General features: G+C 39.6%; 1 long non-coding RNA gene across 1 annotated transcript; it reads left to right on the top strand.

The window, feature by feature from the left end:
• Window positions 1–32,771: 32,771 nt before the first annotated feature.
• Window positions 32,772–63,679, top strand: LOC111749739 (uncharacterized). Its single transcript, XR_002784943.2, has 4 exons — window positions 32,772–46,913; window positions 51,473–51,557; window positions 52,792–58,734; window positions 58,899–63,679. It is a non-coding gene; the product is annotated as an uncharacterized LOC111749739 (long non-coding RNA).
• The last annotated feature ends 8,410 nt before the right edge of the window (window positions 63,680–72,089 follow it).

Here is a 72,089-nt window from a genome sequence, read left to right as displayed (position 1 = left end):
TGTCAGCACTCTCCACCCTTCTCTTTGCATCCTGGGTTCTCTGTGTTCATTCATCTAGTTTTCCTGTCCCTTCCTGACTTCTCATCTTTGCTTTTGGGCAGGTGTTCCCCATGTGGTTTCATATACTTGATTGAACTAAGAAGCATGTTCCTCACATGTTTTATTGTTTGTTTTATAGGCCTGTCTAATCTTTGACTGAAAGGTGGATTTTGGAATAGCTTCAGTTGTGAGCTAGCAGGATATCTGTCAGACCAGTAGATCTGGTCTTTTTTTGTGAATTTGAATTTTGTTCTACATTTTTCTCCTATTCTGTCTGGAACCCTCCATTGTGATCCCTGTCAGAGCAGTCAGTGGGGTTAGCTGGGCACCATCTAGTTCTTCTGGGCTCAGGCTGGTGGAGGCTGTGGTTCATGTGATCCATTAGTCCTTCGGACTGATATTTTCCTTGTGTCTTTGGTTTTCTCCATTTTCATTTGCTCCAAATGTGGTGAGACCAACAGATGTATTTTAGATGGCTGCTCTCAAGTTTTTAGGAGCCCAGACGCTACTCACCAAAGTAGGGTGTAGAATTTTTTCCTTATGAACAATGTTACGCCTGTTGACCTAGATGTCTCCCAAGACCATGGTCCACTCATTTTTCTTTAGAAAAGAGATATTGCAACTACCTATGGGCATCCCAAAGGCTTGGGATTCCTTGGAAGGCAGGGGAATCATGCACAGGAACAGACATATGGAGGGGACTCTGGAAATGAGCAGGAGGCTGTGCTTGGGAAATCTATTGTATGTGGAAAGATCCAATAACCCTTACTTCATTAACAATTATTTACACTGAGTACTAATCAATTGCTTATAAATGGTAAATACAATTCCTAAGCATTTGATGTTTGATTGCTGTCCTCGTTCCACATGTACAAGTCCATATGCATGTTTATAATGTTAAACTACGTATATATTCAAGACACAGTATTTTTATCTGCAGTATTTCATCTGATGGTTATATCATTAGGAAGTAGGCAGGAAAGATGTTATTACTCCTATTTTTAAAACATGTATAACAAAGGCACAGAGAGCTAAAATAACTTTGAAGATGCTACTTCTGCCCTACCATCCTCAGGGCAGGTGCACTGTAACTGGTTTTAGCAAACATTATGATACAATTGTGCTTTCTACCTCACACCAACAATCATGTCAGGAGTGAGTGGCATAGCCTGTGCCTCTGAATTGGGACTTTTCTTCAGATGGCATTTAACTGGCATTTTATTGTGATCAAAACCATGTTCTAGCCAAGAGAAGTGGGTAAATATTAGTTAGCCCCAGTGAGTGGTGGCACTTGGTAGACACAAGAATATTTGTCAAATTGACTTTCTAACATTACGTATAGGAATCCCTGGGTGGCACAATTGTTTAAACACTAGACTACTACCAAAAGGTTGGCAGTTTGAACCCACCCAGAGGTGCCTCAGGTGTAAGGCCTGGCAATCTACTTCTGAAAGGTTAGAGCCTTGAAAATGTTATGGAGCAGTTCTACTGTGCATGCAGGGAGTCGCCATGAGTTGGGATTGATTCTTTGGTAATCAACAACAATAGCGTTACATATATGAAACTTCTCTAGAGTGGGTTTACTGAGAAGAGTTTATTCACCAATTCAACAAGTGTTTATCTAGTACCCCTTCTATGCTTGGCACTGCTCTAGGCTCTGGGAATTAAGGGATGAGACATCAAGGCCCCTGTTTTCACGGATCTTATAATCTATTGTGGAGAGACAAACATTAAATAAAAAAATGTCAAGTATGATAAGTGATTCAAAGAAAATTAAAATGAGTAAGGTAATAGAGTGACTGAGGCAAGGGAGCAACGGTAGATGGAGGCATGGTGTGGGCATATGCCAGAGAATTCTTCTCTGAGGAGCTAACATGTAAGCTGAGCCCTGATGATACAAAGGTACCTGCTGTGCCAGGATCTGGGGGATAAGTTTCGCAGGAAAAGGCCTTAAGAAGATAAAAATCTGGGTGTGCTTGAAGAACCGAAACAAGGACACCAGTTGGAATGTTGGAACTGAGGGGGAAAGTAGAATGCAATGAGGATGAAGATATTGCCGGGGTCTTATAGATCATGACAGGAATTTGAACTTCATTCTAGTTACACTCAGAAGCTGCTAGAGGACTTAAAGCTGGGTAGTTGTAAAAGCTGATTTAGGTTTCAGAAGATGATTCAGATTCTTGCATAATAAATGGACTTCAGGGGTAAGGGTGGGAGATGGGGCCAAGTAGGAGGCTTCCGCAAGGGTCCAGGTGAGAGATATTGTTGGTGGGACCAGAGGGCATCAATGGCAGTGTTGAGAAACAGTTGCGTTTGCCATGCATAAGTTGGAGGTAGGACTTGGCTGATAGATTGGCTGTGGGGGAACAGAGAGGGAAAGAGAAGAATCCAGGATGATTCCTAGGGTTCAAGCTTAAGGAAAGGTAGAGGCCACTTTTGAGAACTGGATTTATTTGTGTGTGAGAGTGAGGGGGTAGGTGTGGGGAGTCCATGAGCATCTTTGCAACCAGGCAAACTGCTTGAAAAAGGAACAGATGAAACAGAGGAATGGGTAGAGCTAGGATTTGAGAAGATAAGGGCTTTTTTTCTTTTTTAATCTCCCCTGACCAGGTCTCTGGATGGCACAAACAGTTGCACTTGACTACTAACCTAAGGGAGCCCTGGTGGCACAGTGGTTAAGAGCTTGGCTGCTAAGGTCGGCAGTTTGAGTCCACCAGCCCCTCCTTGGAAACCCTAGGGGGCAGTTCTACACTGTCCTATAGGGTTGCTATGAGTCGGAATCGACTCGATGGCAATGGGTTTGGTTTGGCTTACTAACCTAAGGGCTGATGGTTTGAATCCATCCAGCAGTGCTGTGGAAGAAAGGCCTGGTGATCTGCTTCCATAAAAACTGCAGCCAAGAAAACTCTATGGGGCAGTTCTACTTTGTAACACATGGAGTTGCCGTGAGTTGGATTCTACTTGATGGAAATTGGTTCAGTTTTTTTTGCAGTGGTGTATAGGTCCAGGAAACTAGGCTTATAACTCTCTGTGTCAGTTTCCTGTCTTAAAGGGTAGCAAGATTAAATACTTGAAATTGCATATGTACGATATCCTCCCCAAGAGTCCTGAGCTCCTCCAGTTTCAGCGTTGTTCAAGTATAAACGGCTCCCCAAAAGGTCAGGCAGTTTATCTCATCAAGAGTGATTTATATTAGCCGCTCTGGTTGTTTATTTCCTCAGCGACTCTGCCGCCAGGAATAGAAAGAAAACCCTGAGACATCTTATTCTTCATTAGGCAGCAGGGAAGTGGTTTAAGGTTCCTGTCGAAGTTATTAATTAACCACTTAACCTGGTTCTATAGGAAAAATATAAGGAATTCTTTCTCCTCATCTTATAGGAATGATATTTCACTAAAACAAAATACCTAAAATCAACAATATGAGTGGTGTAAACCACCAAAACCAAACCCATTGCCGTCAAGTCGATTCTGATTTAGCGACCTGAGTGGTGTAGGTTACTGAAAAATAGCAAGTGTCTCCTCCCCTCAGTTCAGTCTCTGCAGAAATAATTCAAAGTTCTGAGCATCCATTATGGTTTGGTTATAATTTAATCAACCTTTTCATTCACTGGGGTCTGTCAGCAGGTGATAATATTTGGGGGCCAGATAAATGGCTTCCCTGATTTTGACGAGGACGCTAGGTGGTCTTTAGATGCACTAATAATAGGAGTCATGAGTAAAGTTAGCTGGAATGTTCATCTTCCGCACACCGACAGAAATTTAGTCTTTTCTCTTCACAGATTTAATGCTCAAAGACTGCCATGCATTTTTAAAACCTGAACCTTGTGAGATTTTGACAGCTGGGAATTTGAGGGATTGAAGGGGAGGGGGACTTCCTTAGACTTAGGCTAGAATTAGACTCTGAAGAATCTAAGGTCGTGTGTGGGGGAAGAAGTTGAAATTTATTTCCAATGACTAATGTCCCCACCCCTTTATCTGTATCATTCTTCTTCCCAAATCACCAGGGCCTTACCGTGTACTGCTTCCTCTCATTTCAGAAGAAAAGGTTGTGATTAATGAATTCAGGGGTAAATCAGACTGGTGACCACTTAAGGTGTTATTTCTCTGGGGTGGGAGGGATTCGCATTTTTAAGAGTAGACAGAGAAATGGTTAGTGTAAGGGGAACAAGATGAGCCTTGATGGTGGGATTTTAGTCATATAGCCACTGGATGATGTGCATGTGTTTGTGTAAGGCAAGGATCATTCTCCAGGTATCCCCAAGTCACAACAAATCAAAGATCTCTTACTCTATCATTATGAAGACTGGCCCTGGCCTAGTTTCCAATGACTTCCCAAATCCCAAGAAACAACAGAAATGGAAATAACTAATCCTACCACTTGCAGGGCTGTTTTACTTAAAATGAAAAGAGAATTTTCACTCACGCACGATTCATCCCATATTATTCATATATATGTATTTGAGAAAAATGACACAACGAACATTTTTCTTGTTTAAATTCCTCTTTCTGCCACATTGCCCTGTTCCTGTTATTGTTTGTTGTTAATTGCCATGCAGTCAGCTCCAACTCATGGGGACCCCATATACAACAGAATGAAGTGTTGCCCAGTCCTGCACCATCTTCACAATGACTGGTGTGCTTGAGTCCATTTTTGTAACCACTGTGTATTTTAAGTGCCTTCCAACCTAGGAGCCTCATCTTCTATCACTATATCAGACAATATTTTGTTGTGATTCATACTGTTTTCATTGACTAATTTTTGGAAGTACATCAATGGCACACAACAACATTTGTCTATTCAGTTTTGGATCTTCTCTGATATTATTTTGATAATCTATGTGTTCCTAACAATGCCTTTCTCTAAAAGTTTAAATTGATTGGTATAAGCAGATAGCATTCTTTTTATGATTTTGCAAGTATTATCTGTATCTTTGGCTACTTTTAATTATTGCCCTGGGGTTCTCTCTGTCATTAGAATTGCCAGAGGCATGTGTATTTTATCGGACTTTTCAAAGAACTAACTTTGTTTTAATTAATCTAGTTTATCTTTTTGGAGTTGTTTAATCTATGTTATAGTATGGATAGAATTGTGTGCTCCCAAAATATATGTTGAAGTCCTAACTACCAGTACCTGTAAATGTAATCTTGTTTGGAAATGGAATTTTTGAAGATGTTATTAATTAAGTTAAGGCTCTGGTGGTGCAATGGTTAAGCGTTTGGCTGCTAACTAAAAGGTTGGTGGTTTGACCCACCCAGTGGCTCCATGGGAGAAAGACATGGTGATCTGTTCCTTGAAATTACAGCCTAGAAAACCCTATGGGGCAGTTCTACTCTGTCACACGGGGTCGCTGAGTCGGAATTGATGTGACGGTACCCACCACCACCAACAACATCAGTTAAATTAACAAGGTCATGCTAGAGTAGGGTGGGTCCTAATCCAGTCTGAGTGTGTCTTTATAAAAGAGAAGAGACACAGACAGACAGAGGAAGGACAGCCTCGTGAAGATGCATCTACAAGCTAAGGAGCACCTGGGTCTACCAGAAGCTAAAGAGGCAGGCAGGCTCTTCCCCAGAAGATTTGGACTTCTTGTTAATTTGGACTTCTCACCTCCAGGACTGTGAGACAATAAACATCTGTTCTTATAAGCCACACAGTTTACAGTATTTTGTTACAGCAGCCATAGAAAACTAATATAATCTGCTTCTGCTTTTGTCCTTTTAAACTCCTTTCTTCCTAATTTTGGGGGGTTTTGTTTTGTCTTTTTCAATCATGGTGAGTTGAAAGCTTAACACACTTACTTTTTTATCTTTTTTGTTTTCTAACAAATACAGTTAAGACTGTACATTTCTGCTGGATATGGCTTTGACTTGTGACATGTACTGGAAGTGTAGTACTGTCATTGATGTTCATTTCCTCAGCAATTTCAGATGTGATTTCTCCTTTAACTCAAGAATTCCTTAGGAAAAATGGTTTAAATGTCTCATAATGACTTCATTTTACTCTCATATTTGTCTTTTAATAGATAAATTTAATTATTTTTTTGCTTATTCCCAAGAAAGGTGATCCAACCGAAATTGGAAATTATCAAACAATATCATTATTATCACATGCAAGTAAAATCTTGCTGAATTCATTCAAAAGCGGCAGTAGCAGTATATCAACAGGGAACTGCCAGAAATTCAAGCTGGATTCAGAAGAGGAAGTGGAACCAGAAATATCATAGCTGATATCAGGTGGATCCTGGCTGAAAGAAGAGAATATCAGAAAGATGTTTACCTGTGTTTTATTGACTACACAAAGGCATTCGACTGTGTGGGTCATAACAAATTATGGGTAACATTGCAAAGAATGGGAATTCCAGAACACTTAATTGTACTTATGAAGAACCTCTACATAGATCAAGAAGTAGTCATTTGAACAGAACAAAGGGATACTGTGCGGTTTAAAGTCAGGAAAGGTGTATGTCAAGGTTGTATCCTTTCACCATACCTATTCAATCTGTATGCTGAGCAAATAATCTGAGAAACTGCATTATATGAAGAACAGGGCATCAGGATTGGAGGAAGACTCATTAATAACCTGTGTTAGGCAGATGACACAGCCTTGCTTGCTGAAAGTGAAAAGGACTTGAAGCACTTACTCATGAAGATCAAAGACCACAGCTTTCAGTATGGATTATACCTCAACATAAAGAAAATAAAAAACCTCACAACTCGACCAGTGAGCAACATCATGATAAACGGAGAAAAGACTGAGGTTGTCAAAAATTTCATTTTACTTGGATCCACAATCAACAACCGCAAAGGCAGTAGTCGAGAAATCAAAAGACGCATTGCATTGGGCAAATCTGTTGCAAAAGACCTCTTTAAAGTATTGAAAAGCAAAGATGCTACCTTGAAGATGAAGGTGTGCCTGACTCAAGCCATGGTGCTTTCAATGACCTCACATGCATGTGAAAGCTGGACGATGAGTAAGGAAGACTGAGGAAAAATTGATGCCTTGCAATTGTGGTGTTGGAGAAGACTATTGAGTATACCATGGACTGCCAAAAGAATGAACAAATCTGTCTTGGAAAAAGTATGACCAGAATGCTCCTTAGAAGCAAGGATGGCGAGACTACATCTCACATAATTTGGACATTTTATCAGGAGGGATCAGTCTCTGGAGAAGGACATAATGCTTGGTAAAGAAGAGGGTCAGCAAACCTCAACAAGATGGGCTGACACAGTGGCTGCAACAATGGGCTTAAACATAACAACAATTGTGAGAATGGTGCAGGACTGGGCAGTATTTCGCTCTGTTGTACATAGGATTGCTATGAGTGGGAACCAACTCAACAGCACCTAACAAAAACAGCAACTGAGTTTTTTAAATCTCACAAGTGATGCTTAGCTATTATTGTTTACTGTACGTCATTGTTTCCACCGCCAAGCAGTTCCTAGATCTTATTCATCAGCATGCTGAATTGTTCCTTTCTCAGGAATAGATAACATCCCCAAACTTTCTAATATCCTTGTTTTTAACTATCATAGCTTGTTGAATTGGAGCAACAGAATTCAATACATGTTTAAGGTTGTTTCCTTCAAGAATTAGCACATCTTCCTGGGCTTGTCATACTGAACAGGCAACGGTTTGGCCTTATCCAAACCTTGGGGATCTAGTTTTCACCCAAGCAATTTTGATTTGAAGAGGAAATCCACTCTCCTGAATAATGACATCAATGGGGAAGTGAGCATACACAGACCTCATCTTTTAGAGAAGCCCAGTGTCAACACCGCCGATCATGTTTTGTACATGGTTATAGATCATGTAAACTACTTGTAGCCAGTTCCTTTCTATTTCTCTGCCATTTGTCAACCTGGGACTTGTTCTTTTCTTTCTAAGGAAATTGAGTTCTACACTGATGTAACTGAAAACCCACTTCAGGGTTCCTTAGTATCCCTTTGCAACAACTGTACATCCCTTCAGTTTAACTAAACCCTATGTTCCTGGAATTAAATATATACATACAACACAAACATGCATAGGATTGCATGTGCATATACTGTACATATATACACAACAGTTAAATGCTCAGCTGCTAACTGAAAGGTTGGTGGTTTGAACCCACCCAGTGGTTCCATGGGAGAAAGACCTAGCAATCTGCTTCCATTAAGGTTATAGCCTCGTAGAATAGCAGTTCTACTCTCTCACATAGGGTCCCTATGAGTTGAAAATTGACTTGATGGCACACAACAACAGCATTATACATTATTATATACATATTATGTAGGAGCCCTGGTGGCACAGTGGTTAAACACTCAGCTGCTAACCAAAAGTTCAGCAGTTCAAACCCACCAGCTGCTCTGTGGGAGAAAGATGTGGCAGTCTGCTCCTGTAAAGAGTTACAGCCTCGTAAACCATATGGAGGCAGTTCTACTCTGTCCTATAGGGTGGCTATGAGTCAGAATCGACTCGACAGAAACAGGTTATATGTTAATACATATTGTTATATACATATTAACATATATAACACACTTTTGTTGTACGTACAAAAAAAATTTTTTTTTTTTATACACACACACACTTTGTTGTTAGGTGCCATTGAGTCAATTTTTGACTCATAACCACCCTGTGTGACAGAGTAGAACTGCCCCATAAGGATTCTTGGCTGTTATCTTTATGGGAGCAGATCACCAGGACTTTTTCCAGCAAAGGCACTGGGTGAATTCAAACTGCCAACTTTTTTGTTAGCAGCCAACCACTTATTCGTTGTGCCACCAGGGCTCCTTTTATAATGTACATATACAATATATTGTATATATTTATTTATATATAAATATAAATTATATATAAATAAAATATAAAAATATATTTTTATGTTTATATAAATATATATAGATTAAAAATATATACATTGTATATAAATATATATATATACAATACCTAAACAAAACAAACCGCTAGCGAAGGGTGTCACTCTCTCACCTTAATAGGACAGGCATCTGCCTGGCTCCTCTGAAGCTCCTCAGGGACAGAAAGACCAGCAGCCCTCACTCCAGTGGTCCAGCGATCTCTCCACTCCTCTAGACTTCTCAGCTACTGATCTGCTCTTCCTCCTGGGCCTCTTCAATGCTGCCCCCTGGATTCTCTTTGGGTTCATTTCTCTCCTTCAGGACTGGACAGAACTTCAGCCTGCTCACACACTCTAAGCCCAGGAGCCATTTGGCTGGAAAATGGTGTGGCAGTTGGACAGGAAGTGAGGTACAGCAAACATGAAAGCAGCAGAGGCCAGGGCTAACCACCATCTTCCTCTTCAGACTTTGACATTTTTGCCAATCTTTTCAGTATAAAATTGTATCTCGTTGTGTTTATTTGCCTTTCTCTGCATTTGGGCATCCTTTTACTTTGCCATTCAGACTCTCTCTTCTGTAAATTGTTGGTTCATATCCTTCCCCATTTTTCTATTTGGCTGTTTACATTTTTCTTAATGGTTTATAGTTGTTCTTTATAATATTCTGGGCACTAACTCTTGGTTGTTAAATGCATCAGAGCTCTTAGTTGGTGGTTTGTCTTCATTTTGTAGTATCTTTGGTTTGTATGGAAGATTTTAATGTTAATCTAAGTAGGTTTTTAACATTATTTTTATGAAGATGATAAAATTGACTAAGAATGTCCTATCTTCTCCACTTCCTCCAATTCCCAGGAAAATTGATGATTAACTTCTCTACAATAATAGGTAATATGTGATATTAATAGGAAAAAACTCAGGGTATTTTAACATTTTTATACAAGAACTTTAAGAAGCCGCTTAAATGTCAATTTGTACTAAAGGACAGGTGTTAAAAGAGGCCCACAAAATGAACTGTTAAGGTTATAAATTCAAAGAAAACACTCAAACCTTAGGTCACATGAATGTCTGCCAGGACTGGGTAATTTTCACTTTAACCACTCTTTAGTTGATAGGAGTAATCTGTAAATGTGGAAACCTTATTATTTACAGGACAAGGTGGCTGAGCCATCTTGATATTCAGAGCAAAGGGTTTAAGTGCATTGTGGATCATCTTAATGCTGCGATATTAATGGGGAAGGCACATATAGAAGGAACAGAGTTGAAAATAGTGGGTCTAAGCCATTACTACTCATGTTTCATCTACTTGGAAGGGGTGGGCTCTGGCAGCGTGGTGACTGCTTTTACATGTAAACCCACTGGTCACGTAATATGCCAACTAGACAAAAAATAACGGATGCCAAGTTTTGTATCTCAAAACCTAAAGCGAACCCTCACACACTCCAAATATTTTTGTGATTATGCACCTTGATGGCTTTCCACCCTCATCCCAAACTGCATATTTAACTCTTGATGGGAGCATACATGTGTTTCTAATTGACTTATTAATTATGAGGACTTACTTATGACATTTTTAACAATTTGAAGTAATGGCTTTTAGTTATTGTAGGCATTCACTAGTTTTTATATAGGGATATGGGGGATAAAGCTGAACTAATAAGCAATTCATTTCTCTGGTCTTTTAAAAATGACCTCCTGCAAGCTCCTTCCCTCTTCCCAACCTTCTAGGACAAGTTAAGTCCTATAACATGACATTGATCCCTTGCACAAGGCAGTCTTTCATTGGCTCCATCTTTGGGGGATCCAGCAGGCCAGATACACCTTTGGTTGGTCAACAACCCCTTGTGTCATTCCTGGATGCTGACTTGGCACCTGGTTCTGTTTGACTTTGACCCCAGTTCCATCTTCTAACTTCTAGGCCTTCTTCAGCTCTTTGATATTCTTGACTTGTGACCCTGACTACACAACCTCAGTTGTCCCCAAGGTGGTTCTCGTTTCCTTGACCCTATCGTAACTCCCAAGTCAGTTCTAAAATCAGTTTTAGATGCTGATAGGCATCAACTTTAATTCATTATAAAGATGCTCTTCCCTGATAATAGTTTTGTTCTTTTTAACAAAACAGTCAATGTGTTGATGGGAGTGGGGAGCAGATGTCTGCCTTTCCAATGTCCTCTCTCTCTCTGTCTCTCTCTCTCGGGTAGTTTGTCCCACCTCCTTCAATGCTAGGAGCTCTCCTTCCTAAGACAATCCAGCTCTGTGGGCCTCTGCTTTCAGATAAAGGGCTTCACATTCTCTGCTGAGTGAGGGAAGCCCAGAATGCCCCAACACCAAGCTCGAGCTACTTTCTTTAAAGGCAAAAGAAAAATGCTTTCCTTTGAAGACAGATGCAACTCGGCATGGGGTGCCCTTAGCAGGGTCTCTATGTGATACAAATGTAGTGAGGCTGTTATTATAGTTGCTGTTACTATGATTATCATTGTTGTATTTTTCAGTTTATACACAAACAACTCCTGTTTTTCTTCAGAATGTGCCTGAACTTCCAAGGTAACAATACAGCCATTTCTCACTTATTGACATGGTTAGGTTCCAAAGACCAGGTTCTTATGTGAAAACCAGCATTATGCAAAAATGGAGGATGACCACATCAGATCACAAAATGGAAAATGACTACATCATTACATAATTGCCAAATTATGTCATTACATAACTGCCAAACCACTGAGACTCATGGCCCAGCCAAGCTGATATATAATCTTAATTGTCACAGCCAGCATTACTCTTGCCTCGCACCTCAGCCTTCGTTGCTGCCAGACATACGATGTTAATGAGCAAAATAGTTGGAAAGTAGATTTTTTATTATTGTCGTAAATGTGAAAAGTCGGATAATGAGATAGTTGATAAGTGAGGAGTAGGTGTAGTTAATATGCTTTAAGTTCTCTCCAGGTGCTTTACATGCAATACCTCATCTTCACAACAACTCTGTGATACAGGGCCTGTTATCACTACCATCCCTAGTTTACAGAAAAAGACACTGAAGTCTAGAGGTTAAGCAATTGTCGTGGTCTTATAGGAGGTAATGTCAGAGGCAATTCAGGAGCCCCTATCAGAAAAGTCCACAGACCTTGTTCTTATCCCGGTACTCTGCCTTGCAGCACCAGCTTCTGCCTGGCGGCTGCATCTGAAACCACTCTTCCCTGCCAGCTAGGCAGCCTCTGCTAAATCTGGTCCCATGCCAGACTTTTCCTTCTCTATGGGGAATTCTCCCTCAGGAGCCCACCTGGGTCCTCTTGGATCCCCTGCTTCTTGCCCTGGTCCATCAGATGTGTCTTTGAACTCTGTACCTCTGAATTCGACTCATGGCTATAGTTAAAATTTTTTTTTAACCAAGAGGCTTCTCATCTTCCATGTAAATCAGAAGATGCAAATAAATATTTACTAAAAAAAAAAAAATTTTTTTTTCTTTTATATAGTCTTGCCTATAGTTCAAGAGTTTTGCTACATATCAGAGCCATGATCCTGAAATGCAGTTTCTTTGCCCTTCCTTCCTTCCTTTCTCCTTTCTTCCTTCCATCCCTCCCTCTTTGCCTCCCTCCAACCCCTCCCTCTTTCCTCCCTTATTTCCTTCCTCCCTCCCTTCCTCTCCCCCTCCTTCCTTCTTGTTCTTCTTTTTTCTTAAGCTATTTGGTTGATTTTTTACCTTAAAATTTTGCTTAGCTATTCTTTACTATCTTCCTTCCGGCTGCCTTGTAAGGTTCACAAATGTATGAGAATGAACAAACCATTATCATGAGTGCTCCATGCCTTTGTGATTGACCCCCAATAATAACCTTGGATACCAAGGCTTGGGTAAGCTTCCTTGGAAGCTCTGTTGTGGGGAGAATTAAGCTCTGTCCATGAGACTCCAGTGGGAGAGGATGCCTGGAAGCTTACTCCTGGTTTCTCCTGAGATTTCCCCAGGCACCTTTTGCTTCACTGATTTTCATCTGTATCCTTTCTGTAGTAAACTGTAGCCATGAGTATAACAGTTTTTCTGAATTCTGTGAGTCCTTCTAGGGAATTAACAAGCCTGAGGGTAGTCTTGGGAACCCCTGACTTGCTCCTGTATATATATATATATATATATATATATATATACTCAGAATCACATATCTTTACCTAGAACTGTATCAATCAATCAATCAATTTCCATTAAACCAATAAATCCATAAATCATATAATTTTAGATTTGTACTCTCTGGATCATACAAAGAGAATCAAATCATCAGTGGAAACACTTGGAAACCAGAGAGCTTACATGGCTTACCCAAGGATACACAGCTAATAAGAGACAGAATTGTGCCTATAAAGCAAATCAGCCAAGTTTCTAGTTTAACTCTTTCAAGTGCACTCTGCTGTCTCTTGACAACTTTCCACTGGAAATCAAGGTTTAAAGAAAGGTAAACATCTATGTACGTTTAGGTAAGTTGCTCTCTAAATTTTAGTAAGACAATCATTTTTTGTAAATACTGCATTGAATATATATAGATGATAGATAGATGGATAGATGGTACGAGTCCTGGTGGTATAGAGGTTAACATGCTCAGCTGCTAACTGAAAGGTTGATGGTTTGAACCCACCAGTTGCTCCTTGGGAGAAAGATGTGGCAGCCTGGCAGTCTGCTTCTGTAAAGATTTACAGCCTTGGAAACCCTATGGGGCAGCTCTACTCTGTCCTATAGGGTTGCTATGAGTTGGAATCGGCTTGACAGCGTTGTTGCTATCTAGTCGATCCCAACTCATACTGACCCTATAGGACAGAGCAGAACTGCCCCATAGGGTTTCCAAGGAGCGCCTGATGGATTTGAACTGCCAACCTTTTTGGTTAGCAGCTGTAGCACTTAACCACTATGCCACCAGGGTTTCCACATATATATGTATGTATGTATGTGTACATATATATACACACACACACACATATATGAATATATATATGTTTATATATTTATATACATATATAAAACAAAAAATTTTCCATTTCAACATTTTTTTACATGTACAATTCACTGGGCTTAATTATTGGGCTCAATTATTTTTATTCTACGCTTTGCTTCTCCTAACTGACTTTATTATTTCAACTATAGCTAACAGCAGTGAGTGTAAACACTTCAGTGTAGGATTTTCACCTCTTAATGACAGTTTCCTCATCTTCCAGAACCTCTTCTCTGGCTTCCTTTTCTATAACATTCCTGGAATTCCCATTCTTTTGCTAGCTCAAGGTTCTCCTAAATCTGCCTGTGTCATTTTTCACTACTTGAAAGATGTCCCCAGCCCCGCAGCGCCTCATGAGCAGGACAGCCAGCAAGCATACAGACCTGCCCCTGTAGGTCAGCTTCAGATCGTTCCCAGCATGTTCAACCTACTTCGAGGTCCTGGCTGGGGGGCCTTAACATCCCACAAGCACATTGGCTCCTGGCTCTGCCACATGCATACCCCTCACCCAAGATCTGGTCTCCATCACAGACAACCTGCTGCCGCTTCCTCCCAGTGCAAAGCCTCAGACTTCTTCTAGGACCAGGGCTGGGCAGGGCCAATGGAAGCTTCCACACAGCAGAAGACTCCAGACTTTTGAAGACACTGGCCCAGGCCAATTGTGATTGACCTGCCCTAGGAGCCACAGAGAGGAAAGTGCCCTACTGCCTACAGGCACAACAAGGGGCATATACACTAAGTCAAGTTGGGGTACAGTGCTGAACGCCACATCCCAGGGACTCATTTATACTATTGTCTGTTTAACCACTATTCTCTACCATCATTAAAGTACAATTCACACAAAATTTTTTTTCTCCAAAGATAGTATTATTTTCTTCTTTTCACCTTCCCTTCCATCATTGGTCCTTTTGAGGTCCTTTCCACTGTATATTTGGAGCTGCAGTGGCACAGTGGTTTAAGAGCTTGGCTGCTAATCAAAAGGTTGGCAGTTCGAATCCACCAGCTGCTCCTTGGAAACTCTACAGGGCAGTCCAGAACCTAACTGATGGCAACGAGTTCTACTATATATTTACTTAAAATTGCATATAATGGTTAAAAACTTGTTTATTTACCATTTCCTTTGTCAACCTATCCTTCCTAAATTTTTGCAGTCTGTCTTTTGCCATAAATTGGTTTTGAAAGATCTTTGAGATATAAATTGCAGTTTGTTCTAGATATAACTTTTAAAAGTACATTTAAAGGAATACAACAAGATTTTGATATAGATAACATGTCTCTCATCACATGTATTTCCTAATCTGATCATTGGACTGATTTTTAACTTACAACAGATTTCTGGACCCCTAAATCCATTCTGAATTGAAGGTTTTCATCTTGATAAATCTTATGAGTTAATTCAATTTTGGCATGTTTCCATCCAGCCTTTTGTATTTTTTAACCACTATCCAAATGTTTACAAAGAAAAGTATTTTTCTCCTTTTCTACTTTAGGACAGAAAAAATGAACAATGCTAGGTACATAGCAACGTGGGGAAGGAGGCCATGGCTTATGGAAGAATCTGTTAGGTTCTAAATTCCATATGTTTGTCAGAGGGATTCTGCTATTTAAAAGATGAAGAAGCTTCACCTTAAAAAAGGCGAAGTTGTCATTTTTCTCCTAAACATAAATTAAACAAGTTTAATAACAGTTGGCAACATTGTGCATGTTTTTTAAACTACAGAGCTGTGGTTATGGGGTGTGTTTATTCACTCAGCTATGACATTTAAGCTCTTATCATAAGATAATGTTTTTAAACTCTAGACTGTACAAGAGAAGTAGAAGATAATACTTACCTCTCACTTAAAGATTGTTTCTAGTAGTTTGGCACACAGAGAGCCACCTTGAGCTAATTTAAACCCCTAAAGTGAAAATGTAAATACATACAACATCATCATATCAATAACCTTTCCTAAATGCCTGCAAGGTAATACAGTGTAAATATGGGTCATAATTATTGCCTTCTCTTGCCTTAATGATAGAAGCAAATGTCTACGGAGTTTTATTGAGTGCTGAGGGCTGTTCATATATCAACTCATTTAATTCACTCAATAAATTTATGAGTCAGGCCATATTATTACTCTCCACTTTAGAGACTAGGAAATGGTGGGGTAACTTGCTCAAAGTTAAAAAGCTGGTGAACAAGTGGAGAGCCAGGATTTGAAGCAAGACCATTTAATATATGTGATCCTTAACCACCACTCTCAACTGCCTCCCATGGATGCGAGAGTTGAGGTCTTTCCCAATGCCAGTTACCAAAAAGCCATCAACTAGTCCGTGCCTACGAAATAAATGGAGTTGTTTATTGTACAACCCTATCCAAGTATGGAGTCCCTGAATGGTACAACTGGTAAATGCACTCAGCTACTAACCAAAAGGTTGCAGGTTCAAGTCCACCCAGAGGCATCTTGGAAGAAAAGCCTGGTGATCTACTTCCAAAAAATCAGCCATTGAAAACCCTATGGAACACAGTGCTACCGTGACACACATGGGGTAACTGTGAGTTGGAAATGACTTGATAGCAATTGTTTTTCTTTTTTTCGGTAGTTTAGTAAAACTCACTTATAAAACCACCTGGCCATGGAGCCTATTTTTTGGATAGAGCTTTTACAACTCTTGCAATTATTTTTACAGCTACTTATATATTCATGCTTTTTTCCTCTATGTGGTTCAATTTAGTAATCTATATTTTCGAAAGAAAATAATGCACTTCATCTATATTTTCAAAGCAATTGGTATAAGAAAGTATAGTATTGCTTTATAATTTAAAAATGCATGTTATTTACATAAAAATACAGTATGTCTATTCCTCACACAACTTTGACAAATCCTAATAGTTTGCTAAATTTGCTTCAGGGCATTATTTTAAGAAATAAAATATTTCACATATTATTTAAGTGCCTTAAGCATTCCTCACCAGAGATAACAACTAACTTAAATTTGGTATTCTTCACGCTTTTTTTTTTTTTTTTAATAATTTTTATTGTGCTTTAAGTGGAAGTTTACAAATCAAGTCAGTCTGTCACATATAAGCTTATATACATCTGACTACATACTCCCATTTACTCTCCCCCTAATGAGTCAGCCCGCTCCCTCCCTCCAGTCTCTCCTTTCGTGACCGTTTTGCCAGTTTCTAACCCTCTCTACCCTCCCATCTCCCCTCCAGACAGGAGATGCCAACACAGTCTCAAGTGTTGATACAAGTAGGTCACTCTTCATCAGCATCTCTCTCCAACCCATTGTCCAGTCCCTTCCATGTCTGATAAGTTATCTTCGGGAATGGTTCCTGTCCTGGGCCAACAGAAGGTTTGAGGACCATGACCGCCGGGATTCTTCTAGTCTCAGTCAGACCATTAAGTATGGTCTTTTTATGAGAATTTGGGGTCTGCATCCCACTGATCTCCTGCTCCCTCAGGGGTTCTCTGTTGTGCTTCCTGTGAGGGCAGTCATCGATTGTGGCCGGGCACCAACTAGTTCTTCTGGTCTCAGGATGATGTAAGTCTCTGGTTCATGTGGCCCTTTCTGTCTCTTGGGCTCATAGTTATCGTGTGACCTTGGTGTTCTTCATTCTCCTTTGATCCAGGTTGGTTGAGACCAACTGATGCATCATCTTAGATGGCCGCTTGTTAGCATTTAAGACCCCAGACGCCACACTTCAAAGTGGGATGCAGAATGCTTTCATAATAGAATTTATTTTGCCAATTGACTTAGAAGTCCCCTTAAGCCATAGTTCCTAAAACCCCGCCCTTGCTCCGCTGACCTTTGAAACATTCAGTTTATCCTGGAAAGTTCTTTGCTTTTGGTCCAGTCCAGTTAAGCTGACCTTCCCTGTATTGAGTATTGTCCTTCCCTTTACCTAAAGTAGTTCTTATCTACTAACTAATCAGTAAGTAACCCTCATCCACCCTCCCTCCCTCCCCCCTCGCAACCACAAAAGTATATGTTCTTCTCAGTTTATACTATTTCTGAAGATCTTATAATAGTGGTCTTATACAATATTTGTCCTTTTGCATCTGACTAATTTCACTCAGCATAATGCCTTCCAGGTTCCTCCATGTTATGAAATGTTTCACAGATTCGTCACTGTTCTTTATCGATGCGTAGTATTCCATTGTGTGAATATACAATAATTTATTTAACCATTCACCTCTTGATGGACACCTTGGTTGCTTCCAGCTTTTTGCTATTGTAAACAGTGCTGCTCATCATGTTTTTATATTTGCTACATATATATGAATCCATAGACAACGTACAGTTTAAGATTTTTTAAAACTTCATGTAATTGGATCATACCATATGTATCCTTCTGCAAATTGCTTTTATTTTGTTTAACATTATATATTTGAGACTTATCCATGAAAATACATACAGCTCCAGTTTTTAACTTTTAGCTACTATATAGCTTCATTCCACCACTCTTCTCTCAGTTTATCATACTGTGGGGTCTTACATGTTGCTGTGATGCTGGAAGCTATGCCACTGGTACTTCAAATACCAGAAGGGTCACCCATGGTGGACAGGTTTCAGCAGAGCTTCTAGACTAAGACAAACTAGGAAGAAGGAACTGGTGATAAACTTCTTAAAAAAAAACTGGCCAGTGGGGAAAAAAAACCTTATGAATAGCAGGAGAGCATTGTCTGATATAGTGCTAGAAGATGAGCCCCTTAGTTGGCAGGGACTCAAAATAGGATTGGGGAAGAGCTGCCTCTTCAAAGCAGAGTCGACCTTGATGTGGATGGAGTAAAGCTTTCGGGACCTTCATTTGCTAATGTGGCACTACTCAAAATGAGAAGGAAAATGCTGCAAACATCAATTAATAATCGGAATGTGAAATGTATGAAGTATGAATCTACGAAAATTGGGAGTCGTCAAAAATGAAATGGAATGAATAAACACTGATATACCGGGCATTAGTGAGCTGAAATGACTGGTATTTGGCCATTTTGAATTGGACGATCGTATGTTCTACTATGCAGGGAATGACAAATTGAAAAGGAATGGCATCACATTCATCATCAAAAAGAACATTTCCAGATCTATCCTGAAGTCAACGCTGTCAGTGACAGCATAATACCCGCAAGTCTACAAGGAAGACCAGTTAATACGAAGCTATTTTTCAAATTTACACACCAATCACTAATGCCAAAGATGAATGAATTGAAGATTTTTGTCAGCTTCTGCTGTCTGAAATGGATCAGACATACAATCAAGATGCATTGAAAATTACTAGTGATTGGAACGTCGAAGTCTGAAACAAAGAAAAAGGATCAATAGTTGGAAAAGATGGCCTTGGTGATAGAAACGACACCGGAGATCACCTGATAGAATTTTGCAAGACCAATGACTTGTTCATTGTAAATACCATTTTTCAACAACATAAATGGCAACTATACAGGTGAACCTTACGAGATTGAATACACAGGAATTAAGTCAAATACATCTGTGGAAAGACATGATGGAGAAGCTCAATATTATCAGTCAGAACAAGGCTAGGGGCCAACTTCAGAAAAGGCCATCAATCACTTGTACGAAAGTTCAAGTTGAAACTGAAGAAAACCAAAACAAGTCCATGAGGGCCAAAGTACAACCCTGAGTGTATACCACCTAAATTTAGAGACTATTTCGAGAATAGATTTGACACATAAACACTAATGACTGAAGAACAGACAAGTTGTGGGATAATATCGAGGACATCATAAATGAAGAAAGCAAAAGGCCACTAAAAAGACAGGAAAGAAAGAAAAAACCAAAATAGATGTCAGGAGAGACTCTAAAATTTGCTCTTGAACATAGAGTAGCTAAAGCGAACAGAAGAAATGATGACGTAAAAGAACTGAAGATTTCAAAAGGCAGCTCAAGAAGACAAAGTTAAGTATTATAATGTAATGTGCAAAGACCTAGAGTTAGAAAACTGAAAGGGAAGAACATGCTTGACATTTCTCAAGATGAAAAAACTAAAGAAAAAATTCAAGCCTTGAGTTGAAGCATTGAAGGATTCTATGGGCAAAATATTGAACGACGCAGGAAGTATCGAAAGAAGATGGAAAGAATACGCAGATTCACTGTACCAAAAAGAATTGGTTGACATTCAACCATTTCAGAAGGCAGCGTACTATCAAGAACCGATGGTACCAAAGGAAGAAGTCCAAAGTGCACTGAAGGAACTGGTGAAAAACAAGGCTCCAGGAATTGACAGAATACCAATTGAAATGTTTCAACAAGCGGATGCAATGCTGGAAGCACTCATTCGTCTGTGCCAAGAAATTTGAAAGACAGCTACTTGGCCAACTGACAAGAAGAGATCCATACTTGTGTCCATTCCAAAGAAAAATGATCTAACAGAATGCAGAAATCATCAAACAATATCATTAACATCACATGCAAGTAAAATTTTGCTGAAGATAATTCAAAAACAGTTGCAGCAGTACATCGACAGGGAACTGCCAGAAATTCAAGTTGGTTTCAGAAGAGGACATGGAACAAGGGATATCATAGGTTTTGTCAGATGAATCCTGGCCAAAAGCAGAGAATATCAGAAAGATGTTTACCTGCATTTTATTGACTATGCAAATCATTTGACTGTATGGATCAGAACAAAATATGGATAGCATTGTGAAGAATGGGAATTCCAGAACATTTAGTTGTGCTCATGAGGAGCCTGTGCATAGACCAAGAGGTAGTTGTTCGAACAGAACAACAGGATACTGAGTGGTTTAAAATCAGAAAAAGTGTTTGTCATGGTCGTATCCTTTCACCCTACTTATTCAATCTGTATGCTGAGCAAATAATTTGAGAAGCCAGACTATATGAAGAAGAACACACAACAGGATTGAAGGAAGGCTTGTTAACAACCTGCAATATGCAGATGACACAACCTTGCTTGCTGAAAGTGAAGAGAACTGGAAGCACTTGCTGATGAAGATCAAAGACCTCAACCTTCAGTACGGATTACACCTCAACATAAAGAAAACAAAAATCTCACATTTGGACCAATGAGCAACATCATGATAAATGGAGAAAAGATTGAAATTGTCAAGGATTTCATTTTACTTGGATCCACAATCAATATCCATGGAAATTGCAGTCAAGAAGTCAAATGACGTACCAGATTGGACAAATCTGCTGCAAAAGGCCTCTTTAAAGTGTTACAAAGAAAAGATGTCACTTTGAGAAGTGAAGTGTGCCTGACTCAAGCCATGGCATTTACAATCACCTCGTATGCATGCAAATGCTGGACAGTGAATAAAGAAGACCACAGAAGAATTGATGCCTTTGAACTATGGTGTTGGAGAAGAATACTGAACATACCATGGACTGCCAGAAGAACAAACAAATCTGTCTTGAAAGAAGTATTGCCAGGGTACTCCTTGGAAGCAAGGATGGCAAGACTTCATCTCAAGTACTTTGGGCACGTTATCAGGAGGGACCAGTGCCTGAAGAAAGACATCACGCTTGGTAGAGAGTCGCAAAAAAGAAGACCTTCAACGAGACCGATGACACAGTGGCTGCAATAATGGGCTCAAACATAGCAAGGAGTGTGAGAATGGTGCAGGACCAGGCAGTGTTTCGTTCTGTTGTACATAGGGTGGTTGAGAATCGGAACTGACTCAATGGCACCTAAGAACAACAACATAGTTTCCTTAGATTAATGAGCCACAATCTACTTATTCAATATCATGTCAATGGGTCTGAGAAAACAATTGCTTTATCTGGGATAATACTAAAAAAAAAAAGCAGAAGAGTGACTATTGAAAGGTGATATTAGAGTTCAGGTAATGTTACAAGAGTACAGCCAGAATTTATCACCATTGTGTTCAGAAATTACCTATGAGCAGCCACCTAAGATGCTCCACTGCTCCCATCCTATCTGGAGTGAGGGAATGAAGAAAACCAAAAACACAAGGGAAAGATTAGTCCAAAGGACTAACGGACCACAACTACCACAGCCTTCACCAGACTGAGTCCAGCACAACTAGATGGTACCTGGCTACCACCACTGATTGCTCTGACAGGGACCACAATATGAGGGTCCCAGGCAGAACTGGAGAAAAACGTAGAACAAAATTCTAACTCACAAAAAAAGACCAGACTTACTGGTCTGACAGAGACTGGAGAAACCCTGAGAGTATGGCTCCTCGATACCCTTTTAATTCAGGGCTGGGAAACACTGGTGGTGTAGTGGTTAAGTGCTACAACTGCTAATCAAAAGGATGGCAGTTTGAATCCACCAGGCACTCCTTGGAAACCCTATGGGGCAGTTTTACTCTATCCCATACGGTTGCTACGAGTAGGAATCAACTTGACAGCAATGTGTTTGGTTTTTTTTGAAGTCACTCACCTTCCAACCAAAGATTAGACAGGCCCATAAAACAAAACCAGACTAAGCGGGCACACCAGCCCAGGGACAAGGACAAGAAGGTAGGAGGGAAAGCCTGTTTCTTTCTCTAGTTTAAAATTCGGAACTAGAAATCATTTCAAAAACAGCTGGGCTTTCTGTTGTATTTATTTTAAGTAAATAACATTGTCCTCGCATCACACATTGACCTTTTTTAAGAGGACCCATGGGAGAAATTTCTCTGAGATCTCAATACCAGAAGAATGAAAAGCTGTATTTTTCTTTAGTAACAGATATATTTTTTACTATGTCCCTGTGACTTTGTAACTAATAAGTTTTTCTTCTTATTTTTACCGCCAGAAACTCAACCAAAATTTATGCCCATCTCTATCCTACCTTTGATTTTATCTTATTTTCCTAATCCAGCTTTATATTAAGTAAGCTGCCTTACATTCTATTTTTATACAGGTTTATAATAAAAGCATATACTTATGGGCAAAGTTCTGAGCAGACACAAATAAGCATATGAAAAGATGCTCAACATCGTATGTCATTATGGAATTGGAAACTAAAACAACAATAAGATACCATAACACACCTATTAGAATAACTAAAATCCAAAATACTGACAATGCCAAATGCTGGCAAGGACATGGAGCAACAGGAACTCTCTTTCATTGCTGGTGGGAATGCAAAACAGTATAGTCGCTGGTCCAACCACTATGGAAAACAATATTGTGCTTCCTTAAAAAGCTGGACATAGAAATACCACACAATCCAACAAGCACATGCCTAGGAGTACAACCTAGAGAAATAAGAGCTGTCACACGAATAGACATATGCACACCCATGTTCAATGCGGCATTATTCACAATAGCAAAAATATGGAAACAACCTAAGTGCCCATCAACAGATGAATGGATAAACAAATTATGGTACATACACACAATGGGATACCATGCAATGATAAAGAACAATGATGGATCCATGAAGCATCCCACAATGTGGATGAATCTGGAGGGCGGTATGCTAAGTGAAATAACTCAATCACAAAAGATCAAATACTGTATGAGACCACAATTATGAAAACTCAAGAAAAGGTTTACACACAGAAAAAAACAATCTTTGATGGTTACAAGGGAGGGCAGAGTTGGGGAGGGGATATTATTAACTAGATAGTAGATAAGTGTTAACTTTGGCAAAGGGAAAGAGTGCACAGTATACGGAGGGGAAGCCAGCACACAACGGGACTAAGGCAAAGTCATAGACGCTTCATAGACACATCCAAACAACCTGAGGGGCTGAGTTACCGGGGGTGAAGGCTGGGGATCACGGTCGAGGGGGTCATCTAGGTCAACAGGCATAACAAAGTTCATAAAGAAAATGTTCCACATCCGACTTTGGTGAGTACCGTCTGGGGTCTTAAAAGCTTGCAAGCAACCATCTAAGATAAATCTACTGGTCCCATCCTGCCCAGAGCAAAGGACAATGAAGAAAATCAAAGACACAAGAGAAATGTTAATCCAGAGTACTAAAGGACCACAAGTACCATAGCCTCCACCAGCCTGAGCCCGGAAGAACTAGATGTTGCCTAGCTACCACCACCAACCCCTCTGACAGGGATCACAATAGAGGGTCCCAGACAGAGTGGGAGAAAAATGTAGAACAAAATTCAAATTCACACACACACACACACACACACAAAAAAAAAAAAAAAAACCACTTTCTGGTCTGACAGAAACTGGAAGAACTCCCAAAACCAGTCAAAAATTAATCCTTTGCCTTTGAGTTGATTCCGACTCATAGTGACCCTATAGGACAGAGTAGAACTGCCCCATAGGTTTCCAAGGTGCGGCTGGTGGATTTGAACTGCTGACCTTTTGGTTAGCAGCCATAGGTCTTAACCATTCCACCACCAGGACTCCCAGCCAAAGATCAGACAAGTCTATAAAACGAACAATAACACATGAGAAATGTGCTTCTTAGTTCAATAATGTACATGGGACCAAAAGGGCAACACCTGCCCAAAAGCAATGATGGGAAGGCAGGAAGGGACAGGAATAATGGCAGGATGGAAACAGGGAATTGGGGTATGGAAGGGAAGAATGTTGACACATGGCAGGGATTACAACCAATGTCACAAAACAATCTATGTATAAATTGTTGAATGAGAAACTAATTTCCTCTGTAGCACCCAAACCACAATAAAAAACAAACCAAAAAACAAAAATGTACTTTCTTTGGAAGAGACTGGCAGTTTCTTATAAAGCTAAACAGAATTGTATCATACGATCCAGAAATCATGATCTTAGGTATTTATCCAAATGAGTTGAAAATGTATGTCCACATAAACATAAAAACCTGCACTTGAATGTTTATGCCGGTTTTATTTATAATTGCCCCAAACTGGAAGCAACCAAGATACCCTTAAGTAGGTGAATGGATAAACAAACCGTTGTGTATCCACACAATGAAGCATTATCCAGCAATAAAAAGAAACAGCTGTCAAGCTACGTCAAAAAGACATGAAGGAATTTTAAACACATGCTGCTAAGTGAAAGAAGCCAGTCTGAAAAACTAACTATATGACATCAAGGAAAAACAAAACTACAGAGACAGTAAAAAGATCAGTAGTTGCCAGGGTTTTCGGGAGTAGAACGGAGAGAAGGGTGATTAGGTGGAGCACAGGGCATTTTTAGGGCAGTGAAATAATTTGCCATATGACATCGTAATGGTAGACACATGACATCACGCATTTGCCAAAACCCATAAGATTGTACAACACAGACAGTAAGCCCTAATGTATGCTGTGAACTTTAGTTAACAATGTATCAGTATTGGTTCATCAACTGTAACAAACACACCGTGGGAATATACTGCGGGAATGCAAGATGTTAATAGGAGAAACAGTGTGCAAGTGGGAGAGGGGTGTATAGGAGCTCTCTTTACTTTCTGTGCAATTTTTCTGTAAGCCTAAAAACTGCTCTTAAAAATAAAATCTATTAAAAATAAAACATCTGTGCATAACTTGTGTGAAGGACTTGTCATTAATTTCCAGTGAAAGACAGACTGTAAAGTTATACAAAATGTTGCCTTAACCATCTACACCCAACATTGAACAACTTCTTGTCCCTCTGCAGGAATGTCTGAAGCACTTGCAATCCAAGATGATATCAGCCTACAAATATCTGTGGTCTATTTGGCCACCGTTGAGTACGAATTTAATCCTGTTGGTCTGGAAAAAGTTATGGGATATAAGCAGATGAAGGTGAGGGACATTGGGGAAAGGGATCTGGTCTGGAGGTGTATATTTAAATTTTTGGAGTTTATACAAAAGGTGGTACTTGTACCAGCAAGTGTGTGAGGTTTCTAGGAAAGGGGTAGAAAGCAAAGAGCACAGGTGTGAAGACTAAACCTCGAGGACTTTCCTTGAAAAGAAGGAAGCAAACAAACAAACAAAAAACTCAAACCCGTTGCTGTTGAGTTGATTCCAACTCATGGTGACCTCATGTGTTACCAAGTGGAACTGTTCCATACCATTTTCTTGGCTGTAATCTTTACAAAAGCAGATTGCCAGGCCTTTCTTCCACAGCACAACTGGGTGGGTTCAAATCATCAACCTTTAGGTCAGTGGTCAAGTACAAACCATTTGTGCCACCTAGGAACCTTTGAGATGAAGAGGTTGAAAAGGAGACTTAGAAGGCACGTTCACGTTCAGAGGGTAGAAGAAAAACCAGGAAAGAAATAAGAGTTCTAAAGGTGGATGGTCAGTAGTGCCAAAAGTTAGTTGTTGGATAGCAGTAATGGTGGCACAACATGATGAATGCAATTAGTGTCACTAAACTGTACACGTAAGAAATGTTGAAATGACAAATGTTTTATTATATATGTATATACATATATACATATATAATGGATTTAATTACATCCCCCAAAAATATGTATTGTAAATCCTAACCTCTGTGCCTGTGGTTATAACTCCATTTGGGATTGGCTTGTCTTTGTTATGTTAGTAAGGCAGGATTAATGTAGGGCTTATCTTGAGTCAATCTCTTTTGAGATGTAGAAGAGATTAAACAAGCGAGTAGAGCAGAGATGGGGGAAGAGAGATGCCAAGCCGCATGAAGATCTATCAGGAGCAGAATCTCAAAGAGACAAGGACCTTCCTCCAGAGCCGAGAGAGAGAAAGCCTTCCCTTACAGCTGGCACCCTGGACTCAAATTTCTAGCCTTCTAAACTGTGAGAAAATAAATTTCTATTTGTTAAAGCCACCCACTTGTGGTATTTCTGTTATACCAGCACTAAATAACTAAGACAATACAGATTTACCACACATACAAAAAAAGTTACAGTTATCGAGGAGTATGAAAACTATGAATAACTTCTGAGATTTGTTTATTCATGGGTGAAGCTTGAGAGTCAGTTCGATAGAATGAGGGAGCATATTTTACACTGCAGGGGCCTAGAGAGAACAGGTAGTGGGGAGGGACATGTACCTGAGCCATTAATTCTAATCACTAGTCCATGTGAAATTGGACTTCTCCTTGAGGTCAGGCAGGGTCAAGGGGAGTTTTCTGTTTTGTTTGTTTTTTTCTTTTCCCAACTACAGTGAGAACTAATCCTTAAACATATGACCTTAGAGGAAGAAATGAGATCCTGAAATCTGAGATTGAGGGAAACGGCAGAAAGCGAACGGAGAGAAAACACAGCAAGATGAGAGTTTCTGAAGGAAGAAGTGATATTTCTTCCTAAAATAAAGCTAAAAAAGGATAGAGGTAAAGACAGATATTCTAACGTGGCTAGGAGGTGAGATTAAGAAATATACACCTGATAGCTCAATAGTTTCAGGAAAAGAGGTGAGTGAAGGTTTTTAAGTAGTCCCTGTGTAAAAGGGAAAGATGGGTAACTTCTGATATGAACAGCCATGGTGAAAGGAGTCATAAAAGAGTAACAAAAAAAAGTGAGGGGAAAGTTCAACAAACTTCTGTGAGTGCTTTCCATGCTAAGACACTGTGCTAGGCACAGGGTCAGAGAAGATGTAGTCCCTTTTCTAAGGAGAGAGCTTCTGACAAGGGCTAAATTGAAAGAAGATGAAAGTGAGCCATTAGCATAATTGCTTGACAATCTACAACCCTTTTGGCTGAAATTAGAGCAGGAGGAAAGTTGAGTTGCAGATTCAGGTTTGCTAACAACCTCACGGAAGTATTGAGGATGGCATAGGTCTCAGTGAACATGATGTCCAGACTAGGAGAGGAGGTAGGAGGAATAAGGGAAGGAGCTGTTCTGTGTGGAAGGAGTGGAAAACGTGTCAGGTAAGGAGGTACTAGGGGGGCCATCAAGCTAGAGATCTTTTAAGTGGCAAGAGGCCCAGAGGTAAGCCTTGATGATGGGTCACAGAGACAGTGTAGGGGAAATGGAAGAGCAAGAAGTGTTGTGAAGATGTAATAAAGGCTTGCGCATGTCATAATAGGTTCTGAGCAATGGGAAGTGGTCAGAGGCTGTGGGGAGTTGGCCCCCCACAAGTCTGAGAGAGACTAAGCATGTGGAGTCCTATTCACCCATGAACATCTCTAAATGCAGGAATTCTGATTCTAAAATCATTCCATTTCTATTGGTTTATCTTTTTGATACACCGGCTTGTTTCAGAACTACCTTGCAATGAAGACTCACAACCTTTTCTTAGCTCTTCTCCTTTTGGGCCTGCTATCTGCTTCAGGTAAGACTTTAGCAGTTGTGAGGGAAGTGCTGAAGCAAACAAAAAGAGGTGCTTTACCAACACTTCTTGAATGAATGAGTTCCTGTTTCTTTATAAATGATTCCTTGAGAATAGAAAGAAATTTGTAGAATTTCAGGATTTCCTTTCTATTTCTCATCTCAGCTACAAGGTAAAATCATAGATTATTTCCGAGAAAGGGAACTTAGAAATTATTTCCTCTACTCTCTCACTCTGCAAATAATGATTTCAAGACCTTGAATCCAGGTCTTCTAATTCCCAGTTCATCATGAAAAATCTTATTTTTCCCCTCTTGTTTCTCTACCTATCATAAGTACGGTACGTAGAACGTCCGTTTCGTGGAGTTTTATTGTGAGCCTTAAACCTGTTTATTCCTATAAAGGTCTTTTAAGAAGTACCTGACAATATTAAGTGCTCAAGAAATATTAACTCTTATGGTTATAACTATTACTATTTTAACCTCCTTTTAAGTTTCTCCCCTTCAGAAATTTCTCTTTTCAGTTCAGAGTAACCAATCAGGATGGAACCAATTAGCCAATAAAGTTACTGGAGTTATCTTTAGAACTTCAGGTGCCCTTAAAATGATAAGGGCCTGGCTAGGTGAAGAATGGAAAGGGATGGAGGAGAGCAATATGACCAGGAAGATGAAATCTTGATGGTGTGAGGGTACAGAGGGAAAAGGAGTCAATGACAGCACGAGGGTTAAAAACAAACCAAACCTGTTGCCGCCAAGTCGATTTCAACTTATAGCGACCCTATAGGACAGAGTAGAACTGCCCCATAGAGTTTCCAAGGAGCGCCTAGTGGATTTGAGCTGCTGACCTTTTGGTTAGCAGCCATAGCACTTAACCACTACGCCACCAGGGTTTCTAAGCATGAGGGTTAAGCTGAAGGATTTAGAAAGCGTGGTGTCATTGACAGAAATGGCAGGGGAAGGGAGCTTGTTTGGCGATGAAGCCAGTTACACTGATTTTAGAAATGGTGACTTTGAAGGACAGTAAGATATCCAAGGAGAAATAATCTAGTACGTAGGCAGGTGGAGATAAGAGACTAGGAGAAAGCTTGTGACTGATGATATACATTGTGGGACCTTCTCTCTCTCATGCATGTTATGTTCCCACCATTATGATGACAAAAGCAGTTGCAGTCAATTCACTTCTGGCGACTTTACATGTGTCAGAGTAAAACTGTGCCCCGCAAGGTTTTCAGTGACTGATTTTTTTTTTTTTAAGTAGATCACCAGGCCTTCCTTTCTAGGTGTCTCTGGGTGCACTCAAACTACCAACATTTTAGTTAGCAGCTGAGCTCTTAACCGTTAGGCAGCACCCAGGGACTCCATGGTGATAAGTGCTGTGTATTAGTGGGAGAAAAAGGCAAGTCAGAAAGCAGCCATTCCCTTTTTTTCCTTTTTCTTCCTCCTCTTCCTCCTTCTTATGCTCTTCTACCCAACCTCTCTATTTTTTCCTTGTTCTGAACATATAAGGAAACTTAAAACTTGCTTTAAAATATTTTAAGTTTTTTAAAGCTTGTGAGTGGCCATCTGAGATACTCCATAGTCTCACCCCATCTGAAGCCAAGGAGAATGAAGAAAGCCAAAGACACAGGGAAAGATTAGTCCAAAAGACAATGGATGACAATTACCAAGGCCTCTACCAGACTGAGTTGAGCACAACTAGATGCTGCCCGGCTACCACCACTGACTGCTCTGACAGGGACCACAATAGAGGGTCTGGGACAGAGCTGGAGAAAAATGTGCAACATAATTCTAACTCACAAAAAAAGGCCAGACTTCCTGGCCTGACAGAGACTGAAGAAACCCGGAGAATATGGCCCTCAGACAGTCATTTAACTCAGTACTGAAGTCACTCCTGAGGTTCACCTTTCAGCCAAAGATTAGACAGGCCCATAAAACAAAATGAGACTAAACGGGCCCACCAACCCAGGGGCAAGTGCGAGAAGGCAGGAGGAAACAGGAAACCTGGTCATGGGGAACCCAGGGTAGAGAACGGGAGAGTGTTGACATGTCATGTGGTTGGCAACCATTGTCACAAAACAATGTGTATATTAATTGTTTAATGAGAAACTACTTTGCTCTGGAAACTTTCATCCAAACCAAAAAAAAAAAAAAACCCATTGCCATTGAGTCAATTCTGACTCATAGCGACCCTGCAGGACAGAGTAGAACTGCCCCCATAGAGTTTCCAAGGGGCACCTGGTAGATTTGAACTGCTGACCTTTTGGTTAGCGGCCGAGCTCTTAACCACTACATCACCAGGGTTTCCCCTTCACCTAAAGTACAATAAAAGGAGGAAAAAAATAATAATATGGTACATTTAATTTATTTATATCTCAAAAAATGTTTTAAGATTTTGTTTTTTAAGCTAAATGATTACTAAGGCAATCCAAGAGAAGGAAAATAAAATCAGAAAAAAGTTATGTGAAAGATGTTGATGTTATCTTCCAAATTGGTCCCTGGGTTAGACAGCTGAAAGCAGAGGATAGAGGAGGTTCTTGGCTTGAATTTCAGTTAGGAATGGAGTGGTGTAAGCTACCTACCTCCTGAGAAAGTACACTTAAGCTTTACGAGACCCTGGGGCCCCCACCTGTCTGGACTGGCAGTAAGTCCAGCACTGGTCTTTCCCCTTGAACCAACCAATAACGCTAGGCTTATTCAGTCAAAAGAGAGGTCAGCCAGTCTTCCACATCAAGTCAGAACCTGCAGTCCCTGTCAGTTCCTTTTGAAAATACATTTTTAAAGTTGATTAAAAACTATTTTGTTACTACGGGTCATTTTCCACTGATAATTTTGCACAAAGTTTTATATTTGCAGTCTTGACTAGATGGATATGTCAGCCAATAAATGTATTTCCCTGTTTTTCTTTATGCGTTTTTTAATTTGTTTTTAGGAACTGAAGATGTTCATGAGCTCATGAGCTTCCTGGACTGTAAAAATCAAACATTGTGTAATTCTTCAGATGCAACTGGAAACTGCTCTGATGTCAACAAGGAGGTTGGATTCTGTGTTTTGTGGCTTAGAAAAGAAGATCCGAAACAGCTAACTCTAGAGAAATAGAAAATTCCAAAGACAAGACAACCAACAGCCTTGTCTTATTAACAAATAAAGTCTTCTTTTTTCTCTCTATTTTTTGTATGACACACTCATTAGTTTATTGACAGTTTAGACAGAATTTTATCAAAGAACTTTTGATGTTTAGGATAAATTACAGCGAGAGCCAACATTTCTTCTTTAGTTCCAACAGATCAGAAAATAGTCTTTTTTTTGAAGGATCTGTTGTGGTTTGGTTGTAGGGGAGAGTTCTGGGGAGGTGAAGTGAGACAGGAAAGAATCTGAGGGGACCCCTAATGTGTGGGATATAGAGACAACAGCAGATGGGAATAGAGAGTACTACGTTTTACTGTAGGTTATGAATGGAGGCTACCAAAGGCTTGGCAAATTTGGGTAGACTTAATTAGCTTTTCAATTCTTCATTTTGGCTTACAATCTTTTACAGTAATGTCTTAGTGTTTGCATCATAACCTATGATTTCTTTCCCTGACTTTACAAATCAAATATCCATAACTACTCAGACCAGATCTGGTAAAGTAAGAATGTAATTGATTCTTTGAGCCTCAAGCTCCTTTTTATTGTCCTGGTGCCCATGAGTCCCTGGGTGGCACAAACAGTTAAGCACTGAGCTACTAACCAAAGGTTGGGGGTCTGAATCCATCCAGAGGTGACTTGGAACAAAGGCAAGGTGATCTACTTCACTTCTAAAAGGTCCAAGTCAGTGAAAACACTATGGAGCTCAGTTCTACTTTGAAATACATGGGCCTGCCATGAGTCAGAACAAACTCTACTGTGATTGGTTTGGTTTTTGTTTGCGTTCCCATGAAGTCCATACTACCTTCAGTGATTAGCACCTCCTACTTGGCATGCCATACAGGACTGTTCTCCTCAAGTACCTTATCCTCCAGCATTAACTGATGACCCTACAGCTGCTACCCTCTGAAGGAGCTCTCTTAGGTTTTAGGAAAAATCAACTTGATGGAGCCATTCTAATTTGGGTAGCAGTGAGTGCCCACCCATGTGGAAGTATCTGCGTTTTAAATATGAAGCTTATTGCTAATGGGTGAATTTCAGACTGTATAATAACTAAAGTGAAGAATTTCAGGCAATATGGGTGTATCAGTCAGGGTCCTGGCTGAAAACAGAGCAGACATTCAGAGTTTAACCAAGGTTTAGGTGGTCTGGGGCAATCAACACCGAAAGACCAACAATGAAGGGAAAGCTTTTAAGTAACTAACACCTGGGTGTCCCGGGGAGGGAGTAGTTTCTGGAACACAAGAGTCCATTGGAAGCGGAAAACAATCGTTAGTCTTTTGTTATTAATACAACGGAGGGGTAGCAGTAAGACCTAAAGTGGTTTTTGGGTACTGATGCTTGGAGGGATGCTTAGAGGAAAGAGTTTTGTTTACTTGCTTGTTAGTTTAGAATTTAGGGTGGCAGCACGGGCCTTGCCTTTGGAGTCGAGGTGGCCTCCTCGAGGGGCGCTGCGTCCCTTTGTGATGCTCATGGAGGCGCCTAAAAGGGATATGACAATGACTATCCGGAGCCCGGTCCTCTCTCTCGCTACCCGAAGCATGGCGGCTTCTCGATACCCGCGGTTGGGTCCCACCTCGGCGGGTCAGGTGTCCTTCTTGTCCAGCCGGTCGTCCAGTCTGGCGCCGTGGGCGAGGCCGTCATCGCGGAGGCAGCTGCAGGACGCGGCCTGGGCGGCGCTGCGCGGGGCCCTGGGCGGCGAGCGCGCGCGCTCCTGGACGAAGGTAACCCTCGCGCTGGGGCTGCTGGAGGGTGCTGCACCCAAGGGCGGGCGGGCACCTCGGCCCTCCACGGCCCACCAAACCCTCCCCGCCCTTTGGATCCGGGAACTCTTAGCCCCTGGCTCCGCTCCCAGAGTCTTTTATAAAGGTGCGTTAAAAACGTGTAAAATGTACTGTTTATGATTGTCACTGCTAAAACTGCAGGATTTCCCGTTTCTATACTTCACCCCAGATGGCCCCATGCCCGGGCTGGTTGCGTTAGTTTTCCAACTGGTCTCCCAGCAAAAGTCGTTCTCCATTTACCCAGCAGAGAGGTGAGAGAGAAAGACAAAGAGAGAAGGAGAGACACAGAGAGAACTGAGTTTTATATGCAGACTCACACTTTGCTGGTGTGTGTGCACAGAGCCCTGGGTGGCAGAAAGGAGTAAGCTCTTAGCTACTAACTGAAAGGTTGGAACCTACCCAAGGGTTCCACAGGAGAAAGACCTGGCAATCTGCTTCTGCAAAGATTACAAGTAAGGAAATCCTTTGGGGCAGTTCTACCCTGTCGTGTGGGGTCTCTGTGAGCTGGAGCTGACTCCACAAGTACACAGCAACAACATACACAGAGAAAACCTGTGGCCTTGAGTGATTATATAGTGTCATGTATAGTTTCGGGGAAATGAGCACCACAGAGTCACAGGAGCCTTGCCTATGCTTTGGCAAGCCAGGGTGCACCAAGCTAACACTATGAGTCAGCTGGCTGCTGCTGAACTAGAAAGAAACACTATTCCCACCCTGGCTGTATTGTAAACTGGAGTTGCAAATCACATTTCCCCCCCAAAACAAAAGCGAAATAGCAACAACACTGGCAAAACCAAGCAAAATGGTGATGATGATTAACACTTTCAGAACTTCCTCAATTACCTCTCCGAGGCAGACAGTTAACACTTCCAGTGCTTGCTTAATTCCTTATGTGAGGTAAAAAAATCCAGTGCCGTCGAGTCGATTCTGACCATAGCGACCCTATATGTGAGGTAGGTACTATTAAACGTCCTTGTGTACACATCCTTGCCTACAGAGGAAGGAATTGAGGCACTTGACAAGCTAAATAACTTTTCTGAGGTTATATAGGTTTTAATGGGTAATACTGGAGTCTGTGGGTAGTACAAACGATTAATGATTAAAGAGCTTGGCTGCTAAACGGAAGGTTGGAGATTCAAGTCCACCCAGAGGCACCTAAGAAGAAAGGCCTGGTGGTCTATTTCCAAAAAATCAGCCATTGGAAACCGCAGGAAGCACAGCTCTACTCTAACACACCTGGGGTCGCCACGAGTCAGAACCAGCTCCGTGGCAACTGGTAAAGGGGTGCTATTGGCATTCAAGCGCAAGCAGTCCCACTCTAGAGTCTAAGCTTTTACCAACTCTCTAAAAAACAACTAGAAGCAGTTATATAACGTGAAGCTGTAAACTCGAAGCAACTGAGCCTAACGAGTGCTGGAGCAAGTGTGTAGAAGGCAGAGACCACAAGCTTAGTTGACAGTAGACGTTGGGGTACTTCACTTTCTACAGAAGTAGACGTTTTGCCCTTTGAGTGAAGTAGTTGTTGTTGGCCCTCAAGTCAATTCTGACTCATAGCCACCCTAGGTACAACAGAACGAACACCGCCCAATCCTGGCCACCCTCACAATTGTTGCCATGTTTGAGCCGATTGTTGCAGCCACTGTGTCAACCCATCTCTTCAGGGTCTTCCTCTTTTTCGCTGACCCTTTATTTTACCCAGCGTGATCTGCTTCTCCAGGAACTGGTCCCTCTTGATAACATATCCAAAGTACGTATGACGAAGTCTTGTCATCCTTGCTTCTAAGGAGCATTCTGGTTGTATTTCTTCCAAGACAGATTTGTTCGTTCTTCTGGCAGTCCACAGTATATTCAATATTCTCTGCCAACAGCATAATTCAAAGGCATCAGTTCTTCAATCGCCCTTATTCATTATCCAGCTTTCATGTGCATATGAAGCAATTGAAAACACCATGGCTTAGGTCTGGCGCATCTTAGTCCTTAAAGTGCCATCTTTGCTTTTTAACACTTCAAAGAGATCTCACGCAACAGATGTGCCCAATGCAATGCATCTTTTGATTTCTTGACGGCAGCTTTCATGGGTGTTGACTGTGGATCCAAGCAAAATGAAATCCTTGACAAGTTCAACTTTATCTGAATTTATCATGATGTAGTTTATTGGTCCAGTTGTGAGGATTCTTGTTTTCTGTATATTGAGACGAAATCCATACTGAAGGCTGTGGTTTTTGATCTTCATCAGTAAGTGCTTTCAAGTCCTCTTCACTCTCAGCAGGCAAGGTTTTGTCATCTGCATATCTAAGGTTGTGAATGAGTCTTCCTCCAATCCTGATGCCCTGTTCTTCTTCAGTTAGTCCAACTTTCGGGATTATTTGCTCAGCATACAGAGTGAATAAATATGGTGAAAGGATACGACGCTGACACACGGCTTTCCTGACTTTAAATCACGCAGTATCCCTTTGTTCTGTTTGAACAACTATCTCTTGATCTATGTACAGGTTCCTCTTGAGCACAATTAAATGTTCTGAAATTCCCTTTCTTTTCAGTGTTACCCATAATTTGTTATGATCCACATAGTCAAATGGCTCTGAATAGTCAATAAAACAGAGGTAAATATCTTTCTGGTATTCTCTGCTTTCAGCCAAGATTCATCTGATATCAGCAATGATATCCCTCATTCCACATCCTCTTCTGAATCTGGCTTGAACTTCTGGTAGTTCCCTGTTGATATAATGCTGGAGCCACTTTTGAATGATCTTCAGCAAAATTTTATTTGCATTTGATATTAATGATATTGTTTGATAATTTCCGCATTCTGTCGGACCACCTTTCCTGGGAATGGGCATAAATATGGGTCTCTTCCAGTCTGTTGGCCGGGTAGCTGTGTTCCAAATTTCTTGGCATGGATGAGTGAGCATTTCCAGTGCTGCATCTATTTCTGGAAATATCTCAGTTGGTATTCTGTCAATTCCTGGAGCCTTGTTTTTTGCCAACGCCTCCAGTGCAACTTGGACTTCTTCCTTCAGTACCATCAGTTCCTGATCATATGGTACTTCTTGAAATTTGTTGAACGTCGACCAGTTCTTCTTGGTATAGTGACACCATGGATTCCTTCCACCTTCCCTTGATGTTTCCTGTGTTGTTTAATATTTCCCCTATAGAATCCTTCAATGATACAACTCACTCAGTTCTTTCAGCTTGAGAAATACAGAGTGTGTTCTTCCCTTTTGGTTTTCTACCTTCAGGTCTTTGCACATGTCATTATAGTACTTTGTCTTCTCGAGCTGCCCTTTGAAATCTTCTATTTTGCTTTTTTACTCCATCATGGCTTCCTTTTGATTTAGCTACTCTGCATTCAAGAACAAGTTTCAGAGTCTCTTCTGACATCTGTTTTGGTCTTTTTCTTTGCTGTCTTTTTAATGACATCTTGGACGGCACTGGGTTTTTGGGTTATGTTTTCTTTGTGTATGGTGTACTTGATGTCATTCCACAATTCATCTGGTCTTCGATCATTAGTGTTTGACCCATCAAATCTATTCTTGAGATGGTCTCTAAATTCGGGTGGGATATACTCAAGGTCATATGTTGGCTCTCGTGGATTTGTTCTAATTTTCTTCACTTTCAACTTGAACTTGCATATGAGGAATTGATGGTCGATTCCACACTTAGCCCCTGGCCTTGTTCTGACTGATAATATTGAGCTTTTCTATCATGTCTTTCCACAGATGTAGTCAGTTTGATTCCTGTGTATTCCACCTGGCCAGGTGCACGTGTATAGTCACCATTTATGTTGGCGAAAAAAGGTATTTGCAGTGAAGAAGTTGTTGGTTCATAAAATTCTATCATGCAATCTCTGGCATCGTTTCTATCACCAAGGGCAGACTTTCTAATTACCAATCCTTCTTTGTCTCCAATTTTCACATTCCAATCACCAGTGATTACCAATGCATCCTGATTGCATGATTGATGAATTTCAGGCTTCAGACGCTGGTAAAAATCTTCAATTTCTTCATCTTTGGTCTTAGTGGTTGGTGTATAAATTTGAATAATAGTTGTATTAACTGGTCTTTATTGTAGTCGTATGTACATTATCCTATCACTGAAAGCATTGTACTTTAGGACAGATCTTGAAATGTTCTTTTTGGTGATGAATGCAGTGCCATTCTTCTTCAATTTGTCATTCTTGATGTAGTAGACCATATGATTGTCCAATTCAAAATTGCCAATACCAGTCCATTTCAGCTCACTAATGCCTAGGATATCGATTGTTACGTGTTCCATTTCATTTTTGATGATTTCCAATTTTTCTAGTTTCACACTTCATACATTCCAAGTTCCAATCATTAATGGATGTTTGCAGCTATTTCTTCTCATTTTGAGTCGTGCCACATCAGCAAATGAAGGTCCTGAAAGCTTGACTCCATCCGCGTCATTAAGGTCGACTCTACTTTGAGGAGGCAGCTCTTCCCCAGTTGTATTTTGAGCGAGGGGTTCATCTTCCGGCAATATTTCAGACAACGTTTTACTGCTACTCGTAAGGTTTTCACTGACTAATTCTTTTCAGACATAGACCGCCAGGCCCTTCTTCCTAGTCTGTCTTAGCCTGGAAGCTCAGCTGAAACCTGTCTGCCATGGGTGACCTGCTGGTATTTGAATACTGGTAGAATAGCTTCCAGCATCACAGCAGCACGCAAGCCCTCACAATACGAGAAACTGACACACGTGTGGGGGATTATAATATCAGAGTATTATAATGACATGTGCAAGGTGAAGTGGTTGAGAGCTGGAGATAGCATGGGATCTGCAGGTAGCATACAGAGCAGGAATCTATTTTAAAACATGGTCCAGGTAAGAAATGTCCTTCCACTCTATATCTCTAGTGGATCTGGTTAAAAATAAATCCAGTATAAGAAATTGTGATATTCTTTTAAGAAAAATAATTATGTATGTTCATATCAGAATGATATAAATTGGAATGAGCCCTGATGTATTGACATTAATATTAGATGTTGAAGCCCAAAGTCTTTGAACTTTGAATGTAACCACAGTGCATTCAGGAGTGTGATGCTGTATTCTTACGGTAACCAGAAAATAGAGTGCATACCAATGAATTTAAATGCAAATTAATACTAATTGGTTGAAAAAACATGTCAGGTATTTACCAAGCAATGTTATCCAATGTTATGATCTATACAGTCGAATGCCTTTTCATAGTCAGTAAAACACAGGTAAACATCTTTCTGGTATTCTCTGCTTTAAGCCAAGATTCAGCTGACGTCAGCAATGATATCTCTGGTTCCATATCCTCGTCTAATTCTTTGACTACACAAAGGCATTTGACTGTGTGAATCATAACAAATTATGGATAACATTGTGAAAAATGGGAATTCCAGAACACTTAATTGTGCTCATGAGGAACCTGTACATAGATCAAGAGACAGTTGTTCTAACAGAACAAGGGGATACTCTATGGTTTAAAGTCAGGAAAGGTGTGTGTCAGAGTTGTTTCCTTTCACCATACCTATTCAATCTAAATGCTGAGCAAATTACCTGATATATATAAAGAAGAACGGGGCATCAGGATTGGGGGAAGACTCATTAACAACCTGTGATATGCAGATGACACAACTTTGCTTGCTGAAAGTGAAGAGGACTTGAAGCACTTACTGATGAAAATCAAAGACCACAGCCTTCAGTGTGAATTGCACCTCATCATAAAGAAAACAAAAATCTTCACAGCTCAACCACTAAGCAATCATGATAAATGGAGAAAAGATTGAAGTTGTCAAGGATTTCGTTTTTCTTGGATCCACAATCAACACCCATGAAAACAGCAGTCAAGAAATCAAAAAAAGATGCATTGAGCTGGGCAAATCTGCTGTAAGAGATCTCTTTAAAGTCTTGAAAAGCAAAGATGTCACCTTGAGGACTAAAGTGCACTTGTCCTAAGCCATGATGTTTTCAATTGCCTCATATGCATGCAAAAGCTAGACAATGAATAAGGAAGACTGAAGAAGAATTGACACCTTTGAATTGTGGTTCTGGCAAAGAATATTGAATATACCATGGACTGCCAAAAGAATGAACAAATCTTTCTCGGAAGAAGTACAACCAGAATGCTCCTTAGAAGCAAGGATGGCGAGACTATGTCTCACATACTTTGGACACGTTATCAGGAGAGATCAGTCCCTGGAGAAGAACATCATGCTAGGTAAAGTAGAGGGTCAGAGAAAAAGAAGAAGATCCTCAATGAGATGGATTGACACAGTGGCTGCAACAATGCACTCAAGCACAACAAGGATGGTGAAGATGGCGCAGGACCGAGCAATGTTTCCTTCTGTGTACGTAGGGGTCGCTATGAGTTGTAACCAACTTGACAGCACCTAACAACAACATTTTCCAAGCAATATTAAAAACATTAATAAAATGATTTTGAAGTTCCCAGCTTTGAAGCAAAAGAAAACAAACTTGTTGCCATCAAGTTGGTCATAGTGAGCCTATAGGACAGAGTAGAACTGCCCCACAGGATTTCCAAGGCTGTAAATCTTTACTGCGGCAGACTGCCACATCTTTCTCCCAGGAGCAGCTGATGGATTCAAACCACTGACTTTTTGGTTACCAGTAGAACTCTTAAGCTCTGTACCACCAGGGTTTTTTAAGTTTGGAGCCGCCATTATTCAGTTTCCTTGAGCAGCCTCCTGGTAGTTCTTGTTGGCAGAAAGACTTCTAAGAGGCCCTCCTTGAACTAACCAGCTGAGCAGTCTTTGGACCTCCTCAGCACAGCCTAGGAAGCAGATATGGGAACCTTTGCAATTGCTTTTTAGATACAAGACCGAAAACAAATGACTACGTTTTGATTTCAATTTGATTCAGCAAGTTTATTAGATATTTACCATGTTTTCTACATAATATCAGTTTAAATACGATTCTGCATTTGGAAGTCTCTTGGTCTTATTTCTAGAGCAACACTGTCTGTGCTTTCACAATATAAATTATTTCATACAGTTGCCTGAGATAATGGGATAATGTTTTTTATCAAGTTGACAAAGATCATATTTAATGCTGGTGAAGGGGGGAAGGTAAGTTAGTATAATCCTTCTGGAAAATTGTTTGTCAGTATGAATCTAGAAACTTCCAATGGCCTTAAGTAATTCCACTTTTAGTTTTATATATGGTAATAATTAGAGATATGGATAGAGATTGGACTAAAAGTGTATTTATTACAGGTTCTTCCCCTTTTAGTTGCAGTTCTGTTATATGTGACCATACATGTTGGAACTCCTGCCTATTCTCATTCTCATCTCTCTCTCAAGACTCCTTCCTTGCCCATCACTTCAATTATCTTTTCTATGTAGGGACTTAAAAATTGACCTCACTTCTCACAGCACAGCCACCTGACAAACTGACACTTCTACTTGGATAGCTCAAAGACACCAAATTCAGGAACCCAAAATTGAACTCATGCGTTTTCTTCCTAGTCCTCTCCCAGTTTTCCTGTGAGGAAACAATGTCATTCTTATACTTCAGATCCTTCAAAGACTTCCCAATGCTCTTAAAATAAGGCTCTGCCCTGGTAGTTATAGGGATGAATGTCAAATTCTAGAAACCAATATGACCAAACTAGAGAATTTATTAAACTTCTTTCTTTGGCCTTCCAATTTTATAGGTTGTTAAGCATTACACTGAACTACTGGACATTCTAAACCAAGTGGATATATTCCAGATATCTGACCCTGATGTTCCTGTAGCTCAGCTGGTGATTTTTAACTTTCTTGCCAAAGAGAATTATTTTGAGTTGTAATAAAGTGACTCTTGAAATTAGAATTGAACTTCTAGAACTAAAAGTGCAACGTGTACATTATGATTATCATTACTGAGTTGTATTAATTATTATCATCTTAAGAAGTATTCTGTGGTGGATGCAAAGTAGAATTCTTTTGTTTTTTTTAATAACTCAGTAAAATCAATGGTAAAGGATCAGAAACAATGTGTTAAGAATAAGCATTCCTTAAATGATTAGTTCACCTTCATTCTGTTGGACTCACCTTTGTACAGAATTGAACAAGATGGAAGTCAAAGTAGCAGAGAAAAAAACCAAATTAATCCACCCTGCTCAAAGAGTGCACAACCTAATGAGGATGATAAACATAATGTCAACTTTATAGTGCTGAGAACACCAGTTCTCCAGAACGGTGTTTTTCAACAAGGGGCTGCAGATTAGACTCGCCAGACCAGCTTGTAAACGTTCTTCCGTGCAGGTGGTACATCAGACTATCTGGGGGAATTTAATTACCCAAGACAAGCAGTTTGTAAAGCTCCCAGGTGTTTTCAATGGGCAGTCAAATTGGAGAATTAAATGTGAATGAAAACCAGAAAACCAAACGAGTTTTCTTGAGGTCGATTCTGACTCATGGCAACCCCATGTGTGTCGGCGTTTCATAGGGTTTTCAACGGCTGATTTTTTGGGGGTAGATCACCAAGACTTTCTTCTGAGGTGGCTTTGGGTGGACTCAAACCTCCAACTTTTTGGTTAGCAGCGTAGCATGTTAATAGTTTGCATTACCCAGGGACTCTAAGTATGAATGAATTGCTTTGTTAATGAATCTCATTCTTTTAAACCTTAAGAAAAGCCTTTTATTTATGAGTCTAAGCTTAAATCAGATGCAGATTTTAATGTGGGGGTCACAGAGGCAGTTTGGGGTTCTTTTAATGCTGTTTCACAGACTGAGAAGGGGAAGAATTAGGAGCCAAGCTAGTGTGGCTTTTAGACAAGAAAGCAATGTTTAAAGATTCATAATTCATTGTGATACAGTATTTCAAAACCCAATTTCACAGATTAGGGTAAAGAAACATCTGAAAAAACAAACTTCTTTGAAGTGAGTCTCCTGAAACACGCTCATCAGTGTGACTTAGAATCTGAACGTGAAAGCCTGTGTGAAAAGAAGCCTGTTGTCTTTTCTGTGGAGGCATTAACGGTGTTGATTTTAGAAGCATTCACCCTTTTTTGTTCCACATGATTTCCATTTATTCACATACTCAGGTTAGAATAATCGTTTTGATTAACTTATTTTTTTTCCCTGGAAGATATTGAAGAGGTAGAACTCAGGCTATGTTGAGTGCTTGAGTATATACTTGGAGGGTAGTTTCTGAGTATCCTCTATAGTGATGCTAACTCTTCATTTTGCCAACCATCACTTCTCTTAGTATCTTAATGGTATTCCTCCTGCTCAGAAAGCCACCTCACCTATTCTGAGCTCGATAACTGAGAGTGGGGTTTTCATGCGTATGAGATATGATTGCAAAAGCTCACTGGGACAAACTGTAACTTAAAGCAGAAATTGGCCCCAAGGCATTATCAAGTTAAGGCTCTCCTAGTCCCCCTACCATCAAATTGATTTTAGCAAATCATCTCCTAAGCCATTAATTACTGGTAATTATCAGTTGGAAGTTTTGCATTCCCTCACCTTTATTAAATACCATAAATTCTGTTAGTTTTTGTTTTAGGGAAGAATAACAAACCTATCTAAATGTATCAGACAGCACATATTTAGAAGAATCTTAAACCAGCCTGAGCTGTGCTGAAGCTGTAGTTTTAATCCATGAATTCGACATACTTCACAAATAATTTGTTTTCATAAATACTATTTCAATATCTGATAGAGATACTATAAAACAATGAGAAAAGGCCCATGTCATGTTCAAATAGGAGAGTTTATTATCCAAAATTATTTTTACTAATTACCAAAACAATGTTGGGCTTGACTGTGGTTTGAAATAAGTATTTATGTTTGAAGAAACTCTGCTTGTTACATTGCAGGTCAGATTTAGGGTCCTTGCAACCCAGCGTTCTGTTCTTGACAGAGAGAGGAGATGTTTTTCAAAGACTCTGGCTGCCTTTCAGAGCCCTGGTGACACCGTGGTTAAGATCTTGGCTGCTAACCAAAAGGCTGGCAGTTCCAGTCTACCAGCTGCTCCTTGGAAACCCTATGGTGTCCGTTCCACTTTGCCCTGTAGAGTCACTGTGAGTTGGAATTACTTGATGGCAACAGGTTTGATTTTGGTTTTGTCTGCTTTTCAGGCTACCTCAGAGGCATATCCTACCTTTGTTAGGCATTGGTTATGAATTTACCATGAATTTTCCTAAAAATTTCTATGTCAGTTTATATTTTAGCTGGGACTACAAGTTACAGTGTAGAAATTCAAGAATTTACATATAATACCATCTTCAAATATCAGAAATTTTTGCAGGACTTAGATGACCCCTAAACACATACTACATTATTTAAAGAATTGTTTTTTAAATTCATATCAAACTGAAATAGTTGTACATCGTTTTTGAAGTCAAATAATACTATAAGGTTCCTAATGAAAAAAAAAGTAGTCCTCAAACACACCCAAACTCTGATTCCTGCTCCTAGTCTTTTAATTTGATGCTTTTTTTCTTGGTATTTACCCCATATCGATAACATGCATAATTTAGTACCTCTTGCAGTTTCTATTATAGACATTACATGTTGGCTTTTGTCTTAGTTATCTAGTGCTGCCATAACAGAAATACCACAGGTGGATGGCTTTAACAAACAGAAATGTATTTTCTCACACTCTAGTAGATTACAAGTCCAAATTCAGGGCTTCTGCTCCAGGGGAAGGCTTTCTCTCTCTGTCGGCTCTGGAGAAAGGTCCTTGTCCTCAATCTTCCCCTGGTGAAGGAGTTTCTCAGGTGTAGGGAGCCCAGGTCCAAAAGATGCCCCCTGCTCCTAGTGCTGCTTTCTTGGTGGTATGAGGTCCCCAACTCTCTGCTTGCATTCCTTTCGTTTTATCTCTTGAGAGATAAAAGGTGGTGCAGGCCCTGCCCCAGGGAAACTCCCTTTACCTTGGATCAGGGAAGTGACCTGAATAAGGGTGGTGTTACAATCCCACCCTAATCCCCTTAACATAAAATTACACTCACAAAATGGAGGACAACCACACAATACTGGGAATCATGGCCTAAGTTGACATATGAATTTTGGGGGACACAGTTTAATCCATGACAGCTTTCTACTCTTGAAGATCATCTTACATCATCTCTCACACACAGAATATCGCACTCACACACACAACTTTAGCTGTACATATATATATGTACCCTTCCCCAGTGTAGTTATTTCACAATTTTTGCCTAAGTCTGTATTCAATATTGACATCAGTATGACATACTTATTACTCACAGCCAAACCACACATAGTATATAATTATTACATTTCCATTCTTGCAAAACTTGTTGCTTTTCTGGAGTTAATGCATACTTCCTTTTTTTTGCTTGGTTACCTATCATTTTCTGAGTACTTGGCAAATGACAGATACTGGGCTAAGCACTTTACAGTATATTAACAATTTAATTCTTGTAATTATCATTTTACAAATGAGGGAACTGAGGAACTGAAAGGTTGAATAACTTGATGTTACAAAGTCAGTAAGTGGCTGAATTGAGATTTGAACTGAGGCACTCTGATTTCTTCTTAATCACAGCAAAGTATTAAAAATGCCCAAAGCTTTAGGGGCTACTGGCTTGGAGCGGTGACCTGGCCTGGATTTCTCGTGGTAAATGGAGGAGGAAAAAAAATGACGAATTTAATTTTGGACAAATTAGAATGAGGAGATACCAGGATACATAAATACCTGTCCTATAACAGCTGTACCTATGTGACTAAGGCAGAAACTTGCCCTGAGAATATGAACTGGAGAATCTTTAACATGGAAATGATAGGTTAAAAGATGAGAAAGTATGATTTCTCGAAGCAAGTGAATTTCCAAAGAGAAGAGCAGAAGAGATGAGGTCAAACTTTATGGTGAATATACAGTGAAGACGTTGGGAAAAGGTACAAAGCTAGAATCAAATACAAACAGTTCTAAAGGTGGGAGGAGAATGAGACTAGGGGTAAGAGCCCAGCCAAGGAAGACTTTCCCAAAAGGTGAGCAAAAAATAAAGAGGGTTCCTGCAGAGAGGTGGAGGGTGATTAGTGAGAAAAAAAAAAAATTGAGTAGAAGGTGGTTATTAACGACCTCCACCAAAGTGTTAATAAATATTAAGTATAAATAGGAGTAGATATTAGATATTTTACAGATTTTTCTTTTTTTTTTATGTTTGTTTGATTTGGGGGGATGGCAGAGGTAAATTTTTCTTGCTACTCAAAGTATTCCTGAGTTGAGTCCCAGAAGCTTTCTTAGAACTTGCCCCAAGCCAAGCCCGTTGCTGTCGATCCTGACTCATACTTAACCCACTGCCATTAAGTGGATTCCCACTCTTAGTGACCCTATGGGACAGAGTAGAACTGCCCCATAGTTTCCAAGGAGCACCTGGTGGATTCAAACTGCCTGCTTTTTGGTTAGCAGCCGTAGCTCTTAACGAAGCACCAGAGTTTCCGACTCACACTTAGATACCTGCAATATCAGAGGAACAGAGAGTGTTAGAGATGAGAAGGGCCTCAGGGGTTCACCCTGGTTCATTTTTTTTTTATTATTATTCATGGGGAAACTGCAGTATAAAGTGTTGAGTGATTCTACCAGAGAAGCAAGACCTCTGAGTTGGGCCCTGAAGTCTGATCTGAATCCAGGCCCCTGCTTTTCCTCCTCATATCACCATGTAGCTTTGACACAACAGGCAGAGTTAGTGAAAAGCTTTCCTCTCTCTTCTGACTTCGTATCTTAACTTGAGGAGTGAATGCAGCGTGATGGAGGGAGACCCTGGGCCAAACGAAGGGATTTATAAAAAATCCTCCATTGTTGAATCAGACCATTGAGTTGTGTCTTCTTTGTTTGGTTCAATGCTTTAGATGCCCAGTGCCTTTTTTAGATATAATAAAAGGTAGGTTTAGAATCAGTAGTGTCAGAAGAATATGCATAGTGTATATCCATTTAAAGACTTTAAAATTGTGACACAACTTGTAGCATCAGAAAATATAAAAAAATAGCAGTGGTTGAGACTTTAAGAATGAACTTCTGTGTAATTTTATGTAGTTTAGCACATCACCATGGAGACAGACTGCTGGGGTCAGACATGGTTTTTTTTTAGCTATGCTGCCTGTCCTTTTGTCTGTTAATACATCTTTTTACTCAGGAGCCAGGAGATTTGCTCTTACATGGTTAGGCATTTAAGCCGACTGATAAAAGATGTTATCAGGAGGGACCAGTTCCTGGAGAAGGACATCATGCTTGGTAAAGTAGAGGGTCAGTGAAAAAGAGGAAGATCCTCAAGCAGACGAATTGACATGGTGGTTGGGACAATGGGCTCAAGCACAGCAATGATTGTGAGGATGGCACAGGACTGGGCAGTGTTCGGTTCCGTTGTACATAGGATTGCTGTGAGTCAGAACTGAATCGATGGCACCTAACAACAAAAATTTTTTAAATTGTGGTATCTGGGAACCCATAAAGAGTGTACCATGTTTCTAGAGCAATCTGTAAGCTAGTTTGTAATATGAAAGAATGTGTCTGCCATTTCAAACTAGACTCCCAAATTAGTGAAGGCTTGGGACTGTCCCGTTTGTCATCTATGTAGGGTGTGATCCATGAATCGTGTGCTTGCTTCAGGCTGTGTGTCTTTGGACTCATCTATTCTCAATGGCACTGGGGAGACTGAAGCAACTTACCCAACTTCACCAGTGACGTAGGTAAAAAGGCAGAAAGAACTTCTGTTTTACAGTTTAAAATTAGCCAAAAGCTAGCTACTCAAAAAAAACAAATTTTTTTAAATAATTTGATGTTTCCTCTTTCAGCTCTGTGAGAGTCATTTTCATTTTGCAGTAGCTCTCCAAAACGTGAATCTTCACAAGAAAGCTGTTGAGCAATTAACCAAAGCTGCAAAGATTGCCTCTGTGCCAAAGGTAAACCTGGCGAGCTATTGTTCAGAATTTTCAAAACTGTGTGAGTTGTAGGGTTACAGTGTAATGTATAATGTTTTTATCTTCTGATTTTTCTCATAGTTCATTTATCCCAGGGTGACTGAGAGCTGTGACGTTCCAGCTGTAGTCCGTGACATACATACCTCACGTAAAACATGTGAAATAATCCAGCCCAGAAAACACAACGCATTGCTGGGTTCACATCAGCCGGTACCATAAGCTATTTTTCTGAATATTATATGTTGCCGTGTGCTTTTTTAAGTAAATATTTTTTCTGAGTGTAGAAATCATGTGTACTCATTGTTCAGAATTTGGAAATAAGTGAAGCATTTTCTTGACTACCTATAGAGTCTTCTGAATTTCCTAAATCTATGATGTCACTTTCAAATATATAAATAATAGACTTAAAAATAATAATAATATTTTATCGTATTTTCAGGGAAGCTTTACACAGCAGTTTAGGTTTCCTTTCAACAATTTCTACATAAATTGTTCAGTGACATTGATTACATCCTTCACAATGTGTGAACATTCTCATTACTTTTGTTTTGGATGTTCCATTATAGAGACTTTTGATAAGAACATAATTTTTCTTTTCTTTTCCATTAAATTTGTATATCTAACATAACAGGCTTAGGGAGACATTAGCCATTCTGAGTGTTTCTCAATGTCATCTTATTTACGTTGATTTTATTATTACTACTAACAATAAACTCTCCCTGAACACTTTGCATGTTTCAGGCAGAATGCTAAGCGCTGCACATGAATGGTCTCACTTAGTTCTTACAAGAAACCTATGAGATTAGCATGATCCCCAGTAACTAGAGCAGGCTGGATACCTCTGCTGGCTCATGGGGTTGCAGGGGTTGGTGAATTCAAAATCTGCAAGTCGGGTGGCAGGCTGGAGACTTCTGCAGTCTTACTTCCCAAGAGGGTAGATCAGGTGATAAGAATAGCAGAGGATGAAGAGAGAGATAGATAGAAAGAGAGAGATAGACTGAAAGAGAGAGAAAGCACTTTGCCAGAACATCCAGTTATATATTGGAGGTAGCCCACACCCCCTTTCAACTGATTGGCTGCTCACATTAGACCACATCATGGAAAGTGATTACATTATATCACATTATGGAAGAGCACACAATCCAATGTCTACCAAACCACAGAGAACCATAACCTAGCCAAGCTGACACATAATATTAACCATCACACTTCTGAAATCATACTACCTAACCATGAAAGGAATGGAGGGAAGGAGCTAATTTGTTGAGCTTCCTCATTCTGTAAGTCACTATGCTGGTACTTTACTTGCTGAGCTCTTTCAGCCCGTACAACCTTGCAGGGTAAATATTACTACCATTTTACCAGTGTGGAAACTGAGGCTTAGGAGGACTACTTTATTAAAAGTCACACAGTTAATAAATGTTGGAGCTAGGAAAAAGGTCTGTCCTTCTCTGTCTCCAAAGCCATCGTGTCTACTCTACCACAAAAGAAAATGATTTTTTCGTCCCTTTTCCCCACATGGATTTATAATATAAAAATTGGTTGCTTATTTTTATAAATTTTCCAGGATAGTGCATAAACTAGATTTGAAGGCTCTTTAGCCTTATGGGTTCATGCTGACCTAGACTTCAATGTCCAGCTTGAGTCTCCAGCAGAGATTCAGCATAATGCCCACAGATTGTACCAAGTGCACAACCCAATGTCTTGATTTTTAATGTTCAACCTCAATTAAAAATAAATGAGAGAATAGATTTGACACTCTAGCTTAAAAGAGATAGCACTTTAAAAATGTGTAGAAGGAATTCAAGCGTATTGTTGAAGTCCTAGTGAAAAATATTCTCTCATTTACAGATTAAATAACAAACAAAAAAAAATAGATTTATCATATCACTTAGGATATGTTTGTCCATAGAATGATTATTTTAAGACTTCTAAACAGCAGAGGGAATGATATTAGAAGCCCGGGTTGAGAATGGTGTCATGGTTCATTTATTTGTTCAACAAACAGCTATTGAGTGCTGACTCTGCGTCAGGCACTTTTCCTGGTGCTGGAGATACAGCAGTGAAAAATAGCAAAGTCCCTACTCTCAAGGGGCTTCCTGTCTAGTGGGGGAGTACAGACAGTAAACAGACAAACACATCAATAAATAATACATCAGATGGTGAGACGTGCTATGGAGAACAAATAAGGAGGGTAAGGAGGAAAGGAAGAATAGAGTGGGCAAGGGGTTTGTAAAAATGACATGGGGGTGGCATCTGACTTCCTCTAACTTCGCAAGGAGGAAGGACAATCAAGATCAACAGCCCAAGGCTGATTCCTAGACAGAGGTCAGACATGTCTCCTCTTTCTACCATCTTTACCAATTCTGACACCAACCATCCCTCCCAGGGCACTCTCTACTTCTCTGCTGAGTTTGATAATTCATTACAGTGGCCACACAGAACTCACAGACCATACTCAGTTATGAGATTTACTTGTGAAGAAACAGGTTACAATTCAGGTTCAGGAACACTCAGGATACGATTCTTGCATCAGGACAGCATCTCCTCAGTCATGCCTGCAGGCACACCTCTCACTGGCCCTTGGCCTCTGCTCTGCTTGGGCAAGTAAGTATTACAAAGCTCTTTTAGCTCTGCTGTTAAGTTCCCGGAGGTACCCCGCTCTGCCAATAAGCCTTAGCCCCAGGGCACTCAGCTTCCTTGCTCCATGGGCTAGGAAGCTCACTGCCCTGACTCCTACCTGTCTCCTGCCAGTTTCCTGGTTCTGCTGCCTCTGCTGCTGCTGTTTCTCTGTGGCTGCATCTTGCTGTCTTGCCATCTTCAGTGGTACAGCTCTCTTTCTGTCTCCTGGGTTTAGGAGGGTCTCGGCCCAGGGCTCCCAAGTTCAAAGGACATGCTCTGCTCCTGGCTCTTCATCCTTTGTGATGGTGAGATTCTCCCTTCCTGCCTTTACGATGGTTCATTTTAAAACTAGTGGGATGGCAAAACTGACCAATCTCTTTCCTAGGGTTCTATAGACCTTATGTGCATGGTCCTACCCAATTAATTTGGGTGGGAGTTACAAGACCGTGGCAAGAAAGGCCATATAAAGTGATCCATCACACTGCAGGGTTATTGCTTAAGTATGGAGATCAGAGGAGACCTCCCTGTAAAGTGAGAGCTATAATGCACACCTTTAGGGATGCTATAAGAATATGGGATAAAGTACACAAAGCTCATTGTGCCAAGTATAGGGAAAGTTACAATTATTATTATTTAATAGATGAGAAAACAGATGTGACTTAGTGTAGTTAAGCTCACTGCACTACTACTAGTTGGCACAGCCGGGGTTTGAACTCAGATTTTCAGACCCCGGGACCTGTGATCTTCCCATTTCACTATGCAGTTGTGCTGTTTCCCATGGGTGTTGGTCACACTTGTGCAAATGAGCAGACCTTAAAAATAATATTCATTTGTGAATGAACTTAAATCCTTATTTCGAATTTTCGTAAATTTTTCTGTGTGACGCATTTGTGTTTTAAAAGTGTATTTAGTATTAATTGTAATTCTGTGTATGTCCATTAAATGTATTGGAAAAATTATAATCTTGAGGAATGTGAATTGATTTATATTAATGTATAGCAAATGTTATACCTCCTTTTCTAGCCTCTTGAGTTTTCATACTTTTAAAAAAATGGAGTGCAATTATAGGAAACAAATATGGAATGGTGACATAAGTTAGCCCTAAAGGAATAGCAAATATTTCGTGGGTAATCTTGTAGAGTCCTGTCATGATAAATAAGGATGATGATTTAAAATAACTAATTTTGCTAATGCCACTATGGAATAAAAACATTATTAGATTTGTTGTGAAGGATTTTATATATAGCAATACTAGTTGATCGTTAAGTCCCTCTTAAAAATTATATCCCCCCCAAAACAACAAAAACTCAGAGAAAAGCATTTGAGTATAAACCAGAGCTAAAGATGTCATAAGAAAAGTACACTTACTTACAAGGAAAAAAGTAGAACCTCAATATAATCGGTAAACACATAAATAAATTTTCACCAAAGAAGAAGTAAAACTGTTAAAGAAACACAGTAAAAATGTTTGTGGTTGCTAGTAATCAAAGAATACCAATGTAGACAAAATGTTATTTTCCCACTGAAATTGGTTAGAGTATGCTTGAGAATATATGATAAAAATATTACTTTCATATATCACTAGTGAGAAGACAAATTGATGCAACCCTCTTGAAAAGCAATATGGCAATATGAATCAAGATCCATAAAAAGATTCACAGCATATTAACTAATAAGTAAATTTGTAGAAATTTATCTTACAAAAGTAAACAAAAAAAAAACCTTTTTGAGGAAGATGTTCATTGAAGTACTATCTATAACAGCAAAATACTGCAAGAAACAAATACCCAACAATAAAATAATACTAGACAAATTAGTGTGGAGCTACTTGGTAGAAGATTGTGCAGCTAGTAGAAGTGATAATCATGAACATCACATAGCAACGTGTGGAAGACGTAGAAATGCCTTAAATAGGTTGTTAGGTGAGAAATGAATGTATGAAGTAGAATGCAGGCTACTGTGATAGCTGAATAGAATTATGTGGAGAAGATGGAAAGGGAGCATAAAAATGTTTATAAATTACTTAAGAATAGTGGAATTATAGGCTTCCCCCTCTTTTTTCTAAATATTCTGAAATATATTTATAAAGTTTTAATAATAATAAAATCTATTTATAGTATATTAATGATATTATCTGCTCCTTGCAGAATTGCTGTAATGTTGGCTGTAAATACGAGACTTTCTTTCACACATCAATATTTTCAAGAATGGCATATTCCCATGCAGTACGTGGTAAGATGCATCATTTCTCTGTGAACTAGGCTGATATTAGTTTTCAGGCTAACGAATCTATTTCCTCCGTGAAAGTAAGATTCTACTGGAGACCTTTCTCTTACTCTACATAAACAGTAGTTAACAAAGAGCCTTTTTTTTCTTGAAATGGCACATGTTTCTATACTGAGATTTTTAATACATTCATCACTCACAAGCACTCAGCTCGATTAAATCACTAGGGTCTTCAGAATACATTTGGGAAGCACCTTCATATATCTGGGACACTTAAACCCAGAATTCAGGGATTTTTTTTCACTACTTTGGAAAACCCATGCTATGTATGCCAGGAGAGATGCACTTAAACCTAGAGCTTCATTCCAGAAGATGAACGATCACTTTGTTTCTGTCCTTTGCCTCCTAGATTTTCTAAAGCCAAATTTGGGGAGACATCCACTTCTGTGGGTTAAAAAATTATGGTGGTTAGCTGCTGTCCAGTTGGCTCTGACTCGTGGTGACCCCATGTACAGCACTACAAAATGTTGCCAGGTCCTGTGTCATTTTCACCATCACTGGCTTCCTCAAATCCATTGTTGTGGACACTGTATATTTTAAGTGCCTTCCAACGTAGGAGTTTATCTTCTAGCACTATATAGGACAATATTCCGTTGTGATCCACAAAGTCTCCCTCGGCTAATTTTCAGAAGCAGATCACCAGGCCCTTCTTCCTAGTCTGTCTTAGTCTGAAAGCTCCTGAGAAACCTGTCTACTATGGGTGACCCCACTGGTATTTGACATATTGTTGACATAGCTTCCAGTATTACAGTAAACATGCCATCTACCACAGTGTGACAAACTGACAGATGGGTAGTGGCTATCCAGATTAGTCTCCTACTTTCTTCTCTTCTCCTACTTCTCTGCTGATCTTCACTGCCAATATATACGACATCCAAAGCCAACTCTCCTGGTCTGGTCAGAGGTGGTACGTTCCTCAGTACTGTCAGCTGCTTTCAGATAACTCTGGTGGCTCATTTCCGTTTTTAAAAATCATTTCTTACTTTATCAATCTGTGGGAATTTCAGCTTGTCATGTGGAACCTTTTCAGTGAAGTGCACCCATCTCTGGATGTACTATATACGTGAATATTAATCAGAATGCTGTATGTCTTTATTATCCAGTTCATCCCAGGAAATAAAATGTAAAGAGAGATTATGGGAAAATATACTTACTCTTGGCATTCTCTACATTGATTTAGGACAGATGAAAGAAGCAATAAAGGATGCTAACAAAGCTATTTCTTTGGACAGTCTAAACCTGGTAGGTTTGATAAATTTTAAAAGTAAAATAAATGACAAATAGTGGTATACTATTCCCCATGATTCTTGCTTTTATCAACCATGTTTGTTATTTTTTTACATATTGTAATTACTTCTCCCTGTTTTGTTGTATAGGAACCCTGGTGGCACAGTGATGAAGGTGTTCGGCTGCTAACCAAAAGGTCTGCAGTTCGAACCCACCAGGTGCTCCACGGGAGAAAAATGTGGCAGTCTGCTTCTGTAAAGATTTACAGCCTTGTAAACCCTATAAATTACTATGAGTTGTAATCGACTTGCTGGCAGTGGGTTTTTTTTCAAACCCTATGGGGCGGTTCTACTCTGTCCCACTGGGCCACCAAGAGTTGGAATCAATTCGACCTCAGTGAGTTTTTCAATTTATCGAATGTCTGTGCCATTGTATATCTCCTTGGCTAATTTTTGTATCAGCAAAAATTGTGCATCTTTTATACAAGAATAATACAAGAATAAAATTTAGGAAGACTTAGTTAAGTTAAAAACCCTACTGTAATCAATAAAATGATACTACAGCTGATTCACTACTACACAATATCTTCACAAAATGTGCCTAAAGAAAGAACTTTACTTCAGTGAAATAGATTGATAAGATGTTGCATTAGCATTATTAATAATTTTGTCACCAAATGGTATATGCCATTTTCTGATAAGTAGAGCAAATGAGTATAAACAATGTAAATGCATGGAGAACCCAAACCAAAACCCGTTGCTGTTGAATCAATTCCACCTTGTAGCGACCCTGTAGGAGAGAGTAGAACTGCCCCATAGGGCTTCCAAGGCTGTAAATCTTTAGGGAAGCAGACTGCCACATCTTCCTCCCACGGAGCAGCTGGTGGATTGAACCACCGACCTTTTGGTTAGCAGCTGAGCACTCAACCACTGCACCACCAGGCTCCTTAAATGCGTGGTGAATATTATTATAATTCTATAGCTGGAGAAGCCTAAAAGATATCTGATCCAATTCTCTCATTTTGCAGATGAGGAAACTGAGATCAAGGCAATTGATTAGTCAAAGTTTTGTGGACTCCAGGGCCACCAGGTTATAAATGGCACTAACAGTAGGGGGCACCATTTCCATAATCTATGCTTAGACCAGACTCCCTGGATGGTACAGATGGTTAAGCACTCAGCATCTTGGAAGAAAGGCCTGGTGATCTAAGTCTGAAAAACAAGCTATTGTAAGCCCTATGGAGCACAGTTCTACTATGACATGCATGGGGGTGCCATGAGTCAGAAGGACTCCATGACAACTAGTTGGCTGGTTGGTTGGTTATGTTTAAATCCTGTGAATGGCGCCCCTGGGTTTTACCTGCATAGTTACATAATTTTAGTATGGCCCCATTAGTTAACAAACTCTTAGGGCAAAAATCTCTGTCTTCCAATTCCTTGGTTGAGGCTTTTTCTACTAAGCTACATTAGTCTGCTTTATGTCTTTTTTGCTTTTTATTTTATTTTTTCTAAAGCCTAAACATTAACCACTTCTTTCCATGACTTTTGCATTTCTCAGGATGTGTACTGTGTTAGAGCGTTTGCGTGGAATTCATGCAAAGAAACCAAAAGGGCCATTTATGATTTGAACTATGGCCTTAGGCTAAATCCTTCTCACATTTGTACCTTAATATTGAGAGGGGCCATCACCAAGTCTATTACAGATACAAATGGGCAATTTGATGAGAATGAAGATCATGAAAAGGTAAATGCAATTTCCAAAAAGCTTTTGACATGATGAATTAGAAATGAATATGTTTTTTCTATTACCTAAAGTTTTAGCCCTAGTAAGAAATATGAAGTGAAAAGCATTAAACTAGTAAGTGTAATTTTTTGGGGGAGGGGGGAGGAGACTTAGAAATCATTGCATAATGGTAGTATTAACCTAGCCAAAAAGAAATTATAAAACAGAATAAGAAGACCCTGTGTATGTGAGTGATTTATAGATGCATCCCAAAAGTTCTCAAAGTATAATATACTAACACACACTTTTTGATTTTTAAATATCTTTGGAAGAAGGGGCCCTGGTGTCAGAGTGGTTAAGAGCTTGGCTGCTAACCGAAAGGTCGGCAGTTTGAATCCACCAGCCACCCCTTAGAAATCCAATGGGGCAGTTCTTCTCTGTCTTATAAGGTCGCTGTGAGTTGGAACCGACTCAATGGCAACAAAAGCTCATTTACATCTCTTATTTAGAATGAAAATTCATTTCCACTTCCTAACAGCATACTCATTTCCTTTTAGTTTTCCAAACGTTTTCTTTAATAAGCATACACTGTCCAGGATAATGGAGCCCTGGTGGCTCCATCGATTAAGAGCTCCAGTGGTTAAGAGCTCAGCTGCTAACGAAAAAAGGTCAGCAGTTCAAATCCACCAGCTGCTCCTTGGAAACCCTGTGGGGCAATTCTACTCTGTCCTGTAGGTGGCTATGAGTTGGAATCAACTCTACAGCAACAGGTTTGTTTTTTGGAAGAAGATATTTAAATTTTTTAAATGGTATAATACGCTAACATATATTTTTTATTTTTAAATATCTTTGGAAGAAGATATTTAAATCTTTTAACATCTTTGAAAGAAATATTTGAAAGAAACATTTACCTTTTATACCTGTTCTATCAGTGCCACACCAATGACATCTATCCATCAATTAAATATGAGATGAGTTGCAAACAGTCCTTTTACTTTTCCTGAAGCCCCACTTCGCAATCTGAAGCTACCTTTTGGTATTGTGGAAGAAGCGATCTTGTGGCCAGTCTGAAGTGATCCCCCCCGGGGAATGCTTTGAGGTTCAATCAAAAAAATTCAGAAAGCTTGGTTGGCTTTTGGTCCCTTTGTTTCAGTTGGATGTATTGCCAGTGATCACCTCAAAGCTCTTTTTGGGAGCTAATTCTTTCACCTGTGTTACTGGGTAGGAGGGCAAACTTTATCTGATCTTTGCCACAGATCTTTACGTAGGGTTTCTCAAACTCAGCATTATTGGATAATTCTTTGTTGTGTCCCTTACATTGTAAGGTGTTTAGCAGCATCCCTGACCTCTACCCACTAGATGCCAGCAGCAACCTCTCTCCCACCTGTGACAACCAAAGGTGCCTCTGTTGTTGTTAGGTGCTGTCGAGTCGATTTTTGACTCATAGCGACCTCATGTAACAGGGTAGAACTGCCCCATCAGGTTTTCTCGGCTGTAATCTTTACAGAAGCAGATTGCCAGACCTTTCTCTTCCAGAGCCGCTGGGTATGTTCGAGCCACCAACCTTGCAGTTAGCAACTGAGCACTTAACCATTGTGCCACCAGCGCTCATTAAAAGTGTCTCTACGTGCTGCCAAATGTCCTCTGTAGGCAAAATGGCCTCTAACTGAGAAGTGCTGCTTTAGTCTCTTGTTCTGCTTAATGCAGTCTTTGAAAAAGGCTCTGAGCAAAAACCATCTTATTTCTTGTTCGTGGGTGCAGAAGCAGTTAAGCTTTTTCAACTTTTGAAGCCCCAGATGTCTGGATATTTATCATTTTACCTCTTGCAAACTGGCCTGTTCCAGCTGATCTCATCTCTTTCTTAAAATGATTTGTTAGAAAAGTGGCAAGGAGCTGCTAGTGCACAGTGACATTCTGATTCTTTCCAGCTGCTCCCCTAGAGCTGTAAGCATGGTAGACAGAAGCTTTGCCTTAACAGAGAACAGTTCTACCGCAAGTTTTGCTGTGGCACAACAAGAGTTGCCCGAGTTTTAGCCTGCAGTGATCTTGTACCCCTTATTCCTGCTATCACACTTCTAAGCCAAAATCACGTGTTTTAAGCTTTTGTAATGACAGCATTCCATTTCCGAGTATCAATCTCTGCTTCAGATTTGAACTACACGGAAAAGCCAGCCATTTGAAGACCAAGGGAAAGAAGATTTTAGGGAGGGAAAAACAGCTAGTGGAAAGATGGAGGGCTGGGAACATACTTAGACCTTTTGGGAAACTGAAAGAAAGCCAGTATGGATGGACCATAGTGGGAAAGGGTAAAGCAGTAAGAGATGAGGTCGCTACGATAGACAGAGGCCAGATCTGTAGTACTTTCTGGCCAGTGTAGGAAGTTTGGATTTTATTCTGTGAGCAATGGAAATCCACTGAAGTGTTTTAAGCAGAGAAAGGGGGAGAGGGAAATTTGATCATCCTGAGTACTATGGGGAAAATGGATCACAGGGAAGCAAAAGTATGAGCAGGAAGTCCTATAAGAAGTTCATGTGAGATGTGATGGTTGCTTGGATTGGGGCTATAGCCAAAGAGATGGAGAAAAATAGACCATTGGCATGAGTTGTGTCTTAGAGTTGGAGGGACTCCTTGATGAATCGACTATCCATAGTGAGGGAAAAGAAGAATTAAGGATATTTACTGGAGTTTGGCTTCAGAAACTGTGGGAATGATGGTTTCATTTATTCAGCTGAGGAAGACTCTGAAGTAAAAGCAACTGTTTTGATCAAATTAAGTTTTAGATTCCATTAGTCAACCATGTGGTGGTAGTAAGTGGCCAGTTGGCTATGTGATTTAAGATTTCCGGGAAGATTCCAGGAACAGAGGTGTATACTTGAGAGTCACCAGCAGTTAGAGGGTATATCAACATTTGAAATTTGAGCACAGTAAAGAGGAATGAAAAAAGGAAACAGAGAAGGCCAACCAGAGAAGTAGGAAGAAACAGAAAGACTAGGTGTCAGGGATGTGTAATGAAAGATGGATTTTCTTTCTATTCCCAATTCCTAGTTTCTCTCCCCAGTATCCTTCCAGCAGGTGTAAGCAAATAGTATAAACCAGTGGATTCGTATTCTCTAAAGATACTCAAACACAGATAGGAAGATACCATAATACTAATTTATGATTTGCTTTCTTAACAGTGTATTTTGAAGCTCTACCCATGTTAACATGTTGATCTGTCTTTTTCTGTGACTTCACAGCATTTGAAATTCATTTTCATTGTCTAAGCAGCCCTCCATTTTTCAGATGTGTCTTATAAAAGGATAAAAAAAAAAAAAAGATACACACAATAATATAAAGAGTAAGAAGCCACCCAAACATGAAACGTTCCTATTTTAATTAATGAGGACTTGCAGCATCAGAGCTGACCTGAACTTTGAGATTTAATGATTGCCAAAGCTGAGGATTATAGAACCAGCAACGATGTAGAGTGAGCTACTCAATCTCCAAAAGAGAGAAATGTGGAAAAACCACAGTTTCCCTTGTGTGGTTTTCACCCACTCAAAAGTAATAGAATTCAGTGAATTCCTCCTGACAATGTAGTGCAATGGAGTTATTAAAACCATCCAATCATACACCCTGCTGCTGTTATCCTTACTCCAATTAAATAAAGAAAGTAGCTTATTCTGGTTTTATTGAGGTATAAGTAGAAAAATTCAACCTGCTGTTTTCTGAAACAGTAATAACGAGCTAAAACTTTGCTTCTCTGTGTCTGTATGTCTGAACAATTATGTTTCTTACCGTAGTCAAGCAATCAGCCTTATAAAAAGTCTAATCACTGGGTGCTTTTATTACCACTGAACTACTCAGACTCATTTGCTAGGTAGCTCGTAATTGTAAAACAGCTTTTTTTGCACACAGAAATAGACTTTGTATAATAATCAGTATACGATTAGTCACTATAAACAAACACATTACTTAAAACAGTAATGACTTCTGAGATAAAAATTTCTCACACTTTTGTTCACTTACTGATCATTGCGTTTAAGCATCATTAATGAGCCATTAGCAATTTGCGTTAATACAGTTGAGATGTCATCTTTTTTCCTTGATAGGTTTGTAAAACTTGCCCAAGTAATAAGCGTTTCTTGGATGTTACAGACTTCAGCGGTCCTAAGATGGCTGGTTTCTATGACAAGTAAGTGCTAGAACAGATGAGAAAAATTTAAACTACTTAAAAAACCTCATTGTTATAATGAAATAGGTTAGATCCTTTTCATTTTGTTAACAGCCAAGGTAGGCATAAGGAAGGAAACATGGAAAGTTTAAAACTTCGCTCCTCTTTCCTATTCATTCATCCAGAAAGAAGAGGATGGTGGCCTGGAGCATGGAAACAGTAGTAGCGATAGAGGAAAGTGCACAGACTGAAGAGAGATTTAGGACACAGAACAGACTGAACTTGGTGATAGTTTAAATATGGGAAAAGGGAATAAAGGGTGACTTCCAGATTTATTGATTGGTCATCTGGGCATATGGTGAGAGAATACACGGGGAGAGGCAATTGGGGGTGAGGATGGTTGTGGTTTTGGGTGAATTTGGGGTGCCTGTGAGACATCCAAGTTGATGAATCTCATGTTCAGGAGAGTGGTCCCTGATAGAGATTTGAGAATTATTAGTTAATTGGTGGCAACTGAAGCCATGAGAGTGGATGAAACAACTCAGAGAATGCATGTAAAGGAAGAAGAGAAGAGAACATGGGAAAGAGCCCTGAAAATCATCAACATTTAGGGGACAGATAGAGGGAGAGCTACTCTAAAGGAGACTGTGAAGCAATTGCCAGGTAAGCAGGAGGGAAACCAGCAGAGTGTTGTGCCAGGGAAGAGTATGCGTCAATGAGGGAGGGTCGACAGTGTCCAATCCCTTGAGATGTCAAGGAGAACAAAGACTTCAAAATAGCCATTAAGTTTAATGAAAAGGAGGATTTTTGTTTCTTTTGCTTTTTTTGTTTTACCTTGCTAGATCAGTTTCAGAAGAGTGGCGCAATTACAAGGTGGATTACAGTAGAGTAGGAGAGATTAGGAGTCCCTGCATGGCACAGTATGAGTTGGAATCGAATCAACCGCAACAGGTTTGGTTTTGGTTGGGGGTGGTCCGGTGGTTAAAGCACTTGGCCACTAACCAAAAGCTCAGTGGTTTGAACCCACCAGCCGCTCTGTAGGGGAAAGATGTGGCAGTCTGCTTCCGTAAAGATTATAGCCTTTGGAAACCCTATGGGGCAGTTCTTCTCTGTCCTATAGGGTCGCTATGAGTTGGAATCTACTCAAGGCAACAGGTTTTATGAGTGGTGCAGACAATTAAGCATTTGACTACTAGCCAAATGGTTGGCTGTTTGAACACACCCAGAGGTGCCTCAGAAGACAGGCCTGGCAATTTGCTTCTGAAGCCCCCATGGAGCAGTTCTACTCTGCACGCATGAGGTCACCATGAGTTGGAATCAACTTGAGGCAACTAACAACAGGAGGGAGTAAACGGGACGATTTAGAGAAAGGGAGTGTTGACACTCTTTCATGAGTTCATTGGTTAAATTGAGGAGTTGAGGGTGTTTTTGTTTTGTGTTGCTTTTTTAAGGAAACTTGGGATTTTTAATGTCCGAATGTCAATGGAAAGGAACTAGCAGAGAGAGAGAAGTTGAAATTAAGGTTCAGAGCCAGGTCCCCGAGAAGTCAGAAGGAAAAGGTGTTTGGAGCATGGTGGAGGGATAAGAGGAGGGGCTTTCTTGCATAAGCTCTTTAGTTTTGTGAGTTTTGTTTATTCATCCAAGTAATGAAGGATAATAATATCCTTCTATGATGTAGATATATTATGGAAAGTAATTGGATTAAAATTTTATGAACTTATTTTGACCTTTAGCATGCAGTCATTCTCCTTTTGTAAATAAATAAATTTATATAAGATATATAAAAATGTATATATATCCCCTCCCCATGGGAAATACACAGGACTTTAAAACATCCGAGAATTCTGTACACTGGAGAATTCTGTAAAATGAAGTAAGCATGAGAATTAATTTTTTTCATATTAATGGTGTTGCCTCTAATTAAAAATGTAAACAAAAGTTGAATTTTTATGAATCAAATTATGTTTGTAATACCCTAAGAAAATTCATAATTTAAAGGACTCAACGCTGAACCATCTCGAGAGAGGAAAAAAGATCATTTGTAATGTGAATGGTTATTCCCTAGTTCATATGATTGTAAAACTGGATTTCCATCTATAGCAGAAGTTAACAAACTTTTTCTGTAAAGGGCCAGATAGTAAATATTTTAGACTTTGTAGTCCAGAAGGTTGCAACTATTCAACTTTGCTGATGTAGCTGGAAAACAGCCACAGACAGTATGTAAAAGAATAGGCATGGCTATGTTCCAATAAAACTTTATTTAAAAAACTGGTGGAGGGTCAGATTTAGCCTGCAGGCTGTAATTTGCTAACCCCTGTTCTAGAGTTTTGTTAAAAGTGATACATGTTCGCGTATTTTAAAATAATAATAATGGTATCAACAGTGTATGTCCCAGTCCAACATCCAAAAATCAGCCTAACTGGCAAAGGGTGAACATGCTTTAGTGATTAGTGCAGGGAGTTAATTCTCATCCTATATGATAAGTATGAGACCTACATATTTGGAGTATGTCCTCAGAGTGGCCTTAGGTGTATGGTTAGGTGATTAATGAACATGAAACCTCATTAACTTGACATTTTCTAATTCGGAATGTGTGATATACTACTGTCTTTGTCTAATTCTTCTCTGATAGTAGAATGTTGAAAGGTTTGCCAGACTGGGTTGGCCCAAAGGAATGGGCTACTTGGGACTAGCATGGGGGTTGCAAAAGCCTGGAGTGGAGACAAACTACCAAAAGAGTGCCAATATCAGGGAGGAAAACATGTTCAAAACGTATTTTCAAACAGAGGAAACCTTGGACAAGCATCTAAAGGTGCAAAGCTGAACAAGGTTCAGTGAATGAAGGAATATAAGAAGTGAGTTGTACAAAAGGAGGTGGTCTGGATTAATTCCAGAAATGGCAGTCTTTATGCCCAATGCTACATTTTTAATGGCTTCATAAGCAAACTGGACCAATAAACACTTGACTCCCTAAAGACCATCACTGGGTGTGTGAGACCAAGCTTTTCTCACACTTCTGAGGGAAATTCAATACTCTCACTCCTGAGGTAGCAGGTGGGCTCTTGCAATTGCCTCTGAAGTTCCTACAACATAGCGCAATATTTGTATCGAATCATGAGAGCTAATTGCTGGATAATGAAACAGAAAGTAAGATCTCAGCAGGCTGGGCCAGGCAAGGAGTAGTGGAAGATGGATCATGAGGGCAGTGATAGAATGAGAAGATACTGAGGCTGACAGTTCACCTTAAAGGATTCTAAGTAGCAGGTCTGTTGCAGACTTTTGAGAATGATTCATGTTGTTTTCTATTCCTCCCTCCTCCCTTAAGACTTGGTGTTGGTCAGCATATTTTTTCTTGTATCACCTCAACATCATGGGATGATTCGGAGGTAATCCTGAATGACTTATTATAACTCTGGGCAATGGCTGACCATTAAGTTATTAGAACGGGGAAGTTAGAGGTTAGAAAAAAATTCTGCAGTGGCAAAAGAAGCAGCCCAATTGTGTTGTCACTAGAAGATATAGCAGAAGAGGTATCCCTCTAGCACTCACTGAAACCCTCAATCTTTGCATTTTCCTCTCCCCCCCCCACCTCCGCCTCCCTTTCTTTGTCTTCTTCTCCCCTCCCTTTATTTGGTAAAATGTTGAACTAGTCCCACTTTTCTCCTTATGCACTCATTTTTGACCATGGGCATTTCTCTTTGGGTCTGCTAAAGACTCCCAAATAGTGTGGGTAGGTCTTCCTGTGTCCCCCTCCGTGTTTACCAGGGATCATTCTCCTCTCAGAACCTGAGCTCAGGCTTGGTGTTGATGCATGTTTATTTTTTCTTCTGTCCCAGCTACCTGAGAGCCTGGGCAGGGAAAATGGCTCAGGCCTGGGCAGCTATACTACATCTGTGTTCTTTTAACCTGAAATTATGTTCCACCTTGGCACAAAGGGCCCCTCCATGGATTGGGGTCTCCATTTTCCCATAGAAGGGCTCTCACACTGAGCTGATGTACAGACCTCTCTGGTCTCAGACATCACTGACTTACTCCTCGGACCCCTACTCCTGCACACCCAATCTGGGCAAGGTTTTGTGTGATTCTATGACCTTTCTTATGAAAACCTTACTCCTCACACTTTCCCTGCCTGTCTTCTACTGGTAGAAATTTTTAAAGAGAAGAATCTTTGTGATTCTTATAGCCCATGCCAAAGCTTTGTCCACTGACTGTAGGGAAGATGGGTCCTGTTAGGGGGTTCTTTCTTTGTCTCATAGCTTACTGACTGCCGTGGATTGGATTGTGTCCCTCCAAAATATATGACAATGTGAGTAGGCCATGATTCCTAATATTGCGTAGTTGTCCTCCATTTTATGATCTGATGTAATTGTCCTACGCGTTGTAAATCCTCGTCTCTGACTGTGGTTAATGAGGCAAGACTAGGTTATGTTAAAGAAGATTAGGGTGGGATGCCACATCCTTACTTAGGTCCCAACCCTGATCCGATGTAAGGGAAGTTTTCCTGGGGTGTGCCTGCATCACCTTTTATCTTAGAAGAGATAAAAGGAAAGAGAAGCAATCAGAGAGAGGGAGTTCATTATCATCAAGAAAGAAGAGCGAGGAGTGGAGCACATCCTTTGGATCTGGTATCCTTGCACTGAGAACCTACTAAACCCAGGGAAAGAATGAAGCCAAGACACATGGATATCTCCAACGAACATTGGGCCCACAGATGTTGAAAGAAAACAGAGATGTTCCCCCAGAGCCGACAGAGAGAAATAGCCTTCCTCTAGCTAGAGTTAGCACCCTGAATTTGGACTTCTAGCCTCCTAAACCGTGAGAGCGTAAATTTCTGTTTGTTAAAGCCATCCACTTGTAGTATTTCTGTTATAGTGGCACTAGATAACTAAGACACCCACCATACTAGGCAATATTGTCCCACCACGTTGGGGTTAATGATTTTTTTTTTTTTTTTGAGAATTTTGTCTACTTTTTTCAATCCTGCTACAGTTTTCCCAAGAGGCAATAGCATGTTGATTCCTGACGTTTTCTTCATTTTGTTCCAAATTGTTCAGGATTTGGGTAATATTTTCTGAAGTGTGTGCCTGACTTTGAGCACTGAGATACAGTCATGAATAAAATAGTTCCTGCTTATGGCCTAGTGAGAGAGGATGAGTAAATACAAGTTATATGCATTTACAACCCGATATGATGAATTTCAACAAAATTTCAAGTAAATACATGTTGCGGGATTCAGTAATTATTGATAATAGAAATGAAAGTTCATAGGAGTCATTATTTTTTATTATAAAAAAATTTTTTTTTATAGATTAGAGAAACAGATTGGTGATTTTTTAAAAAAGAAAAATATTTTTGAAATTTTGCCTAAAATTAAAATTTTGCATAAAACTTCTGGGCTTCAGAGGGAAAAAACATAAATATTTGGCAACCTAAGTGTCTGTTGTTACATGGTTAGGAATCTTTTAATGTCCCCTCAGTATGCCCTTGAAGGAAAAGATTCGCACCAGCTAGTCAACGTGGAAAATTTTCATTAATTTAACAGCTGTCTTTTCTGCTTTTAGCTACTAGTTTATTTTCCCCTTGCTCTTTGAAAAAGAATGGTGTATGTATAAATACTAGGTATACACTGTAAGGCGTAGGCATAAATGATATAATCTGGAATTGTTAAAATGCATTTTGTCTAAATTGTTGTTCCATGGAAGAAAGAAAACTATGGTATTTTATTTACGTAATTGGGAACACATGATATATTTATTTTAGCCCAATGTCTTGTCAAGATTATATCCAAATGTCTTGTCAAGATTTTCACAACAGAAAATTTAAATTCTGCATTGTTGTTTTTAAAACAAGCATTTTTTTCATTTATGCTGCTAAATCCATTTTCATTGAGAAACAAAAGTACTGGTTCATCTTTGTATCAGTGGTCTTCTTTGTCCTCTGTAGCTTCCTTGCAATCGGGCCCTGCACTCATGTTTTTAAAGGTATGATCTTGGATATAATGAAATAAATACATAAATAAAACCCCAGAAACGTGTAAAAGCATTACCTTCTATCAGCTGCCTTCCTTCAATACCTACAGCGAGATTGAAATCCTGTCCTATTTGTGTGAACCAGCCCTCAACACTGGAGGGAGGAAGAGCAGTAATACCAGGGCCACCCACATGCTACCAGGAAGAACATTCTGGGTCTTCCTACAGCAGTGTCAGGAGAGGGAGTTGCAAGGAATGTTAACTACACCTTTATCCAATCCTAGAGAAAAAAAAAAAAAAGAGAAGATATCAAAAATGCAAACCTGCAGAAGGCTGCCCTACACAGATTTATATCAGCTCCATATCTGGGTATCATGAAGAATTTTATTAATTACTTCTTTAACGAAAATTTCTATTGTGCTTTTGCCTCCCTCAGTCTGCAAGCTTACTCCTTCTGAGATAAAGATTATATTCTTTTAGTACCTACCCTATAAAACACTATTTTTTTTTTTTATCTTTAAGCTACTTTTGGGTCTTGAGGAGTGCCTTAAGGAGGAGACAATCCAAATCCTTCATGATTTTTTAAAAGTACTTATTTCACCTCTTCTCAGCCTTTATATTTCTAGATCAGAGAGGCCATTTTCTTTAAGGACATTATTCTCCAAGTCCTTTCATTCCTACTTAGCCAGGCCATCAGAGAAATGGAATCCCACAGCTAGGTGTTCACATGCTCATACTTCTGTGTCTCAGGTCTTTCAGTCCATCTTTGCTGTTTTGTGTCTTCAGGTCCATGTAGAAAGCAAGTAAACTGCCTGGAAGTGTTCTATGTGTGAGTGGTGTATCAATTAGAGGCCTTTGCTTGCGAGCAACAGGCCAATAAAAAATGAATTTATTGGAAGAATCAGCTCACCAAATTCCAGAAAGAACAGGAACAAGGGCTATCTCAGGACCTTGGTAGTAGTCTTACTGGGCAGGTCTGGGAACATTATACAAAAGCTGGACAATGAATAAAGAAGACTGAAGAAGAATTGAAGCCCTTGAATTGTGATGTTGGTGAAGAATATTAAATATACCACAAACTGCCAGAAGAAGGAGCAAATCTGTCTTGGAAGAAGTACAACCAGAATGCCCCTTAGAAGTGAGGGTGGTGAGACTTAGACTCACATGCTTTGGATGTGTTATCAGAAGGGACCAGTCCCTGGAGAAGGACCTCATGCTTAGTAAAGTAGAGGGTCAACGAAAAAAGAGGGCCTTTAATGAGATGGATTGACACAGTGGCGGCAACAATGTGTTCAAGCATGATAATTGTGAGGATGGTGCAGGATCAGGCAGTGTTGATGGCACCTAACAACAACAACTGGGAACATTTTGCTTCACGTTTTTGAGAAATGAATACATTAATGTATTATGACAATAGAAGCCCTGGGGGCACAAACGGTTAAGCACTTGGTGCTAACCAAAAAGTTGGCGGTTCAAGCCCCCAGTGGCTCCTTGGAAGAAAGACCTGATGATCTGCTTCTGTAGGTTATGGCCAAGAAAACCCTACCGGGCAGTTTTACTCTTTCACATAGGGCTGTTAGGAGTTGAAAATGACTTGAGACACCTCACAACACAACAAAGTTATGACAATGGCCTCATCTTAACCTTGTAAATGTAATTTAAAAAAAAAGAAAAGAAACCTCAAATAAACAGAACCCAACACACAGAAAAGAACTTATTTCTCCTCCTTTTGGGAAGTAAACTGTCTATATATATATATATATGTATAAGAATATGAAAATGATCATGCCCTTTTAACCAGTGATTTCAACCTTACAGCAATAAAAAATCTTATACATGTTATTTGTTAAGTTACATTCTTGGTAACTTTTCAAAATGCCTTTAGTCTTGACTTTCACTTTGAGAATACCTTTAGAAATTATGATTCTGTGGAAGTCAAAATTTAATAAGTATTTTGAAAATATTTCTTTGATAGCTTTATGACCATGAGAGTTAACACTTTCAAATTTGTGGCTCAGAAGTACAATAATCCCTCTCAAGGATACCATTTCTAAAGATGGTCAAAGAGTCTGAGTCAGTGTCTTGGGCAGGGACCCATAATACACAGAGAGCTGGTTTAGCTGCTTCTCTGGATCTAAGGTGCTCTTGCTTCAGCAGAGAGTGCTTTTAACTTGGAATTTGAATCCACCTTAGCACCAAGTCTTATGAAGTGAAAGGTCAGCTGTTTAATCAAATAGTTCTAATTAAATAATAATGGCTGTTTGTGTTATGTAAAAAAGAAAGTAAGCAAGTTCCAAAATGGAAAACTGAAGTTAATTCTAATGAGGCAATCAGGCTTACGAGCACAGACAGCAAAGTTCTGATTAATTACTTTCTTAATGAAAATTTATTTTATACCATTTGCCTCTGAATTGACTTTTATAATGAAGTGTAAATCTTATTTTTATATTAAGTTTTTAATATAAAGTTACAATAGGTGTTGCTGGGTCATGTTACCCAGGATGTGCAAAACAAACTAGGAATGCTGAAGATATGTTGCTATTAGAATTTGAGATGAACGTATGTACGTTGATAATTAAAACTCACTTTTCAATATTCACTATTTTAAAACAAATTTTAAGCCAGATATAATATTAATTCAAAGTTAAAGTTATTTTTCCTCCAAGACTTCTAATTTATATCACAAAACTGAAAATGGTTATCATTTCTGTAGATAAGGTTATATATAAAAAAAAAAAAAAACCCAAACCCGTTCAGACTATAGCAACCCTATAGAACAGAGTATAACTGTCCCATAGGGTTTCCAAGGGGCGCCTGGTGGATTTGAACTGCCAGCTTTTTGGTTGGCAGCCTTAGGCCACTAGGCCACCAGGGTTTCCAGATAGGGTTATGGGTGCTCTTTATTGAGTTTGTGTCTAATCTGCTCTTTTTTATAACTCAGAGGTGATTAGGTCTAGGACACACCCTACAAGGCTATGCCCTCATTAACATAACAAATAAAACCCTATTCCCAAATGTGATTACACCCACAGGTGTAAGGATTAGGATTCCAACATGTATTTTGGGGGGACACAATTCAATCTATAACAGTGAGTGTATGTGTAACTTTTAAGAAACAGCCAAATTGTTTTCCAAAGTAGAAATAAAACAGATTGCTTAACAAAACAACTATTTCTTCATCTTAAATTGAACTTGCCCTCTTTGAAACAACAGAGAGTAACCCTGGGTGGCATGAACAGTTAGTTGTTAAGCACTAGACTACTAGCCAAAACGTTGGTAGTTTGAACCTACCCAGAGGTGCCTGGGAAGACAGGTCTGGCATCTGGTCATGCCTTGAAAACCCTATGGAGGAGTTCTACCATGCACACCTGGGGTTGCTGTGATTCAGAATTGATTTGAAGGTAACCACCACCAACAACAACATTTGAAATAACTGGTTCTATAAAAAAAAATTTTTTTTTTTAATCTGGGAGGGGAGGATGATTATTCACACCAATTAATAAAAATCAGCCTTGATTGATTAATGCATGTCTTAGAATTTCTGCCTGAGTTGTTAAGTTTGCCCCAAATAGATTTTTAAAAAACTATTTAGAGCTTATGTGCCAAATACAATCTCATTATCCATCTGAGGCATCCATTTCATGGCCTGGACTGGGGAACAACTGTGTCAAGGACTTGTCCTGCTTCTTTCCTTGTTTATGGTTATGGAAAGATCAGTACTAAAACATTCATGTTAAGATTTTCATTATATGAAGACTTTAATTATAAACACAGAATAATGGAAACCAAGGACTTAGAAAAAGATTTATTTCTGGAAATACATGCACATTCCTTAGGAACTGTAAGTAACCAAGTTTGGCATCCAAGCTATAGAAGAGATGTAGAGTTGGATGGGAATTTTCAGCTGCCATAGTCCTGAATAGGGTTAGTTCTCACTCTACTTGGTCCATATCAGCCTCATTTCCCTTAGAAAAGCCTTCACAGAGCTCTAATTTAACACTGTGCCACCAGCTTTTCTCAAGTGTTGATCAATGGATCAATGCATCTTTTAAAAAACCACTACTGAGACAATGTCTATCACATTACTTGATGTGATTTGTTCCAGAATTTACTGCGAGGCAAGTGATGGTCTCTCTGGAAAAAATTGTATAGATATGTACAGCTCTGAAACCACGTGTCTCAGCTGCAAGGAAGTTCAGAGCTAAATTTAGTACTTAGGCAGCAGATTACATCACTCAGTTTCCTTTTTCTCCATTAGTTTGGTTCTCTGTTTTCATTTTATTTCTCATGTGTATGTATATATACATACATGTCACCTTGAAGACTAAGGTGTGCCTGTACCAAGCCATGGTGTTTTCAATCGCATCATATGCATGTGAAAACTAGACAATGAATAAGGAAGACTGAAGAAGAATTGACACCTTTGAATTGTGGTGTTGGTGAAGAATATTGAATATGCCATGGACTGCCAAAAGAACGAACAAATCTGTCTTGGAAGAGGTACAACCGGAACATACCTTAGAAGCAAGGATGTCAAGACTACGTCTCACATACTTTGGACGTGTTATCAGGAGGGATCAATCCCTGGAGAAGGATATTATGCTTGGTAAAGTAGAGGGCCGGCAAAAAAGAGGAAGACCTTCAACAAGAAGGATTGACACAGTGGCTGCAACAAGGGGCTCAAGCATAACAAGGATTGTGAGGATGGCACAGGACCAGGCAGTGTTTCTTCTGTTGTACATAGGGCCACTGTAATTTGGAACCGACTCAATGGCACCTAACAACAACATATGTGTATGTGCCTGTTCTATAAGATGTAATTCTTTTACTAAAATATAAAAAAATAATTATTTTTAAAATGGCAATACGTTTGATAATGTTTCTATCATTTTTCATGTCATCTAGACTCAAACCTTGTAAACCTCTCTAATTTTTCCCTCCCTTCATTCCTTAAAGCTATGCCACATCAGGACATCATCTTTTCCTCTAAAATCCATTTTTTTCCCTCAATGCCCATTGTTCCCACTGTAGTACAGGCTCTTACCATATTATACTTAGATCACTACCAGTTGGAAAACCAGTTGCCACTGAGTCTTTTCCAATATATGGCGACTCCATGTATGTCAGAGTAGAACTGTGTTCCATAGAGTTTTTAATGGCTAATTTTTCAGAAGCAGATCATCAGGCTTTTCTTCCAAGGAGCCTCTGGGTGGACTAGACCTCTAGGTTTTTGGTTAGCTGTTGACCACATTAACCATCTGTACCCTACAGCACCTGCCTATCTGATCTCTTAGGCTTAAGTGTGTTCTACTGAATCTAGCCTCACTATTCATGTTCAGCAAATACCACTTTCATCACACCTCTTCCATGCTCAAAAATTTACAATGATTCTCTATTTCTTCTTAACTTTTACTTTTGTTACCTGGCCCTTTGGCCACATCTAGGTTGTCTGACCTCATTTCCTTTTCATCTCTGTTATCCACATTCCATTCTTGTTTATCTTGTTTTCTTACTACCAATGCTTCAGTCTCCAAACCTTTGCTAACCAAAGATGCTTTCTCTCTTCCTTCTCCTCCTCAGTCAAAACGCAGTTTTTTTTAAAAAAGTATTATATTACCAGGTGACCTCAGAGTTTCTCTTAGGGAATCATCTTCCTTTAGGGAACAGATAAGAACAAAACTTTGATAAACTGCTTAGAGTGGAAGGTGAGACCTTGAGGGCATAGGCCAACAGCAGCTAAAACAGAAAAAGAAATATGTAATTCCTCTGCTGTAGAGATGGAGAGAGTGGGGAGTGGGAGAGAGCAAAGTAAAGAGGAAAGCAACAAGGTGGGACAGTTTAAGAACAGGAAGATTCAAAATTTAATTTGAAATTATTTCCTTTGCTACGATGAAAACTTCCTCCTCCATTTTCCCCAACCTTCACTTTGATTTGTTCTCTGCAAGAAGACCTAGTATGAGTGTTTTCTGTTAGAAATCACAGAAATGAGGTGAGTTCCACATTTGACTCAACACAGAACTTTGTTTTCTCTTGAGCTAGATTTTAAGTGCCTTGAGAGCAGAGGATGCAACTTAAATTCATTCGGAGTTCCTCACTGGGCCAACCACAGAGCTTGGCAAGCACATACCTAAGTTACCATTGATAAAACTTGCCCTCAAGTAGATGTGATGAGCAACACTCCTGGATATTTACAACTGACAGAGTAAAAAAAAAAAAAAAAAAACCTAAAATGCAAGAGGAAAGGAAGTTGTTGCAAAACCTCTTTTTAGAAAGTGAGTTAAAATGTTCTAATTTATAGAGGATTGGACAATTTTTTTCTGTGAAGGGTCAAATAATAAATATTTTTGACTTCGCTGGTCACATTGTTTTTGTGGCAACTACTTAACTCTGCTGTTGTAGCTTGAAAGCATCCATACACCATACGTAAACAAATAACTGAGGCTGTGTCCTAATAAAACCTTATTTCTGTACACTGAAATCTGAGTTTTGTATAATTTTCATGTGTCATGAATATTCTACTTCTTTGAATGATATTTTTCAACCATTTAAAAATGTAAAAGCCATTCTTTGCTTGTGGACTGTATAAAACCAGGTGGTGGGCCTGATTTGGTCCTTGGGCCTTGGTGAGTGACCCCTGATTTAGAGGATCTGTCTTGTTTTCTTGTGTGTTATATGAAGTAACAAAATCTCATTTGTACTGAGAAAGGTTTATTGTTGACTTGCTTTTTACCTTCAAGAGATGGCTCTCTTACATAATTTAGCATTTAAAAAAAATGAGCAAGGACTATGTATTACAAACTTATTTAACTATTGTTTATTGCCTATGTCTCGGGCTTGAATATAAGGTCATAAGGGCAGAGACATAACATAGTAGGTGTTATGTGAATATGAGTTGAATGAATGAATCGCCATGGCTTCTGATCTTTGTAATGCCTGATTTCTTATTGTGTTTATAATTCATCATTTTCACAGAAGCTAGGTGGTGCTGCTCTCTCTCAAAACCCTTTCAAGACCCAATTATTTTCTCCTTTGAATTTTTTGTTGCTATTCTGTGTTTTCACTAATGAAGGCATTCTGATTAAAGGATTAATTCAGAATTTTTGTTATGAGTTATGGATTTCGATACCCATTATCTGGGATCCCATATGTTCTAGTGGATGCTGGATGTAATATGAGTCAATGATAAAATCTTTTTATCGTTGTTGTTTTTGTTTGTTTCTTGAAAATTTCTAATACATGAGGTAAAACATGAAGGCACCTGGCATGACTGCACATACATTTTATTCTGTTCTCCTTCTTCTTAGCCTTTTTTGCATTTTTCTTGAAACTTTTCAAAACATAGTACAATGTGTTCTTCTCTACTGCAAAAGCAGTACTTACAGCACAAATAAATAAAGCCAAGGAATT

This window comes from Loxodonta africana, chromosome 8, assembly GCF_030014295.1.
Source record: "Loxodonta africana isolate mLoxAfr1 chromosome 8, mLoxAfr1.hap2, whole genome shotgun sequence".
Lineage (NCBI taxonomy): Eukaryota > Metazoa > Chordata > Mammalia > Proboscidea > Elephantidae > Loxodonta > Loxodonta africana.
The sequence above is the reverse complement of the archived record's forward strand: the minus strand, read 5'-3'. Positions and strand labels throughout refer to the sequence as shown.